Source organism: Vitis riparia, chromosome 7 (genome assembly GCF_004353265.1).
Source record: "Vitis riparia cultivar Riparia Gloire de Montpellier isolate 1030 chromosome 7, EGFV_Vit.rip_1.0, whole genome shotgun sequence".
Taxonomy (NCBI): Eukaryota; Viridiplantae; Streptophyta; class Magnoliopsida; order Vitales; family Vitaceae; genus Vitis; species Vitis riparia.
In genome coordinates, this window is record NC_048437.1 from 11,207,708 (window position 1) to 11,262,407 (window position 54,700).

The 54,700-nt window shown below is 36.5% G+C and overlaps 3 protein-coding genes across 4 annotated transcripts; all 3 read right to left on the bottom strand.

The window, feature by feature from the left end:
* Nucleotides 1-9,122: 9,122 nt before the first annotated feature.
* LOC117918872 (cysteine-rich repeat secretory protein 55-like) lies at nt 9,123-10,786 on the bottom strand. The gene is made up of 2 exons (XM_034835826.1): nt 10,391-10,786; nt 9,123-9,727 (listed from the first exon to the last, which is right to left on the bottom strand). The coding sequence occupies exons 1-2, from the start codon at nt 10,744-10,746 to the stop codon at nt 9,307-9,309; spliced, it is 777 nt and encodes a 258-aa protein (XP_034691717.1). The 5' UTR covers nt 10,747-10,786; the 3' UTR covers nt 9,123-9,306.
* A 10,903-nt stretch (nt 10,787-21,689) lies between these two features.
* LOC117919012 (cysteine-rich repeat secretory protein 55-like) lies at nt 21,690-23,247 on the bottom strand. Its single transcript, XM_034836021.1, has 2 exons — nt 22,892-23,247; nt 21,690-22,224 (listed from the first exon to the last, which is right to left on the bottom strand). Exons 1-2 carry the CDS (start codon nt 23,245-23,247, stop codon nt 21,813-21,815), a joined length of 768 nt encoding a protein of 255 aa, XP_034691912.1. The 3' UTR covers nt 21,690-21,812.
* A 15,524-nt stretch (nt 23,248-38,771) lies between these two features.
* Nucleotides 38,772-54,221, bottom strand: LOC117918463 (transmembrane protein 184A-like). 2 transcript variants are annotated; one of them, XM_034835145.1, is made up of 9 exons: nt 54,069-54,221; nt 52,957-53,067; nt 52,765-52,838; nt 52,498-52,672; nt 46,156-46,229; nt 41,957-42,106; nt 40,918-41,203; nt 39,700-39,933; nt 38,772-39,600 (listed from the first exon to the last, which is right to left on the bottom strand). In XM_034835145.1, exons 4-9 carry the CDS (start codon nt 52,645-52,647, stop codon nt 39,235-39,237), a joined length of 1,260 nt encoding a protein of 419 aa, XP_034691036.1. In that variant the 5' UTR covers nt 52,648-52,672; nt 52,765-52,838; nt 52,957-53,067; nt 54,069-54,221; the 3' UTR covers nt 38,772-39,234. The 2 variants fall into 2 exon arrangements, with proteins under 2 accessions (XP_034691036.1, XP_034691037.1); XM_034835146.1 differs by lacking the exon at nt 54,069-54,221 and adding an exon at nt 53,893-54,020.
* Nucleotides 54,222-54,700: the final 479 nt, after the last annotated feature.

A 54,700-nucleotide genomic window follows, 5' to 3' on the forward strand; every position in this document is an offset into this window, starting at 1 on the left:
ATCCGGCCTGGGATAACCGAAGGGGGCCCTAACCCCATAGACAGGACAATCACTTTTCCCCCAGTAGACCCTACGCGGATATTACGTCCGCACCGTGATGCCCTCATTCTATCCTTGGGGATAGACAAATTCGACGTAAGACGCATCCTGATTGACCCAGGTAGCTCAGCCGATCTGGTGCAGGCATCAGTCATAAGCCACATGGGACACAATTTAGTCGGTCTCGAAAACCCTGGAAGGATTTTATCTGGATTCAACGGAGCATCAACTATCTCGTTGGGAGACATTGTGCTACTAGTCCAAGCTAGCCCAGTCACTCTCAACGTTCAATTTTTGGTAATACAAGATCTATCACCCTTCAATGTTATCTTGGGACGCACATGGCTACACTGTATGAAAGCCATCCCCTCCACATATCATCAGATGGTAAGCTTTCTCACTGAAGATGGGCAAATCAACCTATATGGCAGCCAACTAGCCGCTCGCCAATGCTACCAGATAACAAGAGAAGCAGGGACCAGTCGGGAGAATGAACCCCTCCCCGAGTCCACCCATGCACTCGACCAATAGCAGTCACTGTGTCCGGCGGACAGAGATCCCCCGGTAGCAGATCCCTTGCAAACAATCCAAATTTCAGAAGAAGATTCTCATCTTACTCATATCAGTTCCCTTTTAACGCCCGAAGAAACCCAGAACATCCAAGACGTCCTCCGACAAAACCATGACGTTTTCGCATGGGCACACTCTGATATGAAGGGAATTCACCCCTCGATAGTCTCGCATAAGCTTAACGTTCTACCAATGGCAAAACCCATCCGGCAAAAGGTTAGACGTTTTCACCCGGATAGACAAAAAATCATCCGGATGGAGGTTGACAAACTACTGGAAGCCGGATTCATCAAAGAGGTGGAATATCCGGACTGGTTGGAAAATGTAGTAGTGGTACCCAAGAAAGAAGGCAAATGGCGGGTCTGCGTCGACTATACCAACCTCAATAAAGCATGTCCAAAAGACAGTTTCCCTTTGCCACGAATAGATCAGATCGTGGATTCCACCGCTGGGCAAGGGATGCTCTCCTTCCTGGATGCTTTCTCCGGATATCACCAAATCCCCATGGCCCTAGATGATCAAGAAAAAACAGCCTTCATAACGCCACACGGACTTTACTATTACAAAGTCATGCTATTTGGTCTCAAAAACGCTGGCGCCACTTATCAAAGACTGATGACAAAGATATTCAAACCTCTAATTGGCCGCACAGTAGAAGTATATATTGATGACATCGTGGTTAAAAGCAAAACTCGTGAAGAGCATGTTCTCCACTTACAAGAAGTTTTTCACCTATTAAGAAAGTTCGACATGAAGTTGAATCCTTCCAAATGTGCCTTTGGCGTAAGTGCTGGGAAATTCCTGGGCTTTATGGTCAGTCAAAGGGGGATAGAAGTGAGCCCAGATCAGGTCAAGGCAGTCATAGAAACGTCACCCCCCAGGAACAAAAAGGAATTACAGCGCCTCACAGGCAAGCTCGTCGCCCTAGGGCGTTTTATAGCCCGTTTCACCGATGAGCTACAACCCTTCTTCCTGGCAATCCGCAAAGCAGGACCAAGCGGATGGACAGACAACTGTCAAAACGCTTTGGAAAAAATCAAGCAGCGCCTCATGCAACCACCCATCCTAAGCAGCCCCATCCCCAGAGAAAAATTGTATATGTACCTGGCTGTCTCAGAGTGGGCAATTAGCGCTGTCTTATTCCGCTGCCCATCGCCCAAGGAGCAGAAACCCGTCTACTACATCAGCAGAGCGTTGGCAGATGTAGAAACCAGATATTCAAAGATGGAATTAACGGCCTTAGCTCTTCGAAGTGCCGCCCAGAAACTCCGCCCCTATTTCCAAGCACACCCAGTGGTCGTATTAACTGACCAACCCCTTCGCAATATCTTGCACAAGCCAGACCTAACCGGGAGAATGCTTCAATGGGCCATAGAATTGAGTGAATTTGGAATAGAGTTCCAGCCCAGATTGTCTATAAAAGGCCAAGTAATGGCTGACTTCGTGTTGGAGTACTCTCGAAGGCCCGTCCAACATGACGAATCAAGTGAAAAACAATGGTGGACATTGCGGGTTGATGGAGCCTCACGGTCATCCGGCTCCGGAATAGGGCTCCTGCTGCAATCCCCAACCGGAGAACAGCTAGAGCAAGCCATACGGCTGGGGTTCCACGCCTCTAACAATGAAGCGGAGTATGAGGCCATCCTGTCCGGATTGGACCTTGCCCTGGCTCTATCCGTCTCCAGGCTTCGAGTCTACAGTGATTCCCAACTTGTGGTAAGACACGTTCAAAACGAATACGAAGCCAAGGATGAGCGCATGGCACAATACTTAAGCAAAGTAAAAGATACCTTGCAGCGATTCACCGAGTAGACAATTGAAAAAATCAGGCGGATCGAAAACTCGCGTGCCGACGCCCTGGCAGGTATAGCTGCCTCCCTTCCCACCAAGGAAGCAATACTATTGCCCATATATGTGCAAGCCAAACCTTCCATCACGGAAGCCTCCACTTGCAACGCTATTATGGCAAGCGAAATGGAAGTCGAGAGTTGGATGAAGGATATCATTGAATACCTCCGGACAGGCACCCTGCCTGAAGAACCTAAGCAAGCGCACAAGATCTGGGTGCAAGCCGCCCGCTTCACCCTGGTTGAAGGGCACCTGTACAAGCGATCCTTTACGGGCCCCTACCTCAGATGTCTCAAACATTCAGAGGTACTGTATGTACTAGCTGAATTGCACGAGGGAGTATGTGGAAATCATGCTAGAGGGCGATCACTGGCACACAGAGCCCATTCACAAGGTTATTACTGGCCTACGATGAAAAAAGACGCGGCAACATACGTCAAAAAATGCGACAAATGTCAAAGGCACGCCCCCATACCACATATCCCAGCGGGAGAATTGAAAACAATCTCAGAACCCTGGCCCTTCGCACAGTGGGGCATGGACATAGTAGGACCTCTACCAGCCGCACCTGCCCAGAAGAAATTCTTGCTCGTCGCCACAGACTACTTCAGTAAATGGGTAGAAGCTGAAGCGTATGCCAGCATCAAAGATAAAGATGTCACCAAATTCGTATGGAAGAACATCATTTGTCGCTTCGGAATTCCCCAAACAATCATAGCAGACAACGGTCCACAATTTGATAGCAAGATTTTCCGAAATTTCTGTTCAGAACTCAACATCCGGAATTCATATTCTACACCACGCTATCCTCAAAGCAATGGGCAGGCAGAGGCCACAAACAAGACTCTAATCACTGCCTTGAAGAAAAGACTCGAGCAAGCCAAAGGGAAATGGGTGGAGGAGCTACCCGGCGTCCTGTGGGCTTATCGAACCACACCCGGACGTCCAACAGGAAATACTCCTTTCGCCCTCGCATACGGAATGGACGCAATCATTCCCACCGAAATTGGGCTACCCACTATCCGAACCGAAGCAGGAAGGCAGGATGATGCAAATGCAGAAATAGGAAGAAATTTGGACTGGGCGGACGAAATAAGAGAAACTGCAGCCATCCGGATGGCAGACTATCAGCAAAGGGCATCAGCTCACTACAATCGCAAAGTAAAGCCCAGAAGCTTCAAAAATGGTACGCTAGTCCTTAGAAAAGTTTTTTAAAACACTGCTGACATAGGGGCAGGAAAGTTCCAAGCTAACTGGGAAGGCCCCTACATAGTATCTAAAACAAGTGAAAGTGGAGCCTATCATCTACAGAAGTTAGATGGAACTCCATTGCAGCGACCATGAAATATATCTAATCTAAAGCAATATTACCAATGAAAGATGAGGCAAAAGATAGAAATACAAAATGGACAAGTGTATTTTATTGATATTTGTGGAACAAATCACATACGCAAGCGTCTCTGGACTACAAAAAACAGACAGAAGATAGCAAATTTTCTTTTACAAAAAGAAAAGACTCTCATTGAGCAGGTTTGCTGCGCAGCTCCTCTAATGCACCCGGAGGAATTGAAGGAACGTCCCGTTTGATGCCATGTTTCTTCATACAGCAGCGGTAGCCGAACAAGTACATTTCATCAACTTGTTTCTGGTACTCCGCTTCAAGTTCCTCCCTTTCCGCAGCAAACTCACCCTCCAGCTCTTCTTTTTGCCCTGATAAACGCGACTGCAACTCTTCTCTCCGCCTCCTCTCAATGGACACCTCTGTCCGGAGTTGCCTCACCTCCCTCCTCAAAAAAGCCACCTCATCCTCCGTCTCAAACAGGCGAACTTCCATAAAATCCTCCCGGCTCTTTGCCTCAGCAACCTCCTCTCGAAGAACCTCGTTCTCCTCTCGAAGAACCTTGTTCTCCTCTCGAGCAGTAGATGAACTGGCTTCAGCTTGCTCCAGTCTCAAACGCAACTTCTCTTCATCATTTTTTCGCTGAGACACGAAGGATTTTGTATACTCAGCAGTCTCCAACAGGTGAGAAAGAAGATTACGTTTAAGAGCCATACCGCGAAGGCCACTCACCAGCTGCAGGAAAATAATCAAACAAAGCAAAACCAAGTTACAAATCATATGACAGGCGCATCAGTAGGACAAAGGAATCAAAACGCAAATTATACCGTCTCTACTGTCTCGAACAGTAGGCCTGAAGGTACTCCAGCATCTTCACCAGAAGGAATCTGATTTAGCTTCTCTTCCATCTCTGCATAGCTGAAAGGGCTAGCAGGGATGAAAGTGGCATCATCAAAAGGACCCTCTCCTAAGGAAGCATTGGAGAGTGATTCCTCCTCCGGAGCCACACCTTCAGCATTCTCAACCGGCTGGGCCTCTCTGGGTGGAACCTCAGCCGACACTAGCACTGGAACCTCAGCCGGCACCAGCACTGGGACGGCTGGGCTCTCTTCTTCCACCTCTACCCCACCGCCTTCAGAATGGACCTCCGGGACGGACGAACAGCTGACTTCGATGCCTTCTACAAAACGATCCTGAAGCCGCCCAGCGAGGCCAGACTTCAAGTCGCGCACCAAACGCAACCTTCTTCTAGTTGGCCCCCTCACAGGTACAGAGGGACGAGGGCTTGGCCCATGCACAAGCAACTCCTGGCTATCTGCCCCCATTTCTGCCGTTTGGGGTGTAGCAGGAGGCAAGTTGGCAACACCAGAGGCCCGGGCCTCACCCTCATCCGGGTGGGCTGATCCGGGTTGATTTATTGAGGCCGCTTCCTCGGCCAGGAGAGCCACCCGGACGTCTGGTGCCACCGAAGGCCCTGAAAGATTAAGGCCCCTAATAAATTCAAAGGTGGTTGAGACAGAGGCTGGAAGAGGATTTTCTGGCTCTTGTATAGTGCATTCCTTTTCATAGACAATGGGAGGCGGTACATACTCCTTTGGAGGAGTCGGGATTTTCACTGCCTTTCCCTTGCTTTTCTTACTCAGCTTCTTCTTCTTCTTCGCTGGAGCACCAGCAGGTGGAGAGGATGCGGACCGTTTCCCACCCGGGGCCTTCCGCAGAAGCCCTTCTTGTCTTTTCTTCTCCCGCTTGCTGAGACGGGCCTTGCGTGTCCGGGCATCCGCCTTCCGCACCCTCTCATAAAAGGGAAGATCTTCAAGAGTGAAATGCTCCCCAGCTACCACTTCTTCAGGCAGCCGCCTTGGAAGTATGTTCAGCACGTATACTTGAGGCTGCTGAACGACCAAGCGGAGGTTCTGCGCGGAAAGAAGCAGTTCGCATCTCCGCTCGGTCGAAGTTATCTCAAAAAGCTTGTTCAAACGGTCGAACGAAGCCTTCTCCACCCAATCCACCAGTTTTCCTCTCTTATCCTGGTCTGCACCCAAGCAAGCAGAAATACGTCAGTCACCTAAAAACAATGCTGACGTATAAACCATGCAAAGACAGAAAGTAGCTTAGTTATACCTGGAATCTCCAGCGACTGATTGGGAACAAAAGGCCTATCCGGATGCTCAGACAAACCTGCCCATACGCCTTTGACCAGCACCTGTCCCTTGGCGGCCTTTTTATTCGAATCCGGTAGGTTGGTCACCAGTTGCAGAGATGGAAGGCTGGCGACGAAGCTAAAGATGTTACTCTTCACCTTCTTGATCGAATAAACGAAGAGAACCTCCAACAGTGAGAGGTTCAAATTAAACAACATGCTCAGGATGCTGCACCCCATCAGCACCCGGATCATGTTGGGATGTATATACACTGGAGGAATCTGGGTAAAGTGCAGAAATTCCTTGAGCAGAGACGGGAGAGGGAACCGGAGCCCAGCATTAAACTGCTCCTTGGTAAAGAGTATCGCGTTATTTTCCGGCTTCTCAGGCAACACTCCCTCTCCATCAAACAGTTCCACAGACACACCATTGGGGACGCAAAACCGATTGCAAAATTCCTTCACATTCAACTTTTCCACAGACTTTTCAGCACGAGCGTCACCAGACGGGCGAGCTGAGGTAATTTTCTTGTTAGCAGACATTTTTCTTTTAGCCCAAAGATGAAGCAGAATCTGCATGAAAGAAATCCAACAAGTCAAACAAAATGAATCGACCCCACAAAACCTCAAACCCTACCCCACAAAAGATTTGGTACCCCACCAAAAGCGCAGGGGGGCAACAGGAAAGCCCGAACACAACCAAAACGCAGAAAAAAGCCCTAGAAGCTAAACATCAACAGGCAATCGCCCAAACAATTTCCCCAAGCAAATCAAAAGCAAACCAAGAAAAGAGGATATAAGAAGGAGAGAAATCAGAATAGAGTTGCGCACCAAGTGTAAACTCGAAAGAAGGGTCGAAAATCGCAAATGCAGTGACCGTCACCACCTGAACGTTGCCGGTACACTCACAAGCGAAGACAAACAGTAGGCAAATGAAGCGATAGCAAAGAAAATGCAGTAAGAAAAAGCAACGGGAGTCCACAGGCTGCTATTTATAAGAGGCAGCCCCTCGGTATTCCAAGCGTTCAGCAAAACGCTATCATTAAACCGACACATTGCCTAGGGAATACCCAGAGACGGCGGCTCGCCATAAATGCTCTCCTGTCTCTTCGCCCCCGCTCGCCACGTGGCCCAATGAGCACAAAAAGCAAACATCGGTTTCAAAAAAGCAATCATTCTTTTTTAACCCGCCCATTTTGCTGAAGGCAAAATCGACAAGTTAAAAAGGGGGGCATTGTAGGGACCCATCCCTGACGACACGTGGTACACGTCCCCCAACGACACGTGGCATGTGATCCTACCCGGAGTATCCACATCCGGATTTCCCAAGAATACACATGGCGCGCTTTCCTATCCGGACCACCGCCTTTACTCATCCGGCGGCCTTTCATATTCCACCCGGATATGTTCATCCGGATCGCTGGCCAAACTAAGCGTGCCTCACTACGTCATTCTGACATCCTGTCACAAATCGTATTCCGATACCTGCAGAGTGAAAAGACAGAAGTGACAGCAAGTCACTTCCCACGATCTCTGACAGCCGTTCGTAGGATGAGGATGTCCCTGCCACCACCTAGTGGCATCATGGTAAACCAAAAAGACTTCCATCATTTATGGAAGAGAGAGAGAGAGAGTTTCTAAATGGTATATATATAGACCTTCGCACAAAGAGGAAGGTAAGCTTCTCAATACCTAGTAAAAGGCCAACTGTGCCATCTGCTTTTATCTCTCTTTCCATGGCTGACAAAACCATCGGAGGGTGTGTCCGGACACCCTGTCCGGACGCCTTTTGCAGGAACATCTGAATCAGGGATTTACATTGGTTGAGATCGTATGTCCATCCATTAGGCAACTACGTGGATCGCTGAGAATACGAGGCCTCAACATGAACCATGTCACGGTAAAAGTCATTCAATTTTATCGCATGGGCAAGGCTTCCAGGGAAACCACGAGAACCTCCAATATTTTGCACCAGCATACTCTTTGTAGGGAAATGCATAGAGATGACTCAGGGCTGCAATGAGCATCTCAACGCATATTATGAAGTTCTGGAATTTAGCAGCTTCTTCTGCATCCTTTATGAATCCCGACTTTGCAGCAAGAAAAACTAGAACACCCTAAAATGAAAAAAGGGGGAGACCGAGGCACAACGAAAAATGCACAAAAATTTCTACTTCAAGTGTCAATAAAATAAAAGCCAATCTAAGATACAAGCATGTGGATTCATTTTTATCTTGAATTGTCTTTAACAACATTACTACAGAATTCACCACCTGTCATTTACATGCACCACTACATTTTTAAATATATATATATATGCCCATGCCCAGCAGCTCCAATTAAGCACACTTAGGCTCTAATTTGAAAAATTAAAGGCTTCCAATGGCAACTAGGGTCATACACACAACATGGTTTCTATGAGATATAAGGCTAGCCTACAATTAGCCAAGACTTCGTGTTTAAATTTTCCTCCGTTTTTTCCCTTGGAAAGGAGATGCCCAGAATTAAGGCAGTTAGCCTCCACATGTACCTCCTAATGCAGTTCTTGCAGTTATGGACAAAAGTGCATTGTATTCTGGACAAAACCATGCTTCTTTTTTGTTCAATTAACTAAGCAGCTCCAATTAAACCGTTTTTCAATTTTTATTTTTATTTTTATTTTTTGTGAGTGGGTAAGTTTTTTTTTAGGAGAATATGGAGTTCCGATGTAATAGAACCACCTCTCCACTTTTCTTCCATTTTTTATACACTAAAAAAAATTGAAAAATTAAATTTTGGAAAATGCAAATTATCTGAGTTAAATGAGAAGAAGAATTCTGTTATGATAACACTTCTCTTTTTTATGTTTTGTTGAGCGAGAGTGAATACTTGGTTCATGAAATTAAATTTTCTACAATAATTTGACTCTTAAAGATCATTATTTCTTGGGAGAAGAATGCCGATCAACTTCATACAAAAAAACGGTATATTTTCTCTTAGGAGAGTCCACCCGCCTACCTCGATCTAGCTTTTCTAATCCTTATCTTTTATCTGATTAATATAGTATTTTATTCATTATTATCACTGAATTTTAGTGGAGTTGGAATTTGACTAAATAACTTGCCCTTTAATGCATCTTAAGTTGAAATTATCTCTATCAATTAATGTGTATTTGTAACCCAACAAAATTAAAAGTTTGACAAAAAATAAAATAAAAATTCAGACTTGATTGATTATCAATTTGGTGCAGATACTATTTTGTATTTAGAAACCAAGCTTATAGCATTAAAGGCTTAAAAAGAGAAAATTCAAAGCAACAAAATAGGATAAAAGTTCTGCATATATCCTTTTTCTAGGCATGCAGAACCGCTGATGTTGGCATGGCCTAAATCTATGGATAAACCATCATCATCTGAGTATTAGAAAACCTTTGGGTAGAGCCGAGAGGGAAGAAGATTGGATAGAGCTCGTAGCGAGTATAACAACTGCTATACAAAACGCGGCAACCCTTCCTGTTGTTGCAGAAGTTGGGGAAATTGCCAACAGAAATGGACAGGCATTGGGCGCAGGACAATGGCGACAGATCCCGTGTGCATTGCGCCAAGGCGTAGAGTGTGACGAAGGGTGAGAGCTTTGTCTGGCCTTTACCCAGCCCTTCGTTCCGGCGTTCAACAGCCTGCGATCCGATATTCTCCATCAGCTTGCCTAATTCTTCATTAAACCGTTCCGTTTCGATCGTTACATTATCCCCATTGCGATATAAAATCCCAGGGCGCGTGTCAAGTTTCCCTATGAAGTCTTTGTTGCTATACCTGTACAAGTGAATGCCACTGTCATTAGAATGCATTCGGATGATGTTTCTGGTTTAAGGGTGTGTTAGATAGTGGTTTTAGAAGATGTATTTACTCTTTCTAAAACTTGAAAATTTTTATTTTTCAAGTATTAGAAAAGTTAAAAACACTTTCAAAAATCATTGTTAAACACATTCGAGTTTTTTAATGAAAGTATTTTTAAAAGAATCACATATCCAGTGGCAGAACAAGCAGTTTAGTTCAGGGGCAACCTTTGAAACAAATACAGGCTTTAACCTAATGGTCCAGAGCTGTCATTGGTAGGGGCAATAAAAGTCTTAGGTTTGAGTCCTACTATTGCAAGAAGTGTAGTTTTTTTTTTTCCTCTATTTTAATATTTTATGGGGATATTCCAGTGCACCTATCAAATATTTTTTCAGAAAATATTATAAGTGATTTTTTAGATTTTTAAAAGTGTTTTCTAAATTTTATTAAAACACCTAATTTTTTTTCAAAATCATTTTTTAGTCTAAAAATGTTTCTACAATCACTATAATAAATGTTATCTGTGGTGAGATCTACACTATTAGATAAAGATACAAATAAACGAGGTGGCATAAATAATGGGAACTCAAAAAATATCTAACGGATTTAAGTATTGGGGATTAAACCGCTTTATAATACCTTAGAAAGCAGTAATCAAACCAAATCCTGGCGTCAGCCTCGTTTGGACAACGCGCACGAATCTGCATTGCAGCATCTTGAATACAAGTTGAGCAGGCCTCCTTGCCCACATCTCCTCTGCATTGTGCCAAGCCGTGGACAAAGACTTGGCCACTACCATAGGAGATAGCAACGAAGCCACTTGTGGAAGCTTTTAAGACCAATTGAACCGACAAGTCATCAATGTAGGCTGATTCTTTCGGACTCCCAATTTTGGCGTCTTTGTCGCAGAAAACCCCTAAAGGGTCTGCAGAATCTGCACTGCAATGCCATAGAGAGAGCACTCCAAGAAGAAGAAGATGGTGTGACAAAGTCATGGCTCTTCAATCACTCTTACCTCTTCACTAAGTTGTTCCTTGAGATGGGTTTATTATTGGTATTATTATATATAGGTGTGAGGAGTTGGGTTGTCACATGCAGTCTTTTTTTACTTATTGGCTTCACCACCACCATGTTGAGTGGAGGAAAATGGGGCATAGCTAGACAGTTGTTCTTCTTGATGGGATTTTGACATATTCACTATTGGTTTGGGGTATGAGGTTGTGCATTCATGTTCATTGAATTCTATTGGCAATAAGACAAAGTGTCCAGAAGTATATCCATTATCAAAACCCCAACTTCAATATCTCAAATGAATGATGGTTTAGTTTAATACGTTTTGATTTGTGTTGAGTGCCTACAGTCAGGGGTGATAATCCAAAACTCAGGCACTCAATTAAATAAGTGAACCCAAACCCAAGTTTAAAATATAAATTTATATTAAATAAATTAAATATTGTATAATTAATTTAAGAATGATATTCTTGAACACACAAATTTCGTTAAAGCCTTGTAAAATTAGCAAAACAATAGGAAAAATAATGTGAATAGAGATTTTATTAAAATAAAAATATTGTGGAGTACAATCTCTATGGCAATATTATTTTATAAAAGAATATATCCTTTTATTCTTTCATTTTAACCACAACTTAAAGGACGATAATGAAATTGTTTTATTGGATTTGAAGATTGATTGAGGGCTTGAAGTGGCTTTTTTCCAAATGAACTTGTTGAATAATAAAGAAAGTGTATGTAGCCCTTTTATTGTTTACCAAACTTGTAGGGAGTTTTGGTAAAGTTCCTTTTCTTTTTCTGAAATCTCTTTTCCCGTATGAGAAAGTATATGTAGCCCTTAGCCCTTCTATTGTTTACCAAACTTGCAGGGAGTTTTGATAAAGCTCATTTTCTTTTTGTGAAATCTCTTTTCTCATATGAAATCACTTTGCGGATCTCTTTTTTTCTTGGATTTTTATGATTTCCTTTGGATTTTCTCGATCTTTGGGTTTCTCTCCCCTCTTGAAAGAAGTTACCTCTATTTATAGGTGAAGGTAGGGAATTGAATTTTTAAATTCCCAAATTTTAGTTGCTTAATTCAAGGGATTTAGTTCCTTGATTTTAACAACTTTTCTTTTTCTTCATAATAATAAGAATAATAATAATAATAATAATAATAATAATATATTTTTCTTATTATTATCATTACTATCATTATCATTTTTATAGTTGGAGATTGGTTTCCCTCTTTTTAGAAAATTTATCTATAAGAGAATATCTATTTTTTAAAATTCTCTTTTGACTTGGAGACCTAATTTCATAGTCTTCCAAATTTATACATGTCCAATGAGCCCAAATTTTGTTGAACCATAAAATTACAATTTTTTTTATAGGAAGACTAAATTTAGTGGTAATTTAATCCACTAAATTTTTTAGATCTACAAATGTCCCAAGACGCATCACGTACATGAATTGTCATGTGTACGGGTGGGTCTCGAAATTAATCCCTTTTTTTTTTTTAAGAAATGTTTTAATAGGAAGTTTTCTATTTTTTAAATATTTCCTTCCCACTTTTTTTTCAAACTCTACTTCGTTTTTTTTTTTTTCTTATTTTACACTTTGAATCATCTTCCACTATAAACTTTTTTTTGGAAAAACTCTTTCCATCTTTGGACGTTCGTCAAACCAATTTGAGAAACTCAACTTGAATTCTCCATGAGAAGTCTTCACCTTTCCAAACCCGTAAGTTTTTTTTTTCTTTTATGTTATATATATATATATATATATATATATATATATATATATATATATATATATATATATATATATATATATATATATATATATATCTATAAGCTTTAGTTGGACATTGAGCCACAATGGTGGTTGCCTTGGAGGACTCATCAATGGGAGCTTCAGTGGGGCATTTAGCCATAATGGTGATTATATATATATATGGTGGTTGCCTTGGAGGACTCATCAATGGGAGCTTTAGTGGGGCATTGAGCCACAATGGTGATTATATATATATATCACAATGGTGGTTATATATATATATATATATATATATATATTGGAGCTTTAGTGGTTGCATGCTACGTGAGCCACAATGGTGGTTGCCTTGGGAGATGTCATCATTGGCATATGTATATATATAATATCTTAGAAAGTAGATGGAGATTTAATATATAAGTGGATGGACAGGGACATTTAATAAATAAATAAATAAATATATATAGATAAATGATACGTTACGTTTATTTATTTATTTATTTTAAGAAAGAAGAAAAAAACTCATTATTTATTTATTTATTTTAAGAAAGAAGAAAAAAACTCATCATTCCTAAATGTGCATCGACTTTCATGGTTTGTAGAGACGAATTTGATTTCAAATATTTTTTATTTTTTCAAAAAATTACCTTAATACTTAAGGGGGGATTTCTTTGGTAAACTTAAATATCCATAAAAAAAATTATGAATATTTAAAATTTGACCCTCATATAATTAAGTTGTAGCCCTTATGTGAAGCAGTGTTATATTTTCGACACTTATGTGCTAAAGTCTTCACCCATGCAAATTGGTTTGACTTGAACATATAGTGGTATTTGAGTTTTAACATTTAATTAAAACCATAATAATATTTGACACCTATGTAAACAAGTTATGGATCTAATGTTACGCAGTGTTGTATTTTCGACACTTATGTGCTAAAGTCTTCACCGATGCAAATTAGCTTGACTTGAATGCATAGTAGTATTCAAGTTTTAACATTTAATTAAAACCAGAATAATATTTGACACCTATACAAACAAGTTATGACTCTGATCCTACGTGATATTATACTTTTGGCACTTAATTTGTCTTAAGTAGTAAGCAATGATGAAAATATCGGTAATCAGGGATATATTGAAGATATATCGGCGGCTATTTTGAAAAAAAATATCAATAGACCTAAAATTGATCAAAATTCATAAAAATGTAAGAAAAATCTCGTAGAAATATAATTAAAAGTATAATAGACATTTTAAAGTTGTTTGAAGAATTTGGTATATGTATGGTATGATTTATCATATTTGATAATAATATCATATGCATCGATAAAAAATATGAATTTTATAAGTGTACATTTATTATTAAATTACATCAAATATTATTTCATAATAATGTTGTGATATTTGATTATAATATGTCTAATTTTAAATTATATTTAATATTAAAATTATGATCTATTTAATTCAATTATATTAAATGATATAAAATAAATGATCATATATGTATAGTTGTGATTTAATAATAATGTTTATAACTTGAAAACATACTTCATGCATATTAATCTAATTTGGATGTATTTAATGAAAAAAATAATAATGATAATTTGTATAAGTATTTTTTATTTTAAAATTTTGATAATTTTATTCAAAAAATTATATTTATTTTATATGTAATTATTATATAAAAGTTACAATAACTAAAATTAATTTATTTATAATATATATATATATATATATAATTAATCAATTGAAGCATGGTTGGCCGCTGGTGTTGGTGGGGATTTTATATATATATATATAGTATATATACATTTAATTAACAATAACATGGTTGGTCAATTGGTATTGGTGGGGAGTGTGAGCCTAAGGGTAGGGTTCAAATCCTCATGGTTCCATTATCTTGGATTTTCCCCTAGCCTTTTAAAAAATCTAATTCTTGTTGTCCCACATCGACGATTCATAACACCAAAAGGTGTATTTAAACATTGGAGTGGTGGAGGGCTCACAAGTGTGTGGGGCTAGCGTTGGGCTGGAAAGATTGGGCCTGGCACGCCTTGGGTTGGGAAGAATGCAAATTGGGTCTGGGTATATTTATAAAAGTTTTGGGGAAAAAAATGGAGATGATGACGTGGCAGCACTATATCAATGCACTAGCCGAAATATCGTGAAAATATCGTGTGAAACCAAGGTTTGGTTAATCTTGATTTTAATGATAACAAAACAAGGTTTAGTACTAATGATTATATTTCAAGTTTGATTAGGCAAGATGATTTTCAAAGTGGCAATCACAAAGACAAATCAAGCCAAGGAGAAATCATGAAAAAGAAAACCACCTCAAAGAGAAGTGTTTTTCAAGACCCAAGCTTCATAAGATCTCTTTGTAAGGTTGTTGATGCACTAGGATTTTCATGCATTACATTCTTTACTTATGCACCAAAATCATCCAAGATTTATTTTGTTTTAAATATTTTAAGAATTGGATGATTTCATGTTTTTCAACTAAAACCTTGTGTTAAATGTTTTTCTAACTTATTTTAAAAGGTTTAAGTTGAAAAAGTTGGTTGTTGAGCCAAAAAACGGCTCAATCGGTTGAACCAGATGAGGAATCGGTCGACCGCAAGCTCAACCGGTCGAGGTCAGGTCAACCCCCAGCTCAATCGATCGAGGTCTAGGTCGACCCACATCTCAACCGATCGAGGCCCAGGTAAACCCCCAACTCAACCGGTCAAGGGTACAAAAAACTTTCTCTTTATTCCAGAACGGTTGTTCAACCGGTCAAGGTTGAACCTCAACTAGTTGAGGTCCGGTTGAGGCCCAATGGTCACCTGCCAAGCATTAAATGCTAACGGCTAGTTTGGCTTTTCTTTTCTACAAAAAGGCTCGAATCTTCATTGTTCAAAGAGCTTAACCTTCCCAAACTTTTCTTAATTGTATTTGAGCCTTAGAAGAGTGTTTTTGAGTGCACCATTATTCTAAAACTTGCATATCCTTAGTGCACCCTTCAATCCTAGTTTTCATGTATCAATTGAGCTTAAAGTTCTTGTGCTAGGATTTTTGTGAGATCATTTATTTGTAAACCTTTGAGAGGAAGTTTCTCAAGAGTGTGGTATCTCTTGAGAAGTGTAAAGGGTGCTTGGAGCCAAAAGTCCAAGAGGGTGAATTGGAACCATAATCCAATTGTATTGCTTGAAGGCTTGGTTTGGAAGCCTTGAATTAGTGAAACCTCAAGCTTGGGATTGAAGCTAGAGGAGAGTGGATATAGGTCGGGTTGCGCCAAACCACTATAAACTCTTGTGTTTGCATTCTCTATTCCCTACTCTTTTAACTTATATGCAATTGTATTTATATTGCTTATTACATACTTGCATATAATTGTCTCTTCATTCACATAGTTTAAATTTGCAAAAAGAGACCATCACCCAATTCACCCCCTTCCCCCCCTCCCCCCTCTAGGGTGATTACCATAGGTTGGATTAGCCAAATATTTCTAACATATCAATATATCGACGAAAAATGGTTATTTTAATGGAATATCATGGTTACCGATACATAATATATCGGTGATATTTCGCCGATATAACGTGACATTTTCATCCCTGGTAGTAAGGTCTTCACTCATGTGAATTGGTATGACTTAAATGCATATAGTGGTATTCAAGTTTAACATTTAATTAAAACCATAATAATATTTGACACCTATGCAAACAAGTTATGGGGTTGATGCTAAGCGGTGTTGTACTTTCGACACTTAATGCAGTTTAAGTGTTAAAGTCTTCACTCATGCAAATTGGTTTGACTTGGATGCATAGTGATGTCCAACTTCTCAAAACTTAATTGAAATTAAAATTACACTTAATACCCATATGAGCAAGTCATAACCTTGAAGCTCCATAGTATTGTACTGTCAGCACTTAATTAAAATTGACCCCTCACTTGATACACATTTTCTTTTTAATAGTGATAACTGAACTCAAGTAGTTTTCCCAAGTTGTCTATGTACTCTTCAAATAGATGAAATCAAGTCAAACGTAGTTCAATCATTTTTTTTTCACTCTAAATTTTTTCAAGACTAAAAGAAAATTTTAATCTTGCAAGCATAAGTCCTGACTTTTGCCTAAGTCGCCTTTTTCAGGTTTTTCAACTTAGCGAATCTTTTTTTATATATATATATACGCTCCAACTTTTGCCAAGGCTAAAAGAAAAATTTAATCTTGTATGCATATATCTTAAACTTTATCTTAGTCGTTGTTAGGAATTTGAGGCTAATCCAAACTATGGTAATCACCCTAAAGGGAGGGAGGGGGGGGGGGGGTAAATAGGGTGATGGTCTCTTTTTCACAAATTTAAACTATGCAAAAATAAGAGACAATTATATGTAAATATATAATAAACAAAATAAACACAATTGCATATAATTTAAAAGAGTTAGGGAAGATAGAGTGCAAACACGAGAGTTTATAGTGGTTCGACACTTCCTTGCCTACGTCCACTCTCCTCAACCTCCTAACCAAGTGAGGGTTCCACTATCTTGAAGCTTCAACCAAGCTTCCAATCCCTTTACAATTGGATTATGGTTCCAATTCACCATCTTGGACTTTTGGCACCAAGCACCCTTTACACTTCTTCAAGAGTTATCCCACTCTTAAACAACCTCTCAAGTGATATCCCTCACTTGAGAAAATTCCTCTCAAAGATATACAAAGATTGATCTCGCAAAAATCCTAGTAATAGAACTTTAGGCTCAAATGATATAAGAGAAACTAGGATTGAATGGTGCACTAAAGATATGCAAGTTATGAAACAATGGTGTACTCAAAAAACACTCTTCCAAGGCTCAAATATATTCAAGAATGATTTGGGAAGGTTAAGATTGTGAAACAATGAAGTTTGGAGCCTTTTTATAGAAGAAAAAAACCAAACTAGTCGTTGGGGGTTCGTCCGGTCGAGTTAAGGGTCGACCGGTTGACTAGCCGTTAGGAAAAGTGACCATTGGGCCTCAACCGGACCTCAACCGGACCTCGACCGGACCTCAACCGATTAAGGTTCAACCTTGACTGGGAAAATAAGGCCACTGGGAGAGAGAGAAAATTTTTAGCCTCCCACAACTGGTCCTCGACCGGTTGACCGGTTGAGCCATTTTTTCGGCTCAACACTCAACCTTTTTCAACTTAAAACCTTTTAACACAAGTTTGAAAATCATTTAACACAAGGTTTTAGTTGAAAACATGAAATCATCCAATTCTTAAGATATTTAAAACAATATTACTCTTGGATGATTTTGGTGCATAAATAAAGAATGAAATGCATGAAAGTCCTAGTGCGCCAACAACCTTACAAAGAGATCTTAAGAAGCTTTGGTCTTGAAAAACTCTTATCTTTGAGGTGGTCTTCTTCTTCATAATTTCTCTTTGGCTTGATTTGTCTTTGGATTGCCACTTTGGAAATCATCTTGCCTAATCACACTTGAAATATGATCATTAGTTCTAAACCTTGTTTTATTATCATCAAAATCAAGATTAACCAATCCTTGGTTTCACAGTCGTCTTTTCAGGTTTTCAACTTAGTGAACATTTTTTTTATACACTCTAACTTTTGCCAAGACTAAAAGAAAATTTTAATCTTGCGAGCATATATCCTAATTTTTGCCTAAGTCGCATTTTTAGATTTTCAATTTAGTGAACCTTTTTTTTTTTCTATCTTACGTGGTTTAAGCTCATGTAAGCCAGAAACGTAGTGTAACTCAAGCATAGTAATGCTTTAAGAATTTGCCAATGATAGAGTCAATGTTTAATCTATCTTCAACAACAATCTTATAAGAACCATTGTTGTAAACTTTTTTCACCAAATAAGATCCATCCCATTTTGATGTAAATTTGCTTCCATTCCTATGTGTGGTGATGATGGGTCTACAGATGGTGAGAACTAGATCACCAACTTGAAAGTGTTGAAGGAGAACATTTTTGTTAAAAGCTCTTAAAAGACGTGCTTGATAACACTCTTAAGTGTTGTTGGGCTTCAAGTTGCTTTTCATCTAGTGCTTCTAACTCTTGAAAATGTAGTTTGACATTATCTTCATCAGTTAGTCATTCATGTATGGCAATCCTTAACGAAGGGATCTAACGCTCAAGTAGTACAACTTCTACATAATAAGGAGGGAATAAATAGTTGCTTATGTAGGCATTTGATATGTTGTTTGATATGCCCAAAGTGCTTCTCCTACTCGTTCATGCCAATCCCTCTTTGACTTATCAAAAATTTTCTTAAATAAATAGAAAAGGGTGTTAAATGATTCTACAAGACCATTGGTCGGTGCATTTTACATTGATGAATTGTATTGTTTGAAATCGAACCTCTCACAGAGATTGCTCATCAATTTGTTATAAAAGGGTTTTCCATTATTAGTGATTATGTATCGTGGTACCCCATACCAATAGATGATATTACTTTGAATGAAGTTAATTCACTACAATTTCTTTCTTCACTTCTTTAAATGGCACAATTTTTGCTCATTTAGAAACATAATCTATCATTGCCAATATGTAAGCATGCCTAGCAGAGAATTTAGGAGTAATGGGTCCAACCACGTCAAGTCCCCATGCATTAAATGGCCACAACACAATTGTAAGATGGAGTGGCTCACGGGGTTGGTGTATAAAATTTGAATGGAATTGGCATGATTGACATTTCTTATCATATTCCATGCAATCCTTAACCATAGTTGGCCAATAGTAACCCATTATTTTGATTCAAAAATGGAGTTTTGGCCCTAATTGGTGAGCCCCACTGATTCTGAAATGTTCTTCTTCAATTTCTTGATTTGTCTCTTCTTATCCTAGGCATCAAAGAAGTACTCCATTGAATGAGCAACGATAGAGTGTTTCTTTGTAGTAAATGAAGTGTGGAGCTCGACATCGTATTTCTATTCGACGCCTTAGTTCATCAGGTAACTTCTCATGCTCTAAGTAGTCAATTAATGGTTGTCACTAATCTTCGTTGTCAATAGTGAGTATCGATGTAGCGTTCACCTCTTCTTGTTGTAATATTGGTAATGATGGCAATACCCACCTACGGCAAATAAGGACATGTACAGTCTCATCCTTAAGCAATGTCAAACTTGTAGATAAATTAGTTAAAGCATCTGCCATTTGGTTTTCTTTTCATGGAATATGAACTAAAGAGATTCACACAAACTTTTCTATCAGTTGGGTAGCATTTTGGAAGTAAGGAACCAAGTCATTGCTTTTAACCTCATGCAAGGCTAGAAGTTGATTGATTACCTACTTAGAATCCCCACATATCTCCAAGTTTTTTATTTTCATTTTGATCACCATTTGTAAGCAAATAATTAAGGCTTGGTATTCAACGACGTTGTTGGAGCATCGCTCTATTACGTCAAATATGGTAAATGTTATGTTGACTAATTCAAATTTACAAAACAATTTATAGGGTGAAGCGTTATATTGTGTTTCACATTCTTAACAAAGTTTCTTATAAAAGTTTAGAAAAAAAAAAAACACCATATGAAATTCGAAAAAATCAAACATCTAACCTAAAATATTTAAAAAAAAAAAAAAAAGTGGAGGTGTCTAACTAAAGTAAATATTCCAATAAATAAAAAGAAAAATTAGGTCCAAAAACTATAGACTCTATATTCATTAGATATTCTTTAAATAGTGACTTACATATTTCTAGTGTTAAATTTTGAAATTTAATAATTCTATTTTATAGTCATGTGATGCTACATTTTTAAACATATCTTCCCTACGAAAAATAAGTTATCCTAATCAGTAAGAGACTCAAATTCTAACTCTATTATAGAAATTACTTCAAATTTAAAGTTTAAAAAAAAAAATCAAGAAAGCTCCAATCTAAGAAGTAAAAAAGGAAGAATTGAAAAGCTTTGTGATGTTGAATTTTTCACATTCTTAGTTGAAAATGATCCTAAGACATGATGAAATAATGAATTCCTTAGATGCTATGTTTAATTTGGAAATAAGCAATACATAGTGATATCTATTGTAAAAACTTAAAAGAATACTATAGATTGTTTAACCAAAGGATTAGCTGATAAAGTAATAATAGAATCATGAAGGGGAATGGAACTAAAGCCCATAAGTTAGTCATCATGATTAACATCCAACCTTTGTGATTGAAGATCCCATGAAGAAGGTTCAATAGGTAATAATGAAGCTATCGGATGATTAAATGAAACAATAATTTGGGAAATTCTCTAGTCTCATTCCTATGGTGATAGTGTTTATTCTTCTGATAGTATTTTAAGAAGAGAATCGCTCTAAATGAGGTCAAGGTAGGATTTCTACAGGATGTTGATCACAAATCATCCTTGGAATACTCACCTATGTAGGCATAGTAGTGTGGTTGCTACTATGGGAAGTTTAGCTAATCCCTAAAAACACCTATAAAACAAGATATGTGGGCATGACTAAAAAAACACAAAACCGAATAAAACCAAATTAACCACTCTTACTATGTATAGTAATAAGAAAACCGAATTGAAGAACACAATTCAAGATTTAGTTCATTATAGTTTTTCTAGATAGAAATTTACTTACACTAAATGTAGGTTCAAGTCCGAAAGACACCTACACCTATTGTACAATAATTTTACTCAATTGTGTTTTATATATATATCACAATTTCATTTTTTTCATTTTCTTCTTCTTTTTTTCTTCCATTTTTTATACATTAATAAACAAATTGAAAATTTGTATATTTTGGAAAATGCAACTCTGAGTTAAATGAGAAGAAGAATTTTGTTATGACAACACTTCTTTTTTGTTGGTTGAGCGAGAGTGAATACTTGTTTCATGGAATTGAATTTTTTATAATAATTTTATTCTTGAAGATCATCATATTGCGGGAGAAGAACGTTGATCAACTTTGTATAAAAGAAGGTATACACCCGCCTACCTTGATCTAGCTTTTCTAATCCTTATCTTTTATCCCATTAATATAGTATTTGATTTATTATTATCACTGAATTTTATTGGAGTTGGAATTTGACTAAATAATTTTCCCTATCTTAAGTTGAAATTATCTCTATCAATTAATGTGTACATGTAACCCAGCAAAATTAAAAATTCGAAAAAAAAAAAAATCAGACTTGATTGGTTAAAAATTTGGTGCAGACATTATTTTGTATTTAGAAACCAAGCTTATAGCATTAAAGGCTTAAAAGAGAAGATTCGCATGCATGCAAAGCTACAAAATAGGACAAAAGTTCTGCATATATCCTTTTCTTAGGCATGACGAACCGCTGATGTTGGCATGGCCTAAATCTATGGATAAACCTTCTGAGTATTAGAAAACATTAGGGCAGAGCCGAGAGGGAAGGAGACTGGATAGAGCTCGTAGCGAGCATAACAACTGCTATACAAAACGCGGCAACCCTTCATGTTGTAGCAGAAGTCGGAGAAATTGCCAACAGCAATGGCCAGGCATTGGGCGCAGGACAATGGCGACAGATCCCGTGTGCATTGCACCAAGGCGTAGAGTGTGACGGAGGGTGTGAGCTTTGTCTGGCCTTTACCCAGCCCTGCGTTCTGGGGTTCAACAGCCTGCGATCTGATCTTCTCCATCAGCTTGCCTAATTCCTCATTAAACCGTTCCGTTTCGGTTACCTTAGCCCCATGGCGCAAGAAAATCCCAAAGCCCGTGTCAACTTTCCCTATGAAGTCTTTGTCGCTGTACCTGTACAAGTGAACGCCACTGTCATTAGAATGCGTTCGGTTGATGTTTCTGGATTAGGAGTGTGTTTTTACAGTAATTTTAATAAATGTATTTACTCTTTCTAAAGCTTGAAAATATTTATTTTTCAAGTATTAGAAAAGTTAAAAATACTTTCAAAAATCACTATCAAATACACTCGTGTTTTTAATGGAATTATTTTATCTAAGTATTTTTAAAAGAATGTGACACAGCCAGCAGTTTAGCTCGAGGGGGCAACCTTTGAAACAAATGCGAGCTTTAACCCAATGGTCCAAGGTTGTCATTGTTGGGGAGCAATAACAGTCTTGGGATTGAGTCCTACTATTGCAAGCAATATAGTTTTTTTGTTTTTTGGTTTTAATATTTTCAGGGGTACTCCTTAGTGCATTTATCAAATGTTTTTCCAAAAAACACTATAAGTGATTTTTCAGATTTTTTAAAGTGTTTTCCAAATTTTATCAAAACAACTAATATTTTTTCAAAACATTTTTTAGTCGAAGTGTTTCCTACACTGTAGTAAATGTTATCTACGGTGACATCTACACTGTGAGATAAAGATACAAATAAATGGGATGGAATAAATAATGGGAACTCAAAAAATATATAACTGATTTAAGTATTGGGGATTAAACCGATAGCTTAATAATACCTTAGAAAGCAATAATCAAACAAAATCCTGGCGTCGGCCTTGTTTGGGCAACGCGTACGAATCTGCTTTGCAGCATCTTGAATACAAGTTGAGCAGCCCTCCTTGCCCACATCTCCTCTGCATTGTGCCAAGCCGTGGACTAAGTATTGACCACTACCAAAGGAGATAGCAACGAAGCCATTTGTGGAAGCTTTTGAGACCAATTGAACCGACAAGTCATCAAAGTCGGCTGATGCGTTCCCACTCCCAATTTTACTGTCTTTGTTGCAGAAAACCCCTAAAGGGTCTGCAGAATCTGCACTGCAATGCCATAGAGAGAGCACTCCAAGAAGAAGAAGATGGTGTGACAAAGTCATGGCTCTTCGATCACTCTTACCTCATTGCTAAGTTGTTCCTTCAGATGGGTTTATTATTAGTATTATTATATATAGGTGCGAGGAGTTGGGTTGTCACATGCAGTCTTTTTTGACTTGTTGGCTTCACCACCACCATGTTGAGTGGAGGAAAATGGGGCATAGCTAGATGGGGTTTTGACATTTTCAGTATTGGTTTGCAGTATGAGGTTGTGTATTCATGTTCATTGAATTCTATTGACAATGAGACAAGTGTCCTCCTAAAAGAAGTATATCCATTATCAAATAGGACCCCCCACGAAAACCCCAACTTTAATATCTCAAATGAATGATGGTTTAGTTTAATATGTTTTGATTTGTATTGAGTGCCCACAGTCAGGGGTGAGAATCCTGCAAAATTCAGGCACTCAATTAAATAAGTGAACCCAAACCCAAGTTAAAAATATAAATTTATATTAAATAAATTAAATATTGTATAATTAGTTTAATAATGATATTCTTGAGCGCACAAATTTCATAAAAGTCATACAAAATTAGCAAAACAATAAGAAAAATAATGCAAACAAAATTTTATTAAAATAAAAATATTGTGGGGTACAATCTCTGTGGCAATATTCTTTTATAAAAGAATATATCCCTCTAATTCTTTCATTTTAAGCTCAACTTGAAGAACGATTGAGGGCCTAAAATAACTTTTTCTCGAATGAACTTGTTGAATGACAATGAACGTGTGTATAACCCTTCTGTCGCTTACTAAACTTGTATAGAGATTTGATGAAACTCATTTTCTTTTTGTGATGCATCTTTTCCCTTATGAAGTCACTTTCCAGATCTCATTTTTTTTTTCTTGGATTTTCTTGATTTCCTCTAAATTTTCTTGATTTCCGAATTTCTCCCCCTTCTTGAAAAAAGTCACCTCTATTTATAGGTGAAGGTAAGGAATTGAATTTTTACATTCTCAAATTTTAGTTGCTTAATTCAAGAGATTTAGTTCCTTGATTTTAACAGCTTTCCTTCTTCTGCAAGTTTTACCAACAAGATAATAATACATTTTTCTTATTATTATTATTATCGTTTTTTATAGTTGAAGATTAGGTTACTTTTTTTAGAAAACTTATCTATAAGAGAATATCTATTTTTTAAATTCTCTATTGACTTGGAGACCTAATTTCATAATCTTCCAAATTTGTACCACATGTCCAATAAGCCCAAATTTTGTTGAACCATGAAATTATAATTTTTTTTTTTTAGAAAGACTAAATTTAGTGGTAATTTAATTCACTAAATTATTTAAGTCTACAAATGCCCCCACTTCAAAACGCATCACGTACATGAATTATCATGTGCATGGGGTGGGTCTTGAAGTTAACCTCGTTTTTTTTTTTTTCAAAGAAATATTTTAATAGGAAGTTTCCTATTTTAAAAATATCTTTTTCCCACTTTTTCCAAACTCCACTTCATTTTCTTTCTTATTTTACACTGTGAATCCTCTTCTAGTTTAAACTTTTTTCGAAAAACTCTTTTCATCTTTGGACTTTTGTCAAACCAATTTGAGAAACTCAATTTGAATTCTCCATGAGAAGTCTTCACCTTTCCAAACCTGTAAGGATTTTTTTTTTTTTTTTTTTTTTGTAGTGTTTTATGTTTTATATATATATTGGAGCTTTAGTGGGGCATTGAACCACAATGGTGGTTGCCTTGGAGGACTCATCAGTGGTAGCTTTAGTGGGGCATTGAGCTACAATGATGGTTGTATATATTTATATATTGGAGCTTCAATGGGTGCATGCCGAAGTCAATGGAGACCTGAGCTACAACGGCGGTTGCCTTGGGAGACGTCATCAGTGGCAATGATTAAAATATAGCGATATTTTGGCTACATATCTATCTATCTATATATATTATATATATTGGAGCTTCAGTAGGTGCATGTCGAAGTCAATAGAGACATGAGCCACAATGGTGGTTGCCTTGGGAGACGTCCTCACTGGCAATGATTAAAATATTGTGATATTTCGACAACATATTGCTGAAATACCGAATTTCGATGGATCTCGACACAATATATAGGAAAGAAATATCAAGATATATTTCGGTAATTTATTGGGAATTTCTTAGGTAGTTAATGCAAGCGAAGTGGTGTGGTCAAACTTCAAAATTTTATTAAATTTTCTGCTACTAAGAGAAGTAGAACCCTAGTCAAAAGGTTCACCATGCAACCAAGCCAACCACTAGAGTAAGCTTACCCTTTGTTATACATGTTGCATCAAATATATATAGACTAAAACTCATCATATAAACATAATATTAAAAGAATGTTTTAAAGAACAAATTAACTATAATTATTTTATAATTAAATGAAAATTTTTCATTTAATTGATTACCAAAAATATAAAAATTATCATGATAATTTTCTTCATAGTGTTTTTAATATCATTAATATATTAATTAAATATTATAAAATATACATATATCATCATTTATTTTATATCATATAATACAATTGAATTAAATGGATTATAATTTTAATATTAAATATATTTTTGAATTAGACAGATTATAATCAAATATCACAGTATTATTGTAGAATAATATTTGATATCATTTAATAATAAATGTATACTTATAAAATTCATATTTTTCATCGATGCATACAATATTATTATCAAATATGATAAATTATATCATGCATGTATCAATTTTTTGAACAAAACAATTTTAAAATATCTATTATACTTCTAATTTTATTTTTAAGAGTTTTTTCTTAATTTTTATAAGTTCTTATCAATCTTAGGTTCATCGATATTTCGTGTCAAAATATTCGTCGATATATCTGAAAAATGGAAGTACCAATAAATCTATAATTACCTATATTTTCATCATTGATCACTAACATATATATATATATATAAATCTCTCCCAAGCTTATGCTCTCCTTTCTCTCTTCTTTCTCTCTCAATATGTAAGCCCTTCAAGCCCCAAGCTTTCTTCAAAACTTTCCTCCCATTGTAAGATATTTCTCCTTATGTATTCTATGTTTTAAGATTTACCTCCTATGATGGATGATCTTTAAATTATGTAAATTTTCAAGTTTATTTTAAGTTTACCTCCTATCATGGATGGTTTGTTTTATGTTTCCAGTTTACCTCCTATCATGGATGGTTTTATATTTATGAACTAAAAAATTTGTGGTTCCTTCTCTTTTTAAATTTCTTTGGTTATTTATCTTGTTGGATTTCTAACCCTCTTCTTTGTTTTGAATCATAGCATAATTCCTATTTTCATTGCATATTACCTTGTCCTGGGTGTCTATGGTATCAGAGCCAGGAAACTCAACATCTTTCCACAAGATCTTCTTAGGAATGATGAAATCTGACTTATCTAGCATATCTGAGTGAAAGTAAGTGGTCTCACCCTTAGGACTGGTGCAAAGAGCCCCAGATCCAACGCTTGTGTTCATGCTCTTATAGGCAAACCTGGTTATGATTGAAACAGGACTGTTTCCTGGTTTGATCTTAAAGCCATGGGTCTTAATATGTAGGACAACAGAATCTAAGATGTCTGCATCTCTTATTCTAACTGTGAAGTTAGGATAACACTAGAAATAAACTGGGCCATCATTCAGTCCAGCTTGGATTGCGCCTATAATAGAATCTCGATATTCGAGATGCCTATTATCCCTTAAACACATGACAATAGAGGTGTTTAAACCTAATCTTGTCAAAGGCTTAGCTGCTACTTGAATCATACCAAAGTGTATGAAATTATAGCCATCTTTCTTATGCTTTTCAATGGACCTGTTTTCTAGAAGTCTTATGACTTGGTCGTCTTGTTCTAAGCTGACTAAAATTTCAGAGGTCTTGATGGTATAATCTGTGAAGAACTTAAAGGTTCCTTTCTTATAAATTTCTTGATTAGACACCTTGGGTAACTTCCAATCATCTAAATCATTTAATACCCAAGCTTCTAACCAGAAAACCCAATCCAGTCAAGCTCTTTCTCCCCATAAAATGCTATGGAGCCAACAAGTTGAAGAAGAAGAAGCAAGGCTTCATTCTTCTAACCCTATGCCTAACAAGATGATGACCTTATACTATGATCATTCTGATCCAGCCAATCCAATCAAGGCCACCCAGTACCCAGCCATTTCAAGGTCCCAAACCTTCAAGCAAGTCACTAAGGCTAATCCCTCTCAAAAGGAATTAGCATCAAGCTCCTCTTTTTCAAACAAGCAAATTGTGGTGGCTGCCAACCCCACACCTCTTTCAACAAAATCAAGATATTGGCAAAATGATTTAAATCAACCTCTTTTGGTTATTGAAAGAGAATTTTTCTTTGAAAACCCCAGAGAGATTGTTGCAAAAGCTTTTCAAGAAAATTTTCATTATCTCTCTGGTGATATTTTAAAAACAAGAGAGTTTTATGAAGCGGTCCTTACAGAAACTGGTTATGTTAAAATTAAGCATAACGCTGATAAATTCAGCGATATGGGCTTGGCATTCTCCACCTACCATATCTATAAGATTCTTACTGTCAAGCAATGAGGTGGAAATCCTAATCTTTCAAGGGAATTTTCTGAACCATCAAAGCCAAGGTTTTTTAATTATTAGGATTATCATAGAGCATGGTTTAATGCTTTTCTGATCCAGAATAGGGACTTCCATCATTCATGGATGTTCTATTTTCCATCAAAGAATCAGCTTTCCTCTTTCCCATTTTGGTTCTACAGTTGGTGGACTTATTATGGTCCGACTATTAAGATTCTTCCTAAGCCCATCCTGGATGGCTTTGAGCTATTCAGAAGTTCTTTTGATATCCCCAGAGAACTTTCAACTTTTCCCCCTTTACTATTCTTTTTCAGCAAATTTGGCATTGCTTGGATAGTCCAGTGGGACTATATTATCATTACAGATGAATCAGCAGTCTTTCCATCTCTAGGAAGGACTTTTAAAACTAAATGGTGGGATGTCTTGAAAAATGATGCATCTATTGATGCAATTAAGCAGTATTTCCTCAAGAACCCCACACAAGTCTCAGCCAGTGATGATATGTCTCAGTTTCTCCTCAAAAAGCAACAGTTACAAGTCATACTCGCAGCAGCTAAGACCCCTCAAGATTTCCAGAAAATCCTTGAAGATGGAAGCTCAAGCTTCTCCCAAGAAAATTCTTATGCAAAATCTGATGATTCAACAAGCTACTTTCTAGACAATGGTGACGACTATGAAGGAATCCTTCCTCCAATAAGAAGATCTAAGTAATCATCAGCCTTATGTCTTCCATCAAGAATATTTTACAGCTTTGCAGTTTCAGCACCAAAAGCAGCAAGCATGTGACTACACAATCTAAAGCAGCCTATCGGAAGTCTTTTCAGTCGAAAGTGGGTTTTTCGGTGGAATTCAGTGGAAAAGTGAATTTTACTATTCACTATTCACTATTCATGCACAAGATTACTATTCATGACAGTTAGTCAAAAAGCAAGCAGTGCTTTGTCCCCTCTTTTTGGCTATTTAAGGAGGCTTGATCCTCATTTGTAAGAGGCTAGAATTTTAGATCTAAAATCTCTCCCAAGCTTATGTTCTCTCTTCTCTCTTCTTTCTCTCTCAATATGTAAGCCCTTTAAGCCCCAAGCTTTCTTCAAAGCTTTCCTCCCATTGTAAGATACTTCTCCTTATGTATTCTATGTTTTAAGATTTACCTCCTATGATGGATGGTCTTTAAATTATGTAAATTTTCAAGTTTATTTTAAGTTTACCTCCTATCATGGATGGTTTGTTTTATGTTTCCAGTTTACCTCCTATCATGGATGGTTTTATATTTATGAACTAAAAAATTTGTGGTTCCTTCTCTTTTTAAATTTCTTTAGTTATTTATCTTGTTGGATTTCTTTGGTTATTTATCTCTTTTTAAATTCCTGTTTTCATATATATATATATATATATATATATAAATTACACGTGACCTTTATTTATTTTTATTTTTTAAGGAAGAAAAAAAGACTCATCGTTCCTAAATGTGCATTGATTTTCACTGTTTGTAGAAACAAATTTGATTTCAGGTTCTTTTTTTTCAAAAAATTACCTTAATACTTGAGAGGTGATTTCTTTGGTAAACTTAAATATCCATAATATATATATATATATATATATATATATATATATAATAAAAATAAAAAACATTATGAGTATTTAAAATTTGACCCTCATATAATCAAGTTGTAGCCCTGACGTGAAGCAGTGTCATATTTTCGACACTTATATACTAAAGTTTTCACCCATACAAATTGGTTTGACTTGAATGCATAGTGGTATTCGAGTTTTAACATTTAATTAAAACCATAATAATATTTGACACCTATGCAAATAAGTTATGACTCTGATGTTACACGATGTTCTATTTTTTGTACTTATGTACTCAAGTCTTCACCGATGCAAATTGACTTAACTTGAATGTATAATGGTATTCAAGTTTTAACATTTAATTAGAACCAAAATAATATTTGGCACGTATGCAAACAAGTTATGGCCCTGATGCTACACAGTGTTATACTTTCAACACTTAATGTATCTTAAGTACTAACGTATTCACTCATAAAAATTGGTCTAACTTAAATGCATAGTGGTATTCAAGTTTTAACATTTAATTAAAACAATAATAATATTTGACACCTATGCAAACAAGTTATGGCCTTGATGCTACGCGGTGTTATACTTTCGACACTTAATGCGGCTTAAGTGCTAAGGTCCTCACTCATGTGAATTGGTTTGACTTGGATGTGTAGTGATGTCCAACTTCTCAAAACTTAATTGAAATTGGAATTACACTTAACACCCATGTGGGCAAGTCATATCCTTGAAGCTGCGCATTATTGTACTTTGAGCACTTAATTAAAATTGAGCCCTCACTTGATACAATTTTTTTTTTTAATAGGGATGACTAAACTTGGGTAGTTTCCCCAAGTTGCCTACGTACTCAAAGAAAGGAGATCAAGTCAAACATAGGTCAATCATTTTTTATTTTATTTTTTTCACTCTAACTTTTGTCAAGAATAAACTAAAATTTTAATCTTGCAAGCATAAGTCTTGACTTTTGCCTAAGTTGCCTTTTCAAGTTTTTCAACTTAGCGAATCTTTTTTTTTTTTTTTTTATACTAACTTTTGCCAAGGCTAAAAGAAAAAATTAATCTTGTAAGCATATATCTTAACTTTTACCTAAGTCGTCTTTTCAAGTTTTCAACTTAGCAAACATTTGTTTTTTTATACACTCTAACTTTTGCCAAGACTAAAAGAAAATTTTAATCTTGCGAACATATATCCTAATTTTTGCCTAAGTCCTCTTTTTAGGTTTTCAACTTAGCGAACTTTTCTTTCTTTCTTTTTATTTTGTGTCATACACAATTTTAGCTCATACGAGTCAAGAGCGTAGTGTAACTCAAGCATAGTAATGCTTTAAGAATTTGTCATTGATAAAGTCAATTCTTAATTTGTCTTCAACGACAATCTTATAATCACCATTGGTGTAAACTTCTTGCACCACATAAGATCCATCTTATTTTGATGTAAATTTGTTCTTAGTCTTATGTGTGGTGATGATGGATCTACGGATGATAAGAACTAGATCACCAACTTGAAAGGAACGAAGACGAACCTTTTTTGTTAAAAGCTCTTGAAATGCATATTTGATAACACTCTTCAAGTCGCTTTTCGTCTAGGGCTTCTAACTCTTGAAGACGTAGCTTGGCATTATCTTCATCATTAGTCTTTCATTTATGGCAATCCTTAATGAAGAGATTTGAAGCTCAAGGGCAGTACAACTTCTATACCATAAACAAAGGAATAAAGGGTCGTTTGTGTAGGCATTGAATATGTTGTTCAATACGCCCAAAGTGTTTCTCCTACTCGTTCATGTCAATCTCTCTTTGACTTATCAATAATGTTCTTAAATAAATAGCAAAGAGTCTTGTTAAATGCTTCTGCATAACCATTGGTTGATGCATTGTACATTGATGAATTATGTTGTTTGAAACCGAACATCTCATAGAGATTGCTCATCAATTTGTTATAAAAGGGTTTCTCATTGTCAGTGATTATGTACCATGGTACCCCGTACTAATAGATGATATTACTTCAAATGAAGTTTACTACAGTTTCTTTCTTCACTTCTTTAAGTGGCACAATTTCCGCTCATTTAGAAAAATAATCTATCACTACCAATATGTAAGCATACCTAGCAAAGGATTTAGGAGTAATGGGTCCAACCATGTCAAGTCCCTATACATCAAATGGTCACAACGCAATTGAAAGATGGAGTGGCTCAAAGGGATGGTATATAAAATTTGAATGGAATTAGCATGATTAACACTTCTTAGCATATTCCATGCAATTCTTAACCATAGTTAGCCAATAGTAACTCATCCTTTTGATTCAAAAATGAATACTTTGACCTTGATTGGTGAGCCTCACAAATTCCGAAATGAGCTTCTTCAATTGCTTGATTTGTTTTTTATTCTCCTAGGCATCGAAGAAGTACCCCATTGAATGAGCAATGATAAAGTGTTTTTTTTTGTAGTAAATGAAGCATGGACCTCGATATTGTATTTTTGTTTAACGCCTTAGTTCATCAGGTAACTTCTCATGCTCGAAGTAGTCAATTAATGGTTGTCACTAATCTTCGTTGTTAATAATGAGTACCGATGTAGCGTTCACCTCTTCTTGTTGTAATATTGGTAATGATGGCAGTACCCACCTATGGAAAATAGGGATGTGTACAGTCTCATCCTTAAGCAATATCAAACTTGCAGCTAAATTAGTTAGAGCATCTATCATTTGGTTTTCTTTTCGTGGAACATAAACTAAAGAGATTCACTCAAACTTTTCCATCAGTTGGGTAGCATATTGGAAGTAAGGAACCAAGTCATCACTTTTAACCTCATACAAGACTAGAAGTTGATCGATTACCAACTTAGAATCCCCACGTATCTCCAATTTTGTGATTTTCATTTCAATCGTCATTTGTAGGTCGATAATTAAGGCATGGTATTCAGCAACATTGTTGGAGCATCGCTCACTAAGAACAAATGAATATGGTAGTATTTGTCTTTGTGGTGAAACAAATGCAACACCTGCACATGTTCCATCATAGAGTGTTAACCCATTAAAAAACATCATCCACGAAGGAAAAACCTCAACATAAAAGATCTTTTAATTAGGAAAGTCATTTGAAATTTCTAGTGTTGCAGAAATAGGATGATCTACCAAGAAGTCTGCTAGTGTTTGTCTTTTTATTACTTTTTGAGGGATTTAGATTATTTCGTATTTAGTGAGTAGCAAGCCCCATCATGTTAGTTGTCCTAAAAGAATTGGCTTTGATAGCACATATTTAATAGGATCAACATGTGCTATTAAGTCTACTATGTATGTCTGCATATAATGTCTTAGCTTTTTTTTTCGAGAAAATTAAAGTAAGACAAGTCTTCTTTATTAGGGAGTAATTTAGTTCTGCGTTAGAGTTCGACTTAAGTAATACAATGCACTTTCTTTATTCTCTTCATTTTCTTGTGCAAGTAATGCTCTAAGAGAGCATTCTTGTGCGGCAACGTAGAGTATCAATGGCTTCCCCACCATAGGAGCACCTATGATTGTTGGATTAGCCAAATACTTTTTTATGCTCTCAAAGGTATTATGACAAGCTTTGTCCCAAACAAATAGGACATTATTCATAAGTCGGTTGAAAGGTTGACATCGTCCTACAAAGTTTGAAATAAACGTGAATGAAACCAAGACGTCTTTGGAGAATTCTAAGCTCTTAAAGATTCCTCATCTTTGGCATATTTAGAATGATTGCAATCTTGGATTGATCCACTACATTGTCACAGTGTTGAACAATAAACCCTAAAAACTTACCGAAAGTAACACCAAAAGCACATTTAAGCAAGTTCATCTTTAGTTAGTACCTTTTTAACCTATCAAACACCATACGAAGATCTCGCAAGTGGTCTTCTCTTTTCTTAGACTTTATCACTAGATTTTCAACATAGTACTCAATATTCTTATGAAGCATGTCATCAAAGATTCTTTGCATGGCACGTTGATATGTTGCACATACATTCTTTAGTCCAAAAAACATCACTTTGTAACAATAAATCCTCTTTGGAGTATGAAATGCAATAAGCTATTCATCCCTTGGTGCCATTCATATTTGATTATACCCCGATGATCCATCCATGAAAGATAAAGCTTCATGACTAGTAGTTGCATCAACCATGAGTTTGATAATTGGTAACGAGAAGTCATCTTTTGGGCAAGCATTATTTAAATCTTTGCATAAACACAAATTTGTCGTTCCTTTTCTTAACTGGAATGATGTTCACAATCCATGTCAAGTACTTTACCTCCCTAATGAAACTAGGTTCAATCAGTTTGTCGATTTCTATTTCTATCTATGAAACAAGTTTTGGTCAAAATCATCTCTGGACTTGCTTAATCAGTTAAACACCATGCTTCACCATGAGTTGATGCACTGCAACTTTCAAATCAAAACCTAGCATTTCTTTATATGACCTTGGAAAGACATATTCAAAATCAAGTAACAACTTAATATAACTTTTCTTTTCAAAATGACTTAAAAGCATCCTTACATAGATTTACCTTAGGTCCCCATTTGTACCCAAGTTGAGCTCTTTTAACTCATCTACAATGGATTGCCCCCCATCCTCAAATGCTTGAGGTGCTTTTCTTCGTTCGTCTTCTAAAGATTATGAATTAGAGTCAACTTCTACTGTAACATAGTAGCTAGTGTGCATCGAACTTTCTTCAACATCCTTAAAGTATCCCTCGTCCAACCACTTAGTGATCATGAAGGTATGTCATTTTAATTTTAACGAACCATTAGTATAGATTTCCCAAGTTGAATGGCACATCATCCTTGATGGGATTAAACTCATTGTCTCTGCATCCTCCTTTAGTTCAATACACCTCTTCTAATTGAGATTTTGTCACCACAACTTTCGAGGTAAAGTCCTAATCCTTTGTTGTATTAACCTTTTTGGAATATGTGTTGAATTACATTCCACTTGATTAAAATTGCCCAACCTAGTGAATACTGAAGCTCATGTAATTAAAGTCTTAATTTGATCAAACACTGAATTTTGAGAAGGAGAATTTAACCCACTACTCTCCTCCATGTCTTCCACAATGATATGTTATGTACTTGCCTTAATCTTTTTAGTCTTAGCTAAAATTTTGATAGACTCAGAAGGTACAAACCTTAAACTTGTCCTGGAAGGTTTGACTGCATACCCTTGTTGTTTTAACTTCTTTTGAGTTCCATTAAGGGCATGCATCTTTTCACCTATGGTCTTGGGGCTATGTTCTCCTAATTGTGATGACAAAGTGAAGTCATACCCCACATTGGCTAATAACTTGTGAGCCTAAGGATTAAACCCCTCATCTATTTTTTTTATCAAGAAATAATCCTTACTTTATTTGATCTCTTGAAGATTTGATGGATTTTTGCATCTCATCCCTGAAGATAAGTTGTAAGTTTGGAAGGGGAATAATTGTCTCTTCTTTCAAGACATGAAGATCCTTATTTTCTAATCTTCAAGGTTGTACTTCGCTTCTGTTTTCTATGAAAGGTAGTTGACCCTCACTTCATTGAGATCTCAGGATGAACCTAAAAATTGGAGGAGTAGTAACACTTCTTGAGTCCAACATCGATTTTTTTTAGGATTTCTTTTTTTCTTCGATTCGAGTTACTATTGGCTATGAGATTTCCCTTGTTAGTGTCGGCTCACACTGCTCAACTCTTCCCTTAAGTTTAGTCTTTCTAGTTGAGAGAATGATTATAAGGATGACTTCCTGTATGACATTATTTTTTATGTAAAATTTAGCATCTACGAAATAAGACTCGACTTTTGTAAATAGCATAGTATCAACCTCTACTTTCTTTACATCTCCTCTATAGAATTTGAAACACTGGTGTAGTGTCGAAAAAACTACTCCATTCTTATGAAGTCATGGTCACCTAAGTTACACACTGTAAGATGTTTTTGCATCGATTATATGAAACAATGTGTGCAAACTCAACTCACCTATAACAAGTTCTAGATGAATTATGCCAATAGCTCGGTGTCCCCCTTGATTAAAGCCTTGAATCATTAGGCAACTTTAAGTTATCTCTTTCGTAGCAATCCTGAGTCATTTCATCATTACTTTAGGCATGATATTTACTGCAAATCCGCCAATCAAGATACAAGTGATATTTTGTTCTCGTATGTACCCGGTAACAAATAGGGGTCGAGTATGTGGCTTTGACCCTAATTGAAGGTCTTCCTCGGTGAAGGTGATGGTTGCACAACATGTGGCATAATTGTAGCTTTCATTCTCAAGTCTTTTTGCCCTTTTTATTTTGGTGGCATAGAGTGTTAGATTCTTAAGTGCTTGAATCAATGCACTTTATATCTCATTAGGAAGTTGTAGCATCTCATGGCTACTAAAGAGCGAGGGTAAGCATTATAGGCTTGCCACTACCACATCTTTTTCCTTGGTTTTGCTCAATTATGTACCAATAGCATTTTATTCATCTTCACTTGGTTCATCCTCTTCCGAAGTCTCATAACGGAGACCATATGAGTTGATGTCATCATCCCTTTATCGGAGAACTCTTGAGGGAAGTATTCTCCTAAAGTAACAGAGGTGATGAGTTTCTATACCAAGAAGTCATTTACTTGTACAACTGCTTGTTTTCCTTTAGGATTTTTTTTTCTTTGGATGTTGATGAGTATTCCACTCTTGTCATCCCTTCCTAGGAGGGCGAGGGTATGGATGAAACACTTGCTTCTTGCGAGGTCTTATTTGTGTCACCAATGTCCAACCTTCTTCACTAGATGACATTGAATCATTATTAAAGCAAAGGTAAAGAAGATTGTCTTGACATGATACTTGTGTTTTCTTTAGTTTCAATGACCTGCATTGAATAGTACTAGCACATGGCCCCAATTTCTTATGTGAAACATATAATATAACAGGATCAAAGGATCCAAATGTGACTGTAGCATGATTTGACTCCACTACTTCATCTAAATCCAAATGAATTCTTCCTTACTTTGAAATTTTCATTATGAGATCTTTTAAGCTGAAACATTTCTCCATCGAATGACTAATGATTTGATGGTAATGACAATAGTTCGGATCATTAACACTACCCATTTATTTTGGATGTTTGCACTTAGGTAGCTCAATAAACTTTTTCTGGAGTAGATCTTCCAACATGTTAAGCACATCAAAGATAGGAAAATGATACTTCTTCTTCTCTGATTCCTTTAAGATGAACCGACACCTCTCATTTTCTTGGGTTGGTCTAGCCTCTTTTACCTTTTTCTCTTTATCTCTTGCTGAAATTTGTATTAGAGTCATATTTACCACCATGGACTCTTGGACGGGTTTCTTTAAGGTCTTATCACCCTTTTTCCAATCATGTCTCTCTCTTTGTTGGTCAACAATAAGGTCTTTCTTAACACCATGGTTAGGAATACTAAGCTCCATGTCATGTGCTCGAGTAGCTAACTCTTCAAAGGTGTGAGGTTGTATCCATTGGAGGATGTACAAAAGACCCCAATGCATTCCCTGTACGTGCATCTCCACAACTAACACCTTGGATAATCTATCTTTGCAATCAAAGCTTAAGGAACACTAGCGATTGATGTAGTCTATGATCAGCTTATCTTTCCATTGCTTAGTATTAGTAAACTTCATCATGTTTATAATTTGTCGGGTGCCATAGAAACGGTTGAGGAATTCGTGCTCCATTTGGTCCCAACTATTGATACACTCAAGTGTAAGGTTTATGTACCATTCGACGAAATAAAGGGAAATGGGCAACAAAGATTACGAACAAAGGAAAAATAATGTGAACAAATATTTTATTAAAATTAAAATATTGTGGGATACAATCTCTATGGCAATTTTCTTTTATAAAAGTATATATCTTTCTGATTCTTTCATTTTGACCACAACTTGAAGAACGACGACGAAATTGTTTTCTTGGATTTGAAGATCGATCGAGAGCCTAGAGTAGCTTTTTCCCGAATGAACTTATTGAATGGCAAAAAATGTGTGTTTAGCCCTTTTGTCATTTACCAAACTTGTGGGGAGATTTGATGAAGCTCTCTTTCTTTCTGTGAAGCCTCTTTTCCCGTATAAAATCACTTTGCAAATCTCTTTTTTTTCCTGATTTGGATTTTTTTTTTCCTATGGATTTTCCCAAGCTCCGAATTTCTCCCCCCTCTTGAAAGAAGTCGCCTCTATTTATAAATGAAGGTAAGGAATTGAATTTTTAAATTCCCGAATTTCAGTCGCTTAATTCAAGGGATTTAGTTCCTTGATTTTAACAATTTCTCTTCTTCCCCAAGTTTTACCAACAAGATAACAATAATCATAATATATTTTTCATATTATTATTATTATCCTCTTTATGGTTAGAGATGTTTTAGGAAACTAATCTATAAGAAAATATCTATTTTTCTTTTTACTTGGAAACCTAATTTCATAGTCTTCCAAATTTGTATCATATGTCCAATGAGCTTAAATTTTGTTGAACCATGAAATTACAATTTTTTGTAGGATGACTAAATTTAGTGATAATTTAATCCACTAAATTTTTTATGTCTACAATTCTAATTAATAATGAAATGGAATTAGGTCTTATTTGAGTCAAAATGATTAAACTCTCAATCTAACACATTTATTTCTATATTCACCTGTTTATTCAAAATCAATTTTTGAGTCAAATTTGGGTTAAATCATCTATGTTTATGCGGGTTGATCAAGAAATAACCTATTTAATAAGGGAATTATGTACAACAACAAGAATTTGACGTAAATACGATTATATTTAATCCAAACCTATGAAAAACGTGTTGAGTTCAAGTTGTATTGGTGAGTCGTATCAGACTTAACTACCTTATTTTGAAAAAAGATTATAATGAAAAATCTCTTTTTTTTTTGGGTGATATATGATTACATGATTTCCCCTATTATAAAAAGTTTAATCTTCCTTTGTTAAATGTTGATTAATTTTCAAAAGACTATAATAAATGGACTTTAATTTTTACAATTAAAACTATATTATTAAGTTAAATATATAAATGCTTATTAAAATGTTCAAAGAAAATGGAAGAGAAAGAATTGTCGATGCCATATATCTAGAAGAACACTATTGATAATTTGCAAACCTTTGCCGTCTTTGACTTGGAGGTGAATGGCTGACTGATGTTTCGTTTCTATTCTGCTTTGGTCCAAGTGTTGTGCTGTCATCTACTTATCATAGTCTGCAATCTCCCCTAGCCTTTGACCACACCCAAGATTTTCTCTCTGGGTGAAATGTGAGTCTATATTCTCTTAATTTGCCCTTTTCTTTTTCTCTCTCCTTATTAATTCCAATCAGTAAGATCAGCTTCATCTTTGAATCTCACAAAAGTTTGAGGGGAAATAAAGAATCTCTCTATTTTATCAAAATAGACAACATTCATATGGAAAAAAGAAGGGGGGGAAATGGTAATATATAGAATAATGTCTACCAATAAAACCTTATCTTTCAATTACAAACCCGAATTTCCATGTTTGATAAGGTGATCCTCAAAAAATGAGACAGACAGTATAAAGCTACAGTGCAGATGACAACACAACATGACAACTTTCTCTCTTTTCTTCCACTTGTGTTGGGGGTGAGGGAACCCCATTTGCCCATTTGTAGAAAAACCCTAATCGAGTGGACACTTGAGGGAGAAAGAGCCTAAGACCCTAGTATCAGTGACTTCATACACTTTGAGAGAGTAGAGAGTATATTCATAGCAACACCACCAAACAATATCAGTATACAAGGTTGCTTCTATGCAGGGATAACAACATGACAACCCTCTTTTTCTCTATTTTTTCAGTTTCACGTGTAGTGATACTCCCCTTATCTGCCTACCCAGATTTTTTATGTTTCTTGTCACCTTGTCCCACCTGCATTTGCTGCAGGAACCTTTGAAGGGTAGCTGGACAAGTCCATGTCGATGAGAGACATGTCATACGGCACGTTGTAAGAATTGGAGGTTTCCATGAGCAGGGAAGATTTCATGGTCTCTGGGTTTTGGGGATCTTGAGCAGTGCTGGACTGCTTGGGACTGCTTGTACCAGAAGACGAGACGCTGGAGAGTTGTATGTCATCCAGTTTGTTTCCAAGCATATGCTTGTTTTTCCTTACCGCATCCATCTCAGGGCCAGTTGGCACAAAAGTACGCGACCTGTATTTCCTTGTTCCTTCATCACCCTCATTATGGTTGTAGAGTACATAGTCATGATAAGTTGGTGCAAACTGCAAGAGCAAAACGACAGTCACCATCATCATCAGCACAGGATTCATGTCAAAAGCACTAGTTTTCAGTAGGAAATTAGCACATATTGCAAGATTCACCTGGTGAACCGTGTCATGGTAGAAGTCGTTCAATTTTACTGCATGGGCAAGGCTTCCAGTTAAACCACGAGAAACTCCAATATTTGCACCAGCATACTCTTTGTAGGGAAATGCATAGAGATGACCCACGGCTGCAATGAGCATCTCAACGCATATTATGAAGTTCTGGAATTCAGCAGCTTCTTCTGCATCCTTTATGAATCCTGACTTTGCAGCAAGAAAAACTAGAACACCCTAAAATGAAAAAAGGGGGAGACTGAGGTACAACGAAAAAAGCACAAAAATTTCAACTCAAGTTTCAATAAAATAAAAGCCAATCTAAGATACATGCATGTCGGTTCATTTTTATCTATTATTATCTTGAATTGTTGTCAACAACATTACTACAGAATTCATCACCTGTCATTTACATGCACCATTATATATTTATATATATATATATATATATATATATATATATATATGCCCAGCAGCTCCAATAAAGCACACTTGGCTCTATTTTGAAAAATTAAAGGCTTCCAATGGCAACTAGGGTCGTACACAGCACGTTTTCTATGAGATAGAAGGTTAGCCCTACAATTAGCCAAGACTTAGTGTTTAAAGCGATTCCTTGAGAAGGTAGAACTAGCATATTATGTGTCTGTCTCCTCAGTTTTTTCTCTTGGCAAGGAGATGCCCAGAATTAAGGCAATTAGCCTCGAAATGTACCTCCTAATGCGATTCCTACAGTTATAGGCAAAAGTGCGTTGTATTCTGGACAAAACTATGCTTCTTTCTTGTTCAATTAACTAAACAGTCCTCAAAACCATATGCTGCAATTGGAACCACAAGAAATGCAAGTGAAAAGATGAACTGCAATGATTTGTGACCTGAATAGGTAATTGGAAATCATCTAGGTGCCACTAGAAGTCACTGTTTCTTGGAGTTGCCTCTAAACAAACACATAAGCATCCGTTCTCCTATTCTGCTCTTCATGCATAAGGACAGGACCTGTGACTAATGCAAATTACAAATGCAAAGGATTGAAAAGGACAGAAGTTCAAAAGTCCGTCATTTTCCAAATTTCTAAGATGATAACAAAGAAAGGATAAAAGTTCCCTTGAAGCCTGGTTCAAGTGGTAACGGGTTTAGGTGGGCCTGTGGGAGGTGTTCATGGGTGTGGGGGGGGGAGGAACACACAAACACATAAAGAGAAGCACAAAAGTAACAAAACCCTACCTGCCAATAAGTCAGAAAAACGACAGACTTGATTATGATAAATTTAGGAACCGGATTGAAAGGTTTAAGCAGATCCCTGCAAGCCACATAAAACAAAGCCAACGCGTAGAGTGCCAATGAGTATGAGAATGTATAGATGATGGTGAGATACAGGTAGGCTTGATTCGCACTGAAGTTTCCATCTTCATATTTTCCTTTTGCATAAAGTACGAATGTAACAGCGACTAAGATAGGCTTCAAGATCACAAACTGCAAACACCCTTGCTTGCACCTTCGAATAAAACGCCTGCACAATGATAGCAGTTTTTTATTGGATCCATCAAACATAAGCTCAGAGTTGCAATCTGAAAATGTGGGATCACTTGGAAACCATTGCAATGGTATTTCCCAAAAGTCTAGAATTAGACTTGAACTTCTCTTATGTAGTTCATTTTTTCCCAAAATCCTCACCAAACAAAAAGAAGCCAATAGCATTGCTAATAGTTTACCAATTGTCCATAGATTTGAGGAAAGGGGGAAGACTGGTCCAGATGTTTGTAATTGCTGGTGTGTGTCTCAGCATCAGATCCATTTATTTCCTAAGATCCTAAGGACATGGGCACTAAGTAATCATATTTCCCTTTTTTCTTGTTCAATCCCTTAAGCTAAATATAAGAATAATGAAAAGAGACTGCTTGACGTCTAAGGTCACAATGAACTAGGAATTTATCTTCTTTTCCTTTGTTCAGCACACCTTCCAGGTACATATTAAACAATAGGCATGTCAGATGCATTTCCCATACCAATCCACCCATCATGCCATGTCTGATAGGGATACTTCACATACTTAAATAGTCCATGTAACTTAGGGGGAGTAAAAGAAGCAAATAAGAAACATATAACCATTACAAAATTTCCTAATGATTGAAACTTCTTGATTTTATATATTCATAACCAATAAATATGGAATCGGTCTGCCAAGTAAGATAATTTGTGATCCCAAATTTATCAGTATGCAACAGATGGAACAAAATCATAGGGAGTTATGTTAGGAACTCACCCATCCAACGGTAGCGGAGGGAAGCAACATGTCATCAGACACCATGCTGGCTTCAGATTCCGGCCACTTAAACTTAACACAACTGCTCCTGGTCCACCCACCCATGCCAGGCACAATGACAGAAAATTATAGATGACCCAAGCTTCATAGCTGAAACAATAAAGAAAAATTAACATATAATGGCTAGGGCAGAATAAACCACTAACTTATTTCAAAACAATAGCTATAAAACCCTATTGAGAGACAAAAGCCAACTCTTTTTGCTAACCAACACTGGCCTTCTAAGAATCCACAAACTCTTATACACTCGATGCAGAGAATCAACCAAAGAAAACTTAAAGTGAAGCACACCTTCCAGTACACACAACATTCTAAAGAGCTTACGATGAAATTTATTACCAGGATAGAATCACATGATAATTTAACTCAATTTCCATATATTTAAGTAGATAGATTAGGTAAATGACAAATTAAAAACTAGCAGTAACCACAATGGTTTGTTATAGACTAAAGCAATTTCATTTGCAAGGCCCCACATGCTGCTTAAATGAGAAGAGTATTGAAGATGTGAAGAAACAACTAGATCAACCAGTTATTAACAGACACCAACGGTCCAACTAACAGCAACCTGCACACATCTATAGCAACCCACACTCATCTGGCAGAATTCAAACAATACTACAGCCCAGTGACAGATTCACTGCAACAAATGTCAATTCAACCTTGCAGCTATTGGCTGTTTAGTTGAGTAAGCAGAATATATAAAATTGATTTAAAGTTCTTGGCAAGTAAATTGAGTTCTGGTTCTAGATTGTTTTCTCTAATTGAGGTTGTATTCCATTTGTTAATAAATGCGTCATGCCAAACTCACGATTGACCATCTAGGAGGATTTTATCAAAGCATAAACCCATGTCAATTTTGTCATGGAACTTAGGGGCTAGAAGAAGATGGTACATAAACATCTTTTCTTGATTATTACAGTAACTAAACAAGGGATTGCTAAAGGTCTCTTCTCAAGCTTTAGACGTATTTGCCAAATGCCACCATCATTTCTTTCACCATTCAAGACTTCCCTTCAATAAGGTTGCAGTAGTTTGAAGGAGATCTGTATCTCCAAAACTTAGTCTCATAGATTAGCTGTCTGCAGGCATGGGTCAAATTGTTATTCAATTTTTCGTTCTTAAAGAAAAACAAAAAATACACTAACATTTCAATTTTCATTTGGAGACCTTGAGAATAAAGAAATTTTAAAGTAAATAATGAGGAATTCAAATAAATAATTTTCAGTACAATGACTAAATCAAACAAAGAGGAGTAGAGTAAAATACTGAGAAAAAAATGGTTATGCAAACAAATACTTCCATGTTATTGCTTAAAATACTGAGAAAAAATTGGTTATGCAAACAAATAATTCCATGTTATTGCTTACAGTAGGGGTGAACAGTTGAATTCATCCATAGGAGAGAAAGCAGGGTGGTTTCAAGTTTCAACAGTATCAGCAACGAAGTAAAAACTAAAATACCAAATGGCCTCTTCACTTAATAAGGTTTATGGACTTGATCCATATGCCTATAAATATTAGAAAAGTGATGACAGGTAGCAACATGAATTATTTACTCACCATGGCTAGATAATCTGCTAAAATTTGATCCAGCCAAACTCTCACATGTCTATAAAAGTTTTCCCTCAAACTATACCATAACCTGATTTCCATAACCATATATCCCTGGGTTTCCAAAGCCTAGAAAATTGTAGGACAACGAATAAACATCTCTCAAGAGGCCCAAACTGTCTGGAATATCCTGCATTGTCAAGGGCTGCACATGGACAACAAGATTTAAACATCCTCACCATTAATAACCTTATATCCCAATGCTGGACTATTCCTAATCAGCAAATGTTTAAATCCAACCCTTATTTATTAATTGCTCTCCCTCATGCATAACAATTTTCCTCCAACATAGGTCCATCTTCATCATATATTCTACACTAATTGGCATATTATTCTAAAATCAGTTTTCGAGCTTCCTCAATGTCATTATTTATACACCTTATAAAAAGAAAAGGCCAAAAGGACTACATGATAAAGGACAATTTTGACTCTTGTGGTTTTCTGGTCCATATGGAAGGAAGTTGAGTAGAAGGATGCAGAATTACCATTATTGGTGTTGGACTCTCATGTATTTGCCTTTCTCCAATATTTTCATTCCAAAAAGTTATACTTGATTGTTACAGCTCTTGTTGCTTCCATGATTTCAATATTGGGGAGGGGGGTTTGTAGAGGTGTCCAATGGGTAGTGTCAGGCTGACATGGCCCAGTAAACCCAGCACTGCCCAATGCTTACCAGGCCATCACAAGCCAACATGCTGGGTCGGGCCAGCCCATGCAAGCCAAATAGGTGGCCCGGCACGGCCCATAAGCCCATGGGCTAATCATGCCGTGTCGTGGCGACTGGCTGTGGCCCATGGGCCACTCACTTTATTAAAAATTTTAATTTAATTTTTTTAAGTCATTTTGTCTTAAGTTTTTTTCATTATTAACTAAAATTTCTTTTTGTTACTTTAAACACCTCTAACAATTGTACTTTTTATTTTTATATTTATATTTATCAAGTTTGCAATTGTAAAATTTATAAAAATGTTAGTTTTTTGTTTTTAAAAATAGTAAAAAGTGATATTTATAAAGGGTCAAGTAGGCCGGCACAGCGGGCTGTTTCATTAAGCCTAGCATGGCCCGCTCCTGTAGGCAGTGCCAGCCCGGTCTTTTGGAGAGCTGGGCCACAGGCCAAAATGGGCGGCCCGGCCCATTGGACACCTCTAGGGGTTTGTGTGTGTGTGTGTGTGTGTGTGTGTGTGTTTGTGTGTGTGCATCTTTCATGCAATTATTACTATCACACTGTCATAAAAATGATTGATTTATGCTTTTCCATCACATAAAGGTTTTTTCTTTGTTATTAAATACATAGAAAACACATCAGAAATGATCCACTAATTCATAAGTTACAAGGTTTTCACATGATGGTTAAAGTAATAGAAAGTCTTCACCCCATACATAAATGACTCCAAGATGCAAGTAGCAACAAGCCTGCCATTGTTTGATTATATTTTTAACTTCCAAATCATATCACATAACTTTTTAAATATTTTAACAGTATCATAACTAGTAAGTCAGTTATGACTTTTATCTCTAGCTCTGTTATGATGAAGTGCAAACCTATTTCGGAAGCTATGTTGTATGGGTCCAGGTGAAGGTGTATGGTACAGGTATGTGTCTAGGTATCTTACCTTTCACACTAACAAATTTTAGGATGTAGGGACTCAGGTTAAAAATGATCTTAATAGCAAGTGTAGCACTTGGTTCTGGCATAGTGAAAGGAAACAAAGAAAAAATCAGTTAGAACTCAATCAAAAGTAAAAGACATTTTTTTTAAGAAGTCCCAACCCATTTTTATGTGTCTTCTCTTTTTTCTCTATGTTTTCTAACTTATCCTTAAATATTTTTGTAAAAGTTCAGTCAGCAGCAAACTCTTTTCTTTCAATAGATTCATCTGCTAAGGAAGTTAAAAATGAAAAAATAAATCAATCAAAATCAAACAACCATATCTTAAGCAAAGTAGGAGTATGACACAAAGATCCCAACCCATGCCCATGTCATGTTGACATAGGTATGCTTGGTGAAGTTGAAGAGTCCAAGCATCATAGTTCCAAAGATAAAATTGGTAAAGGCAAGTTCAGTCAAAGAAGATTCACAGTGCACTTTTTGGCACAAAAATGATCTGCTAGGTCTCTAATGTAGAGAATACTACTGATCTAACCCTTGTATCTTCAGGACATTCTCCCCAAATGCTTAGTGAAAGATACTTTAAAAAGTCATGTGGATAAAAATCAAGTGAATGACAAGGGAAGACCCATTAAAAATTGAACTTTTTCAATGTTATATTCTATATACATAGTTCAGCAACTATGAAGATAAAGATTGTTAGGTATGCCTTCCTATTATTCATCTACTTCAATCTGAAAGTGATTGCACATCCATAGATAGATATCCAAGTGAAAAAGTCATGGAGATTCATATGACACACTCCCAACTTTTCTAAAATCAGGTTAATCAAGGACAAATAAAGAACAGTACTGAACCATTAAACAGCAATCTTTGTGCATATGATTTGAAATCAAATACAAATACCAGCATACTTACACTTCCCGAATGGAATTAAAATAGATTGAGCTGTCACGTAAGATGAGAGACAAGAAAGACATTAGCGCATAAACCTGTCAAGGAAAATAAAATTTAAGATTATTATATAAATATAGCAAACAAGACAGAATGCAACAATTAGCAATGATCAGTTGTGAATGATGTTCACAGAAAATTAAGTTTTTAATAAAAGATGAAACAAATGGAGGCCCAAATTCTCTCTCCTCAAACCCAAAAAATATACAAAGAAAAAATAAATAAATGAGGAAAATTCTCTCTTCTCAAACCCCTGAAAAAGGGTATATAACTATAGTTGGACTTTCTCTCCCTCCCTCCCTGTCCACACATGCTGCAACTAAAGCATCTATAATTGGACTTTTCAAACAGAAGTAGTATATCAAAGAATATGCAACTAAGAGCATAAGATGGCTATTTTTCCTTTAGAAAAAGGAAACGTATGATGAGAAGAGAGGAAGTAAGAGAATTTGTCAGCCAACAAAAGAAACAAGGGAAATAAAATATAAAAACAAAAAAAGACAAAACAAAACAAAATAAAAAAACCACAACAAACAAACAAACAAAAACAAAATATTAGAATGCCAAAAAGAAAAGGGAAAAAAAAGACCATATGATCAATAATATTCCAATCAAGAAGTTCTTGCTGAAACATATGACAGTCATCCATAGTTCAGATGATTAGTCATGTGCAAAGAGGATCAGTGAGTGCACTAACAAAGAGGAGCAGTGCACTTCAAGTTAAGGTCAAAAAGGTGGACATGCGCAAAAGGAAATAAAGTTGACCAAGTGAAATATCGACACAAGATCCGGGTCCTCAGTAAATTGACTTGAGCTACATAAATCTTCCACAAAAGCTTTGAGTGCCCATGGATCATCTCCTTCTAATTGTGAGACCTCAAACCCATTAATATTTAATCACAAGAACTGCTAACAGGATAATGATATACGACCATTATGATCTGAGAGCTTTATGCATATTATTAATCTTTTCAAATGATAGTCATAAAGTTTCAAAGTTATTAAGTTCTTGTGATGGAAGTCAGTAAAACAACACTTTTCAGGATCAATATAATTAAATTTATCATTTTGCAATTCAATGTTCCTAGAAATTCCATTGCTACAAATCATACCCTACAGGATCTGAACTTGCTCTTCCCTGCTTCAGGTGGCAATCCTTTGAGTGGTTATGCCAGATTCTGGCGATAATGCTAATTATTCCATCAGGAGGGCAGTTGAGGTAAGGGTTAGCACAAGAATAAGTTAAAAATTCAAATAAAATAAACATCCTTTTGGTTTCTCAAGCCTAATTTTGATCTTGACTTGTTGGGCAACTCAGACAAATGGAGATTCGAAATGATCAAGGATCATTGTGGGAAAATAGGTAGGATTTTCTCCAAGCCATTTAGGGTAGGCTTAGCTATTCAAGCTGAGGTTTGAGTCATTCGACCTTGTAGGAACATTTGAGTAAAGATCATATCATTGGGTATTAGCAATATTTCAGTGAAAATGACTTGCAATTCTTCTTTCTCAAGCATCTCAAGGAAAGTGAGGGTCTTGGAAACTGGACACGATTAGTTGAGCAAAACCATTATGAAGGGACTGAGTTGCTCTTTCACTTAGATTCTTAGATCAACCAACCAAGTAGCAGATCAGATGACCACACCAAGCAAGGGAGAGGTCACCACCCAAGGCTTTTTCTCAGGATTGTATGCCTCCTAATGTTCTACCAACTCAAGGATTCTTTGTTCCTTTGTTTCTTGCCTTTTACACTTATTCCCATGATGAACACCTCTTTGTAGCTTTTGACTTGAAGGATAGTTCATCTTCCTTGTATCCTATACACCTGCCTTAACCAACTGACCCACCACTTGGTTAGCTAAATTAGGAATCCAAGTGCGAGAGCAATTCAAACCTCTAAAAACATCCATAATTGTTGCACGATCACATACCAAAATTTCACAGGCCCCAAAAATCATACAGAAGGGCTGAAGCAGACCAATAACTCAAGGATCTCAGCCTCAGTGGCTAACCCTCTATCCGCATATTTTGAAAATGTTCTAGACAGACTGCCCACTGATCCTCAAACACACCACCAGTCCCAAAGTGTCACATGCTTCCCAAAGAGCAACCATAAACATAAAGCTTCAGGGAACCTATTGAAGAGGGTTCAACTCTACATGCACCTTCACAAGGCTCATAGTAGATACCAATCAAACATGTTTAAACTCAGAGCACTAGAGAGCACTAGAGAAAGCAGAAGCAACCGATGCCGAGAAGTAAATTACATACCCCAAAGGCTCAAAAACTCTCTTCTTATCCTCAAAGATAGGGCATTTCAATCCAGGCAGATCATTCAGATAACAGTGAGAACAATAACCCACTAAAGAATCCTACCCCTAAAAGTTCTTCCAAAGCCCATAAAAGTAATCATCATCATATTAGCTACTAGGGAACCTAAGTAACTCCAACAAGCCTGAATAACCTATGCAACAACTCTAAAGCAAACAAACAATGCAGGAAAAGATAGTGATCATGTCACCATATCCCAAGCACACTGCACCTCTCAAAATTGAAAGCTTTATTAGCCTTCTTAACTGCAGCATGCCATTCACATTGACCTTGTTATAGCCATGACCTATGCAAAGCCCCAACTTTAGGTGAAACTTTGGATTTCCAAATGTAGAATAAGGTTACTAGATACTTTATTCATACAGGAAACAGTCCAAAGGAGGTCAAGGATCACAATTTCTAATAAAAAACAGAACATCATGAACAGGCACGATGCAAGGAGGACAAATACTGAAATCTTGTATATTACCAGGTCAGATAGACTACATAAACAAAATTAAAGCAAAAGTGGTTCAACGACAAAACAGGCAAAGAAGGGCCTAGGTAGAAGGAAAATGGAGAACCTCAAAATGGGATAAGGTTTAGGAATGGAGACCGACATAGAGAACCTCGATTTTTTTTTTTTATAGGTCATAAGACTTCTTAAAGGCTCACTGCTCATCTTCTCAATAATTAATCCTTAAACTATCTCAAACAAAGAAATGGATATATTGAAAGAATTTAGGGAATCCCTAGGCAATGGATTTCCACAGGGAACAACATGATCACCTGACCACAACGTTGGCATCATAATCATTTGAATGTGAGCATAAAGCTCCTCTAATAACCCTGTGCCATGAAGCCTCACTCTCTCCCAAAAAAATATCTAGAACCACTTTCATGAGAGGGCTCTTTCTCAAATAAATCTTCCTAAAACCCAACCCCATGAGTTTTCAGTCTTGGGAACTAATCGCATCCTATGACATGATATATCTTCTCTTCCCCCACCCTGAACCACACAAGACATCACTAAATTCTCTCAATCTTCAAGCAACCTTGACTGAAACCTTAAAACTGAGAGGAGATATACCAATATTTGAGATAAAATCATAAAAGTTCCAAGGGAAGTAGCCCAAGTCTCGAGATTGAGTAGATAAGGCCTCCAAGGAATAAGGCAAATCATAAGTTAACCAGAATGATCGAATTTGAAATGAAACAACTTTGCCTCAATATGACAAGGAAGATGATGTTCAAAAATGCCAACCACCATCCTATTGGTCCTAACGACTAAATTGCACTTTGCTAGAGTACTGGAGATTTAAAAACCATTGCTTTTTCAATCCTTCAAATCATGTGATTCCCTCTGCCTGAAAAAGAAAGATGATAATAAAATACGATAATAAATAAAATGGATCTTTACTTGGAATTTGGCAAGAGTGAATAGATGAGAATACTTAAAAAGTGTGCCATTTTCCCTAATTAGTAGTCCATACAAGAAGAAAAGAAGATTGTTAAACTACTAATTTAACCCACATTTTCAAATTGTTACCTAATGGGCAAACAATATATAATTAACTAATACTCAGGCTAACAATAGCTTTGAAACTAACACTTTACCCTCAAGGCAGCCTGTTCATTCACCTATTGGTTCAATAAATGGCAACAGAAATAAGCTATGAGGTTCAAACTCAAGGCTTTGATACAATGTTTCCCAAAAGCTTAGGTTGTTCAATAATGGACCAACTATCAAGTCAACTTAGGCTAAGGCTTGAACAAAGATCAAAGCAAGATAATCGTGAGAGAAGATTTCTCTCTATATAAATCAAAAGTATTGCATTAAAATGGGATTTTTAGATTTTAAAAAATAAAATAAAATAAAAATAAAAACTTGAAAGGAAAGTTAGTATAACATTCGAGTCAACTCAGGTTAATGCCTTCACAAAAACAAAACAAGGCGATTATGAGAGAACATCTCTCTTTGGGTGCCCAAAAATTTTGCATCAATAAATGAGGATTTTAGATAGAAAACTTAAAACTTGAAAGGATTTTTTTTTTTATCAGAAACGAACAATTGAATTAAAATAGACAAACATGAGAAGGATGAGAAGTCCTTCCCAAGATGTACAAACTTGACCAAAAAACTGAGAAAACCTCCGTTAAACAAGGAAAGCTATACAAAATGACAAAAGGGCTATACACATATAACGAACCCATGCCCTATAGACCCAACCCTAAGGAGTGCAAATCGATAGCCAGTTAAGTTGAATTACGCTCAAAGGATAGGGTTTAAAAATGTATGTACAGTAAGCCCAAAAAGAAACAAAAAACTGAAGAGAATCCGACATCAACTCTGGCATCCTCCAAGTGTACTCGAAAATCCTAGCGTTCCTCTCTCTCCACACAATCCACAACAAAGAGGACACGCTATCCTCCAAAGAGTCCTGCTCTATTAGAATTCCCAAAACACTTGAAGGAGATCACCATCATATCACAAATATTGTCTGGTTGAACCCACTCCATCCCCACCTAAAAAAAGATCCTATGCCACAAGCCCAAAGTGATCGAACAGTGCAAGAAAAGATGATCAATTGTCTCAATACTCCCACTGCAGAGGATGCACCAATCAGGGCCAAAGGATTTGAAAGGTTTCCTCAAATGAAGCATGTCATTAGTATTTACCTTCTTATGTGCTACTAACCAATCAAAGGCCCTAACTTTAGAAAGGACTTTTGACTTTCACAAAAAATTAGCAGGGTAGAAAGGAATAAAATCTGAGAAATTGGATAAGGCTAAAAAGAACGAGCTTACTGAGAAAGCTCCTGAAGAGGACAAAACCCAAGCTTTCACATCAGGAACAAACGGAGATAAAAGTACATTGGAAAGTACAGACAATAGTCTTTCAAGATCCACAAACTCCTCATCAGATAGATTGCGACGAAAGGTGAAATCCTAAGACAAACAAGTGTTATTACCCAAAATAGCTTAAATAGGAAGGTTTTTTTTGTTGTGGTGACTCTAAACAGTCTTGGAAATTGTAAGCAAAAAAGTTTGTTCCCCCACCACAAACCTTCTCAAAAACGAATTCCGGTCCCACACCCACCACAAAACGAGTGTGTGTGGAAAAAACTTGGAGTAAATGTGCAATGGCCTTCCAGAAGCAACAATGTGACCATCTAACTATATTGTTGGTGTCTCATCCATTTGGATGTGTCCCATAGAAAACTTGAAAGGATTTAGTGGAGCCCATCATTTCTCTTCCCTTCTTGGAGCTCCACAACTCTCTCATGGAATTCAAGAAAATGTCAAATCTTCCGCTAATCTTCTCCTCTCCTCTTTTTTTAACTTTGTTGCTCTCTTTTTTTTCCTTTATAAGTGGTGAACCAAACGAACCCCTAAAACCAGTCATGAAAGAAGCAAAGAAACCCTATTCCAATGCATCATCTTCCTTTTCTAACAATATAATACACACATGAAGATGAAAAACAAGGAAAAGCTCGATCAATCCACCTAATCCCACTCCCCTTCTTTTATACAATGCAACAAGAGAAATTATAATGTTGAAGAGTTTCATATAATGTTCTGGCATACAAAAATCATAACACAGATGACATTTTGAATGACAAAAAACAGGTTATGAAAATGTAAAATTTATAGAGATTTAAAAACAGTGCTACACCAGGTAGCTGGCATTTACAGCTGAAAAATTACATCCAGAATTAGTAATGCATGCTCCAAAAGAAACCAATCTTTGCCCATTTGTTCCAAAATACCACTTTAAGAAAATAAGGCAAACAAAGCCATTCATGCATGCAGCTATGATGAACAAGAAGGATATGCATTGTTTGGCCATTTGGTGCCTTTGTATACAACATGCATAACTTTGTACACCCTTGTGTTAGGCGCTTTTAATATATTCTATCTTTGCCTATCAAAAGAAAAGGAAGAATATGCATCTCAGGCAAAAAAAACAAAACTTGAGAAGAATAGAGCACTCACTGGAACCATAAATATGATGCGGACAATGTATCGCTGATAAGTAGGTTCAGTATAATTCAATAGGTGCCTGTAGATATGTAAAATAGCCAAGGCAATGGCTACAACAGTGCAAGGGAATGCAATGACAACAAAGTAAATCGGCGTCCCCATCAAGACTAGTTCATTCACCAACCCCCTATACAAAAATAATAAAGAAATCAATTAATTAACGCCATCATCTGAAACGGAAGGAAGTGAATAGTGAATACAAGAACTGAACACACAAACCTCAGCACAAGTCTCTATGCTCTAACTCAACTGCTGCTCTTCAAAAAATTGTAAGCCCACCACTCTGTTATCACCTGCGACCATAACAATTCCAAGTATTTTCTCCTCCATATCACAGATACGATTCCGAATAAAATTGAACTAAGGAGGAGCATCAGAAACCAAAATACCAAAACTTTATCATAAACTGACCTTATCATGATGGTGAATAGTTATCTGAAGATAAATCTTCCCCAAGCATTGCACGGTAGATTAAAAACACGCCTAGTTAGTGGCAGCCAATAAAAGTGGCTTTCAGTTACACTGCAAGCCAAACAGATTCATCATACATACACTTAATGTAAACTAACAGAAAGTCATAGAAGCACTATGTTTCTTCATGTCATAGCCTCCAACCTTCGGAACTCAATTCTAATATTTCATTTTCCTTTTCTGTCTCTTATAAGGTGCCTGTATGCAACCAAGTTATATATGTTTCAGGCTTATTTGTAACATCAACTTTGTATACTTGGTGAACATTATTTTCTTTAAAATTAAGAAAGGCATGCTCGCTAACAATTCTCACAATCTTGAATTGAAATAAACTTTATATAATTTCTTAATAAATGTTTATTGACATTAATTTTGGATTAAAATTTTTTCAATGTCTCCTCATTTCTCCAAACCGCTCAACGTTCAGACCGCCTTCACTTAATTTTATTTTTTTTTCCTCTCTATCTCCTTACCACAAAATTCTAACACTTCTTCAACCTCAAACCCAATTCTGGAAAGAGGATACAAGCAAAGGGTGGTTTTGAATTACAAGGAAATTTTGATGAGATATTCTTAAAATTTTCAATAATGTGATTAAAGCACTACAAAAAAGCTTTATAAGAGCATTCAAACAACTTACGAAGTACTGATACAATTTCACCACAAGGATCTTAATCTAATCAAACCCTGGATTTTGCAGTGAGAATAAACAGATTGAAGAAACCAAAAGCCAAACCAAACCACACCCCTGCCCCCCCCCAAAAAAAAAAAAAAAAACCCGTATGAAATAAACAAAAAGCGTGGATTTTGATTGAAACCCATTTCAAGATGGCCAGAATAGAGTGAAGAACTTAATCAAAACCACCAAAATTTCACCTCCCCAATTCAAAACACAAATAGGTTTTCACGAGAGAGCATCGGGGAATGTAAAAACCAGCACCTAAACCCACGTACACATCGGAAACAAAACGATCTAGGGTTTTGCATATTACCATATAAAAGAGGAAATGGGTTTGAATTACAGAAATAAATTGATCGAGGGGTTCGCATACCTGGAAAGTGCCAGAGAGACGGCAAACGAAAATGAGCTGTGAGTGGCGGGCTCTCTCACGCTTTCTCTCTCTCTCTTTTCCTTGGTGTCTTGCTGTTGCTATTGCTGTTGCTGGCGGTGGTGTTTTTGGGTTGTACAGAATCTTCACGCGCTCGTTGAACGTGGGGAAGTTTCAGACCGCGTGGGTCGCAATGCTCAGCCGAATTTCACTGAATAACTCTAAATATGTATTTTTTTTTCTTCTGCTTTTATTCCCTTAGCCACCAAGAAATACACTTGTTCGTGCACAAATTGCTCTCCTTTCCAAAACGATTAATTTCATTCACCTTCCCTAACCTTTTAATTAATACATATTAACCCCCATAAATTTAAAATTTTACTAAATACCTCTTTTATTATTATTATTTCTAACCTTTTAATTAATACATATTACCCCCATAAATTTAAAATTTTATTAAATACCTCTCTTATTATTATTATTTCTTATTTTCACTTATCTTTCTCTAACTCGAAATAAGAAAGGTGTGTGATGAAATTGAAATTTCAAACCTAAAAAAATCAAATGTATTTAATTAAAACTTTAAGTGATATGAATGAAATTAACTCTTTTCCGAATTACAGCTTCTCAAACAT

Bases quoted from the DNA above. Each gene is read 5' to 3' on its own strand.
- LOC117918872 (XM_034835826.1), bottom strand. From the start codon at position 10,746: ATGACTTTGTCACACCATCTTCTTCTTCTTGGAGTGCTCTCTCTATGG. The intron at 9,728-10,390 runs GTATTATAAAGC...TCACTTGTACAG, and splicing joins TTTGATTACTGCTTTCTAAG to GTATAGCAACAAAGACTTCA.
- LOC117919012 (XM_034836021.1), bottom strand. From the start codon at position 23,247: ATGACTTTGTCACACCATCTTCTTCTTCTTGGAGTGCTCTCTCTATGG. The intron at 22,225-22,891 runs GTATTATTAAGC...TCACTTGTACAG, and splicing joins TTTGATTATTGCTTTCTAAG to GTACAGCGACAAAGACTTCA.
- LOC117918463 (XM_034835145.1), bottom strand. From the start codon at position 52,647: ATGGGGACGCCGATTTACTTTGTTGTCATTGCATTCCCTTGCACTGTT. The intron at 39,934-40,917 runs GTAGGGTTTTGT...TTTTCATTTTAG, and splicing joins TTTTTCTGACTTATTGGCAG to GGTGTTCTAGTTTTTCTTGC. The intron at 39,601-39,699 runs GTGAATCTTGCA...TTGCTCTTGCAG, and splicing joins ACCATGACACGGTTCACCAG to TTTGCACCAACTTATCATGA.